A 70,585-nucleotide genomic window follows, 5' to 3' on the forward strand; every position below is an offset into this window, starting at 1 on the left:
AATGAAAATAAAACACTTTCTATTAGAGGTGAAACTTTTCCCGCAGAAAGCTCCAGATATAGTTCAATTTACAGGTGAATTAAAAAAAAAAGATACACACTGACAGCGGTTGTTGCGTGAAGTTTGTCACGCAGTTTTGGGTGTTCTTAAAGAACTGATGCTGCAAGCAACACTGTGGATATAAACTTGTCATTACGATCCACTGCCATTTTCCCCATTAGAACATGCAGCCTAATTCCGGTTACTCTTCACAGCTTGATTGGTCTATAAATAGGCGGAGGCGCTATCCACTCTGTCCGTTCCAGATATATTTTACGCATGAGCGACTCACATTAGTCACATCTTCGCCGTGATGCTCCGATTTAAAAGAGACGCCGGGGGTGAAGGTGAGGGTGAAGGTAAGGGCAGGGGTTTTGAGCAAAAACGTCAAAAGTGGGCGATGCAACAGCTTGTTGTGCAGCTGCCCATTTGTCGTGATTACGTGGAAATCAAGACAGAAGCAACCCTGACAGGAGATCCCGCATGCGAACTCACAAGACAAGTCCAATATGCTCCAAAAACTCTCGGCGTTTTCCCGTTTCTATATGCGAAGGCCGGCTTTTGCAGCTGAAAAACTATTTGACTCATATAGCCAACACACGTCGAGACGTAGGCTATTTGTCATATTGTGCCAGTGGTCACATGGCTTTGGCCCTCAGGAATGGATGGAGATGGATCCCCCACGTCAGCTTGTACGTCTAAGGCTTTCTGCTCCAGCAGTCTGTCTCAAAGTGACTGGAGCGCAGAGTCGCGCAGGAACAATGCGAGGATTATTACCATAGAGCGACCCCAGCAGCAGAATATGGATTTTGATGAACGGATGCCTGGTTCCAGTATGTATCTACCAAGCTGCACTTATTACGTCTCCGGAGCGGACTTCTCGGGTCTCCCTCACTATTTAACCCAGAACCAGTCTTCCTGCCCCGTCACTTACTCGTACCAGTCCTCAGCGCTCACACAGGTTCCGTCAGTGAGAGACGTGGCTTTCAGAGACTATGGCATTGATGCTTCCAGTAAATGGCACCACAGCAGGGGGAGTCTCTCGCACTGCTACGCCGAGGACGTCGCGCACAGGGACGGCTGGGCACCCCCCACCTCCAGGGGGCCAGAGATCCTGGTGAAAGGCGGCCACTCCGGCCCCTCGAACCCGACCCCGGGATTCTGCGGTAACGTCGGCAGGAACGGCGTCTTGCCACAGGCGTTCGATCAGTTCTTTGACACGGCGTACGGGAGCGGGGCGGGCGGCGCCGCTCCGGCTGCAGCGGACTCAGACAGAGGCGGCAAAACGAGCCCGGCTCAGGCTCACCCGGGGTCGGACACGGCGGAGAGCTGCAGCCCGGAGTCACCATCCGGCCACAGCGAGGAGAAGCAGAGCAAGAGCGGCAGCAGTGAGTGAGGAGGACGAAGAAGAAGAAGAAAAAAAAAATCTAACTGTGCTGCATGCTCTTAAAGCTTTTTATATGCAGTTTTATAAGCACGCAAGGTTTATGGAGGTCTCGGTAACAAAACTATGTTATAAACGACAATATCACGTGCTTGGAATTAAAATCGGCCGAGAAGACATTGGCGTAAAGTTTGAGTTAAAATTTTGAGAAAGATTTCTACTCTTTTCCGCGAAACATGCGCCTTTTACAGCTCATTTCCCTGTAAAAACGTCTATTTTATTGTTTTGTGTAACTGAAAGTCAATGCGATGTCATGTAAAAAAGCCGCCATATAACATTTGCTATGGGTGGCCGGGGAATAAATAATCTTAACTGAGCTGAAATAAATTTGGTAAATTGCTTTTCTGATAGCCTGAATTGCAACAGCTTCATGACTAAAAGGTGCGATCTCTTTGTTTATGGTGTCCATAAGCAATTTTTAAGTTGAATTAATGGTTTTTTTAAGAGTAAGTTTGCCGTATTCAGTATGATTTCAGAACTCCCGATGTGCGTAAGATGCTTGACTCTCAGGTGCAATCTTTATTTACGCATGTTGCTCCTGCGGGGCTGAGAACAGGGGGGGGGACACTTGAACTCCAAAACTCATGTACTGCAGGATCACCATGTCCGGCGGTCATGTCGAAAGAAGCAGCCCGATAATTCCACATTGTTGCCATGGGGCGAATCAATGGTTTTGACTATTATTTATCTATTTTTTGTCGATTTTTTTCTAGGTGGCCAGAGGACGCGCAAAAAGAGGTGCCCGTACACAAAGTACCAGATCAGGGAGCTGGAGAGGGAGTTCTTCTTCAGCGTTTACATCAACAAGGAGAAGCGACTGCAGCTCTCCCGGATGCTTAATCTGACGGACCGCCAGGTTAAAATCTGGTTTCAGAACAGGAGGATGAAAGAGAAGAAACTGAACAGAGACCGTTTACAGTACTACAGCACAAACCCTCTGCTCTGAAAAAGTCCCAAACAAAAGCAAAACAAAGACTGCTGCCGAGCGCCCTCACATCAAATCAGGACAAAGGACTTGTTTATATCTTTATTATTTTGAAAATCTAAAAATCTTTAAATAATCCGGAGCTCTGTATTATTATTATTATTATTATTATTATTATTATTATTATTATTATTATTATTATTATTATTATTATTATTATTATTATTATTATTATTAAGGTTATGGCACACAAAAATGAAACCAAATTACTGTAATTTTCTAAAAAATAAAAAACTTTTTTACCCCATAGAAATAAGACTACAAATATTTCGCAATGTCTCAATTATTTTATTTTATTTTATTTTTCACATTCCCCTTTACGGAAATCACGCGCGCACTGTCGGGTTCTTCAAACAAAACTTTGGCCGTCATGGTTCACCCTCCCCGCCCTCCGCCTGTCGTAACCAGAAACCATTTTATATGCTTTGGAGTCATAACAGTCCTCATTATGATAAAGTTGATAGTGGTCATTCGACGGAGTTTTTTTCTTCTTCTTCTGTTTTTCTTTTCTTTTTTCTTTTATTTTTTTATCTAAATGTGTTTAAATGTCCTTAAATTCTGAGCCATAAACGTGGGTTATTTTTTCAGCTTCCTGCAAAAGGGCAAACCACTGATGAATTAGGTCAATGTCTCCAACTGAAACATAATCTGATCTGTTTTTATGCCCCAGCTCACAGCTTGTGGACGGTATCACGGCCTGGTGTTATTTGATAGTGAAAGGAGTCGCTGCAGTTATTACTCGATACCTGTTAAAAAGACTCCCTTGATTTGCTGGGGGCGGAAGAGGAAAAGCTTATGTTTGATATAACATGCTTGTTAGGATCACTCTGATTTGGATACGTGCGCACATGTTGTTTTTAATATGCTCACAATGAGCGGTGCTGGAGCACAATATGTGGCTAAAATAGTGTAATTTAGATGGGAGAAGACGAGATTTTTCCTCTTTCGGAAATATTGACAAAAGTTAATCAAAATTACATTGATTTATCCATCATTGCCAATATTTGCCTCCACCAACTTTGGATGTGGAGCACGACGGCCTTTTGAAACTTCATCAGGGAGACGACCGTGTTTGACAACAACGAAAGCTTCGCATAGACCATCAGTCTCCTGAAAACAACTTGAATAAGGTAGTAAAGGCCCTGAAGGAATGTGTCTTTACACAGTACATACATCATAGAAAGAGCGGTAAATAAATGAATACCACTGCTATGATTTAAAAAATATTTTTTTTCATTTGTCTACAGTCTTACAATTCTAGGAACATTAATAAATAAAGAAACAAATGAATTAATTTCAGTCCAGATGTGTAAAACGTGGGTCTATGCAGACAGCTTTATTTCCACCGCCGGACCCCTGAAAACAACCCGAATGGCCTGTCATAAGCTAATAAGGGTCCTGGATGAGGGCTTCACCTACACCGAGCATCCTGTTGGGCTCCCAGGAATTCCGCTTTGATTGCTGCACATCCTCCCAGTTGCTCCAGTAACTTGGCCATAAAAGGGCGGATTCGTCTGGACCATTTGGAGTGCAGTGCCATAAAACGTCTGAGACCAAGGTTATTAACTAGGACTTTACAGGAGGAGGCTGAAAAAGCATTGAAACGTGTGTTAGCGGACCTTCCCTGAGTCATTTGTTGCAGCATCTCACCACCTATGGTGGGAATACTCATGCTACGCTTTTGTTGTTGTTGTTGTGAGTCGAGACCGCCTCTTACCACTGGGGGGCGCGCCTCAGATCAATGTCATTGCCGTGAATTGAGATTTCATATGTAAGAAGTTGGGACTGCAGCGCTCAGATGCCTGTACAATATGTTGCCACCAAAGGATTTAATGAAGGTAGGCCAAGGAATATTATCATGTGCTTGTTTTTACGACACGATGACTTTTGCTAGGTGATTTAAGAGAGAGCCATCCCAGAACATGTCCATGTGAGAGTCACAAATCTGAAGGCGCTGTGTTTCATGTAATAGTATGATTTAATGGAGGCATTGCAGGAATACAACCAGCAGATATTTTCTAACGGAAACATTTATTTTTGAGCAGCATACATAATGTTAAGGCATGTTTAGTTCTGGTCATAAATAACATTTGTATGAGGAACTGGTTTTCTATTTCAAATGTAGAATTTATATAATAATAATAATAATAATAATAATAATAATAATAATAATAATAATAATAATAATAATAATAATAATAATAATAATTATTATTATTATTATTATTATTATTATTATTATTATTATTATTATTATTATTATTTATTTACTTATTTTTTGACACTTCTTGGTCACTTTGAAGCCGTTCCGTGCTCGTGCATTCAGACACCAAGGTGGTATTTTTGTGCCCCTTTGCAAAAAAAACAAAAAAAACAAAAATAGACCTTTGCCTATAACAGTATGTTTTATGAGAGAGGTGATTCAATGATAATAAAAAGAGCATACTGAAACATGACAGGAAATAATCCGCCGGGGGTTAATGGATATTTTCTTCTTCGCTGTTTGACTGGAGCAGGTCTGACGCCATATAAAACCGGGGGCTCTTATTTCTAGACTTTACGGCTCCAGACTTTAAGGGGGGAGATAGACGTGACCGCGGTGGAGTATTTCAGGGCAAAGCCCATCTTCAGAAACGTTTCCAGGAGGTGTGTGTGTATGTGTGTGTTTTTTTTTTTTTTTTTTTTTTTTTGCTTTGGTTGTTTTCTTTAACTGAAACGATCCAGGAAAACGGTCAATGTTTACTGGTTGTATGTGCAACAGCCGAAGTGAGCATCATGGGAACTGATCCATGGCAGATATTTAAAGTGGAATTATGCTAAAAACAAACAAACAAACAAACAAACAATAAAACATTCTGAACAGGAGGATCATAAAAATCAATGTGCAATACAAAAATGAAGATTTTATTCTACTTAATGTAACTTAATTTTCTTATTTAATTGATAATTAATTATCCTAAGAAGAAACCTTTGTAACCTTTCAGTACAAAACAAATGAATAAATATTGAAATACATAAATAAGATAGATAGATAGATAGATAGATAGATAGATAGATAGATAGATAGATAGATAGATAGATAGATAGATAGATAGATAGATAGATAGATAGATAGATAGATAGATAGATAGATAGATAGATAGATAGATAGATAGATAGATAGATAGATATAGATAGATAGATAGATAGATAGATAGATAGATAGATAGATAGATAGATAGATAGATAGATAGATAGATAGATAGATAGATAGATAGATAGATAGATAGACTATCAAGTAGTTCATTCATACAACAAGCTGACTCCCTTACAGCCTCGCCTGTATTAGATCTGCATTAAATAAATGTCCCTCCAGAGTATTATTCAGCTCTGGCGGTTGTACATCCAGTGTGTAGTAAAAGTTGTGGGCTATTGACACCATCATGGCATTTGCACCCACAATGTTATAGTTAAACTTTATACCACAACTGGCTTTGCTTTGGTATGTGCAGCAGTGCGACCGGGTGAAACACAATGCAGGCCCAGTTGCTGGAAGTTTTAACAGTGAAGTCCAACAATGATGTTCAGAGCTGCAGAAAGGTAGAGAGTTCTTCCTCGACTAGAGATTGTTTTGGGTCTTTCACTCTTACTTCCTACAGGCGCCTCTCCGACCCCTCATTTTTACAGTGCTGTAAAAGTGGCTGTAAAACGATGCATTGTGCGCCGTTCTTGGGGACAGCTTTCAGCAACTAACTTGTTAACCTCGGGGTTCTGGTTACTTGGAAGGCGTCGCAGTCCTCGGTAATCATTTGCAAATTATCGTGATATTTCTTTCTTTTTTTTTTTTCCCCAAAGCTAAAATGCAGCACAAGTATCTTTAAGAGTTTTGTCTTTACTTGGACTAAAACAAAATATACGACACATTAGACTTGGCTGCTCGGTCTGGGAGGAGTCTGCAGTCGGCTGGTGTTTTAATTGGCTGCAGTCTTCGGTGAGAAGCGTGAGTATCAGTAATTATTCAGCAATGTTTTTGCACAAGAAATGTCAGCCAGAGAGGGCCATCTTCATCCGCCGCCAAATAACAGCGCGACGATGTCATGTTCCAACAACCAGGCTGGGAACTCCTTCTTTGTGGACTCCTTAATAAACGTGAGAAGCGACGGCGCACCGTATTACCAAAGTAACAGTCTGTATTTGCCACCGGCTTCGGAATATTCATATGGGATCTCCAGCGGCTCCTGTTTCCCGGCAGTCGGGAAGCGCAGCGAGCCAACGACCCACAGCGTGATTCCGTCCTCGGTTCCGTATGTTCAGGGGATGGAAACGTGGCTGGAAACGTCCAGGTCCTGCCGAGTGGATCAACCCTGTAGCGGGCAGCATTTGGCTCAGTGTTCATTCTCGCCGAGCATAAAGGAGGAGAGCGCCTGCTGCCTTTACGAGACAGACAAATGTCATAAAGGAGCGTCAGCGGATGACATATCCTATTCTACTGCGTCCTGCCCCGTTACCCCCGGCAACACCGTGCCAGTCCCGGGTTACTTCCGCCTGTCTCAAACCTACACGTCCTCCAGGTTATATCACGATGTTCAGCCAGACATGAATCACTTCAGTCTGCAGCGACCCAGCCGCTTTGAAGGCCAGACCTCACAGCCGCAGTCCGCCTCTGCGGAGCCGGAGCGCGGGGAGAGCCACGAGGAGGCGCCCGGCTCTGCGCCGTGCGCTCCGGCCAGGGAGGAGGAGGACACCCGCCTTTCCTTGGAGAGCTCGTCTTCCACTGAGCCTGCAGAGACGGAGTGTAAAGACAAGTCCGTAAAAGGTGAAAACTTGAGAAGCTGCTGCAGAATGACGCAAAAAAAAAGAAAAAAAAAAGATAAACCGGACCGGACAGGACCGTGGTTTTTTTTGTTGTTTTTTTTTTTTTTAAGTGGGCGGTTATTGTTTTACGGCCAATTAAGGTTTCATATGTATGATAGAGGAGTAGTTTCAGCTTTAGCTGAAACAGGAACTCTCATGTCTGAGTTTGTTTGGGCTGAGACAAATTTGACCATGACTTGGCCAATCACAGCCTAGGATTGGATCTATTGTGCCTGTTTGGCTGTATTTAAAATGGAACCAGGCCTCAGTTAGTTGCCCCTTTGTGTGGCATCATTGCTTTTTCATTTGTTTTTATTGGCACCATCCCTGACCTCAGTAACTGAGCGAGGAAATCATTAATTTTAAACATTACATTCACGAGTAATGAACAGGAAGGTTTGGCTCACGGTGTTCATACCTAATTTATACACTGTAAACACATTTCATTTGTTTTAACAGTAAAATGACTGTATATTCACAACGGCTTTTGTCGTTAAAGGGATGAACAGAACTGCTTACATCATTTTGCTTCATAGAAATATTCTGAGATACCAGCATTTAAATTGTAGCAATACTAAAAGGGATAAATAGGCAGAACTCAATTACATTCAATTTATTTAATTTGTATTCCTTATTTTCACAAGTGATGTAACTGTAAGGCACTTGCAGCACACACACAAAAAAATCTGTAAGTATATGAAGTTAAAACTATTCAGTATTATCCAACCATATAGAGAATCTCAGATTCATTTACACACACTCCAACTTGATCTTAGACTGCATTGGAGTCAAATTCAGATTTTAATGGTAACTGCTATAAAACTGTCCATAAGGAAGCTCAGACAACTTCAAGGAATCAATGAATTGATCTTGAAATAAAGCAGACTATCTTCTTGACTGAAGTAGAAAAACTTGTACGGATTGTTATTCTTGAATCTATCTGAGCTTGAACATAACATTTCTCCCCTGGTGAATGGATTAGATCGTACTGTAACATAAATTATAGCAATAGTTCTGAGTTTTTGTAACAGCATGACTGGAATTGTCTCTACTTTTATTTTAAACTAACACGATTTTCCCGTTTGTAATCATAGAGTATGTTGTACTTCAGTTTAACCTTAATTTTACTGCTAAATTAAAATAAGAGAGGAACTGTAGTTCAGTGCCGTAACAACAAAAAATCAATCAATGTTTTTGTTGTGTTAACAGTCAAGTTAGTTCATTCGTGTCACTTCTTCTTAGTGCTGAGACAACGTACAGTCTGTCACTTATCTGCACATATATCATTTATTGTAGATTTGCAATAAATTCTGATACAAAAAGCTCTATGTTGTAATCCAAATTACAATAAATATCAACTAAAATTAAAAACAGCAAGTGGTTCATCTTGAAATGAAGCGGGCAACATAAAGCAATAATGTTGATTGATTATTGTTCTTTAATTTTAACGCCAGCTAAAGACATTTCTTCCTGTAATAAAAATCATGAATAGGTAATTGATCATTTAGTTTCTATGGTAATTTATCAACAGTACATTTTAAAGCTGTTACAGTTAAACCCTTTAACTGATAATTGTGCCGCAGCAGAGACTTTATTTATTGTTATTTTAGCTATAAGAAATGAAGTTGTCTGCCGAAAAAACTTACAATAAATTAAAGACATTTATTAAATTTTGAGAGATGTGTTCCTGGTATAAATGAACGGCTGAACTGGAAACATGTTTGGCTTTAGTCACAGCTGTGCGTAAAATTGCCATGAAAACCAAACAAACAAACTTAGTGTAATAGTTTTGGTTTTAGTTTTATTTATTTTGTTTTTTTGTACTCAAATTCTAGCATTTATGACATTAAATCTCACACGTTCTCAAGCAATTTAGTGTTTATGTTTACTTTTCATTTCCACAACCCACACCTTATCTTTTATGATACTTGTTGCCTAGTAACACTGCGGTCCATTTCCCGCCGTTGCAGGAGATGGCAAAATGGAGAGCACGGCCAACTGGCTGACAGCAAAGAGCGGCAGAAAGAAGCGGTGTCCCTACACCAAGCACCAGACTCTGGAGCTGGAGAAGGAGTTCCTCTTCAACATGTACTTGACACGGGAGCGTCGCCTGGAGATCAGCCGCAGCGTGCACCTCACCGACAGGCAAGTCAAAATCTGGTTCCAGAACCGGAGGATGAAACTGAAAAAGATGAGCCGTGAAAACAGGATCCGGGAGCTCTCCAGCAACTTTGGGTTTTCGTGAGACTTTGATGAGAAACGCCCTCTTCCTGTTCCTCCTTCCTTCCTCCTTCTCCTCCACCCAAACTGTGAGAGTGCCCTTGGAGAAACAGGACCCAACTGCTAACTTATTGATCAGAGCTGTTCTTGTCGTGGATTTGTATTTATACATGGTCACATTTGATCCATCCAGTTGTTCAGGCTTGTACATAATTATGCGCTCAATCTGAGTGATCCATTGGATTTTGCATGCTGGACTGGCCACTGGCTCATCTGTGTTACAGTTACATGTAGGCCTTAATGTGATGACTAAAAAAAAAAAAAAAAAAAAAAGAAAAAAAGACAAGAGGTCTGGTGAATATTTGCACATTAGCTGCTCAGATTAATAAAAACAATATAACCGCACAAAACCACAGGCTTTGTGCGTTGTTGTAAATGTTTATTTCGTGCAGTATTTTCTTTTTTATTATTACACAGCGGAATTTCTGCACAGCAAACATTTTTTTTTTAGAAAACCGACATGTATTCGTATTTTTACGGTTGCCTAATTTTGACCAGTCCTGATTTAGCAACATCAAATATGTTAAATGCAACTTTTTTTCAGCCCACAGGCTAAAGAAAAACGTTGAAACCAAGGCTTTGTTAGCGATTTGTCTCACGACTAACAGCTTTTAAAGCCAGTTTAGGCAAGCATCAACGTCGACATCGACCAGCCTTACAGGTAGTTTAGACGGACGGGAGCCTCGGCTTTTCCATGTAATTTGGGCGCTATTTTACTGGGGGAGGAAACTTTTTGTCCAGAGTTAACGATTAAAATAACAGCAGCATCTCATGGAGGTTAACCAGTAATGACGGTAAATGTTCTAACGAGGGGGAAGTGTGAAGATGTCTGGAGATCCCTGAGCAACAAACTGTGTTCAGCTCACTGATGTTTTGTGGAATTGCTTCAAGTTAGGCTTATTTAACCTAAATAAGGTTAAACGTTTTCAACAGCATTTTGACGTCATTACGCACTCTTATGTTGGCTAGACTTTTTCTGGGCTTCACTTTTCAGTAATGACGTAAGCAGAAGGAAACGCCACCTTTTCCATGTTTATCCAACTCCTACACTTATGTTGTAATGGTTACCTGTGGTTGAGTTGTTTGACATCTTATATTTTTATTTATTTGGTTAATGAATGTCTTTCATTTATAAACTACTTCATGGACAACAACAGCCCACAACGATCTATGCGCGTAATCACAGACTGGGTCTTTTTTTATTTCTGAAATCACGCTTTTTATAATATATAAATTAAATGCATATGCATGGGTTACTTTTCAAGCAACATACGGATAAAACATGTTTTCACTCTTAAAATTATACAGAGAATTATTTTAAAACCCCCCCCCAAAAAATAATCGTTTTGCAGGAGAGCAGGCTGTTGCGTGGTTTAGGTAGTCTCATGTTGTTGGGCTATTTATTTTATGTTCCCACAACACGAAACTGCCTTGATTACCTCAGTGAAATTCGTCTTATAATTAAAAGCAAACCACGTTGGATTATGTTCATTAATAATTTGGGACGAAGTGCATCGGCGCTTTAAAGCTGCAGTTCAGAAGCATTGAGCTGGGGAGGGAATTTGTCTGTGCGTAAAATACAACAATCAGATAGGAGAATTCTGTTATTTCTGCAGGTTTTCAAAACTATAATTAGCTTGACATGAAAATCATAGGAAGAATTGATATTTAAATTATAGGCTGGAGTAATAAAAAAAAAAAGATTCAATCGTTTTACATTTTTTTCTACCTCCAGTAGAAAAGTGTGGACAGACAAGGCCTCGGTTATGATCACTGCAGTCTCGCCAGTTGCTTTAAAAAAATAAAAAAAAATGCCGGATGCGTCTGCTCGGACCGTGCAGAGAAAGAGGACAAAGGCTGAGCTTTATTGGTGATATTTAGCTTAGCCAGCCCGGCTGTAACCTGAAGAAAAACAACCCAATTGCCCGTGATAAAATGAACCGTTATATGGCATCCAAATAACTCCAGCCCCGCTGTTTTTCCCGTCCTGGAATGCCTTCAAAGACACAACTTGGTTATCTCTTGGAAACTTTCCTCTAGGTTGTTTGCAATATATTAAATCTAATCACATAAGGTTTTTTTTTTTTAAAAAGGTAACAATAAAAGGTAGGAGCACCATTACATTTGAAATGTTCTAAAATTTCATTTTAAAGTCTAGCAAATTTTCACTTCTGTACATTTTCAGAAGTAGCAAACAGATTTTTTTTTCTAAAAGAAGCTTTGAAGAACCAACAACCTTGTTCATATATACGCACAGATGTCCTCTGTTACACTGAAGCGAGATCCCTTGGCTAAAATCACAACCTTTATTGCTTATAAAAGGAAATATTTGCCAATAAAAGAGTGAACAATTGCTATTAAAATATGGTCAGTGAAAATTGTGGCCCCCTTTTTAAGCTGAGCGGTATACAGGCTGATTTATTATTTATTGTTCTGTCCCACGGTCACGTGTTTTGGGGCGCCCTATCCAGTTTTGGACAGGGTTCAACTTACTGGACGGAAGGAGCTTGTAGGTGGCGCACCAACACAACACCTTGCAATGGAATGAATCCTTTCTCTCGTCATTGCAGGATTGTAAAACCAAGGGGTTTTTTTTCACACCCTTTTTTATTTGGTACCTTGCATATTTTTCCTTTACTCCGGTGCAATGGGGACGAGCTACTACGTTGACACGCGCATTCTTTCGGAGCAAGAAGAAATGGCACCGATGAGGTACTCAACCTCTGCAGGAATGGAGCAGGCGGCGCACACCGAATATGGCGGACAGGAGCCGAAATCCTCTATTTTCAGTGGATCCTGGAGTACCATCGCGGCGCATCCTCCCAACGCATATGTACATCATCAATACAGCGGGGAAGCCGATGGCATGTTTGCGCGTTCCTGGGCGTTGGACCCGGTCTCTGCGTCGCTGTGTTTGACGGGAATCCCGTCTGCAGCCGCGCATTACGAGACAAAGCCCGAGCCGCTGCTCGGTGGTGCAGAATGCACGACTCTGGAGACGCACGCACCGCTTTTGTCTGACATTGAAAACGGAGCTTCCCTCACGGGGGTTCCCTGCGATACATCCCCCACATCTTCAGCCAGCGACGACAAGCTGACGGCAGAGAAAAGGGAGGCGGTTGATGCAAGTAAGCAACGCTTTCCTTATTGATGCAAGTGCGTGGCCTAATAAGTCAGGTGGATGTGGGCAATGTGTATAAAAATTTTGACCAATATAGGAGGGTCTTAATCTGAGAAATAAATCCTGTGCAGGATGGCTTGGGGAGGGGGGGCAGGAAGGTGGAAACATTCGTTTAAATGTTGGTTTCTCTGTGTTTGATACAAAATAGACCTAAAAACAGCAATAAAATATTGAAGTAACTCTATCATTGTTCAGTATTAATATTGGTGATATCTTCCTCCAGACAACCCGTCGTCCAACTGGCTGCACGCGAAGCCGACCAGGAAAAAGCGCTGCCCCTACACCAAGCACCAAATCCTCGAACTGGAGAAAGAGTTTCTCTTCAACATGTACCTCCCCCGGGAGCGCAGGTACGAAGTGGCGAGGCTCCTGAATCTGACAGAGAGGCAGGTGAAAATCTGGTTCCAGAACCGCAGAATGAAGATGAAGAAGGAAACCAGAGACAGAAGGAAAGACAGCTAGTGCCCATTTGCGTTTAAACCTGGTGGAGGGGGATGGAAGAGGGGCGGAGAGGGGGACTTATAATTCCTGGTACGTGTTGTTGTAAATTAGTGTTGTTAAAACAACGCTGAGTGTCCATTCTCCCTCTCTCCCCACACTGATTTTCCGTGATTGTGTCTCGTGGTGGATTTAGTATTTTTGCGCACACAGTGTGTTGACTCTGTAGGCCGTCTATGATTTGCATGAACCTTTACTTGACTACCTAGCCTATCGATATCCTTCAGCTACCTATCTGCATTGATTAACTTATTTTTTATTTTATTTTTATTGTTGTTATTGCGGCCTTTTGTGTTTAAATGTTTGGATGCATTTGTGAAAACCCTGCGCACACTTGAAATACCTCACATGTACTGATTTTATTTAAAATAAAGTGTAGTTTGTATCATACATTTGGACGTGTTATGTCACAGTGATTCGTTTTCATTTGAATGAAGAATAATGCATCGTGTTTTTGCACATGTATAATAAACACATTACGCTGCAGTGTGGGCTAGAGTCGGCCAAAAAATAAAACACAAATTCAAAAGATGTTTTTCGGTTTTTGAATTTGGCTCCAACTGACTAAAGGTTTAATTTCCAAAGTTAGAAAATATTTCAACTAGGAGCGGGGGAAGAGGGGCCATTTAGGTAAGGAAAATGCAAAAAGACACTTTGATATCAGTTTGTTGTAGTCTTCTGGGATTTAATCGTAAAACGAGTACAAGAAAGGCAGTTTTATTTTTATTTAATGTAAGAAACTGTCTTGAAAGATAAGAACGTTAGTAATGATTAGGCTGTTGTTATGAAATTATTGGGATTTATCCTATTACGAACCCATTTACTTTTTATCTTTTATTATTATTATTTTTATTGTTTTGTTTGCTTTTAAAGTTTTGCAATCAAAATACATTTATTTAGACTTGTTAGCATGACTTGGCAGAAGTATTTGACGCTCTCATTTCAGAGCAATTACTGCAAAGCTGATGGAAATGATCTGACTAAAACATATTCAGTAAGTTTCTGACTATTTACATTTTTAGTACTGCAGTTTTTTCTTGTTTCTATTTTTATTTGTTTATTTTATTTTATTCATATTCAAGCTATTCATATTCAAACCGGTAAGAAGGGCCAGAAGCACTGTTAGCAATTCTGTAAAGTTATAAGAGGACTGTTATTGTACTCATAATGGGACTCTGTCTAATAAAAAAAATATTTAACATTTTATCTTATTTTTACAATCTTATATGTAACATTTAATCTTATTTTTACAATCTTATATTTAACATTTTATCTTATTTTTACAATCTTTGTTGGGATTTCTTATTCAGTTAAACCTTGAAAATGTATATATATATATTTTTAAGGAGCTTGAGACTGTCACTACCCAAAAAAATTCCTTTAAATAAAGGTGTATGATTTTTAGATTGGTAAAAAAAATATATAATAATACTACTACTAATAATAAAGTATAACATTAAGATCGACGCGGTTGTTTTCTGATTCACGGCATCCATCCAGGCTTTTCTGGAATGTGTGCTCCCTTGTCGTTCTGTGAACTGTAGTTGCCTTCTTCAACCATCACAACCTGACTGTTTATAAGGTGCGAAAACAGTGCAGCATGCAGAGGCTCACTGGCAGCCCGTCAGGCAGCATTTCTGACTTGCTTCCAGCAAACAAATCTGGGATACTGTTAGAATGAAGCAGAGAGCACCAACAAAGACCCCCACAGAGAAGGGGGTGCTGGGGGCCGCGGTCGGGATTGCATTTGGGTCTGTAATTACTTTACAACCGTCTAGTCGCAATCCCACCGTCTCGGCACAGAGGCATCCGTTTGTTGTTTGTCTTTTTATTTATTCATTTATTTAAACAAAACTTTTTTTGTTTTTTCTCTCTTGGAAACATTTTTTTTTAAAAGGGAGCGGGGGGGGGGGGAATATAACTTTTTATTTGCTGGAAGAACGTCTAAGTGTATATTACCCCATCAGAAATGACCAACTCAGCCTGAAAAGTGGCACTGATGTTGGAACCAATTAAGCTTAGTAGAGTCCAAGACTGATACTTTGTGATGATGTAGTCAGGGCTTTGTGCTCACTTGAGCGCTGATTCGCTCATGCAACCAGCAGGGGGAACCAAAGCCTAATTTGCAGGAGCAGAGCAGATGATGCGTTCAAGGCACACAAGCGTTGGAGTGCAGAGCTCCGCTTGGAGTCACCAGCATAACGAATCATAAACTGTGTTCTGGGATTTTTCTCATTCATGTCTTACACATTTGCTTTCATACAACAAATCACACGAAGTCAATGTTTGATGATAAAGTGGCGGTATTAAGCTATTTCCGGGCAAATAGCGGCGCCATTTAATAGCACAATCGAGTTACCTTCAGCTTTAAAAATGCTACCTGTATACAACATAGCTTGAAAAAAATATAACTTTACAAGTTGATGCCTTGAAATTAGACTCTCAGTTTAAGAAGCTCCTGGTCTTTCTGACACTGCCTTTGTTTACAACTGTTGTTAGGAGTGTTGGACTGAGAAATGGTTTGTATGATGAGCTCAGCAGACGGGCAGTTCCACCTGGTTTTGCTGCTGCTGCTGTAGTCTGGTGGAGCTGAGTTGGGAAGGCACAGGGGAGCGGTGCTCTGTGAGAATGCACAGAGTGATAATGCAGTTTGAAGGAGGAGCCATGTGAAAATAGGCGGGGCTTTGCATGAGCAAGTATTTAGACACCTCCAAATCACTTCCAGAGGAGATCCAATAATTTCTCAAACATGCATGAAAGAATCAAAGCAACATTCCAGGTACAATATACTTCGATTGAGGGAATAACGTTATAATATGATGGGGAAAAAAAAACAAAAAAAAACATGACTTCCCATACTTCCCTTTAAAAATTCCATGAATGACAGCTGATAGTAAAGAAATTATAAAATAGAAATAAAAACTGGCATAATATGTCCAGTTCATTCAACACATAATCTAAAGAGTATTTCACTAGAGTATTTGTAATCCAAACAGCAACCTTTTCGTTCCCTTTCGGCGTAAATTGCTTACTCTCATGCTTTTTGCTCCTCACCCCTAATTCACATAGCAAAAGGCCATGTGACACATTCATTCTATAATTCCTTTGTCTTGGACACTGACGGGGATATTTTAACGAGAGCTGATATTCATATATGTGCCAAAAACCATAAATAACACGCCGCCGTCCAGCGCTCACTCAGGAGTACAGTGTTGTTGTGCGCGAAAATGCCATTTCCCGCAGCATGATCTCCACGGATGCTGGGACTGGACGGTCTCACGAGCAAACACCAATGTGAGAAGCAGTGCTGCAGAAAAACAGAAAGTTGCTAAGAAGTTTTTTTTTTTTTTTTTTCCAGCGACCTTTTACCACCTCCCCCTATTCATCACACCTCACGACACCAGCAGTGACAGATGAGGCCATTTTGGAAGGGAGGGGGCGAGTCCAGCAGGAGGAAAAGTTGAACACATTTATCCCCTTCCAGTCGCACTGTCAGCAGTCTGTTAGTCTGGGATGAGAAAAGTGAGTTTATACCCGTGATATCATAGGTTTATTGACATACAAGAATACAAGATCTGTCCCTAAAGTTGCTGGTTGTACCATCCAGACTAATATAGTTACTGAGTTGAGATTATTGTTGAATATCTTATACAACAACAAGATGATCAATAATACTACTACTGCTACTACTACTGCTAATAGTTCTTATAGTATTGCTGCTAATCTAATAATCTTAAAATATCTAAAAATACATATTCACTGCTTTCTCGGTCGGAGTTGTAGTGTTTGTGGATTTTGGAACGGAGAGACAGAATAACACTTGGCATTGCACTTTTAATTCAAAGCTATTAGCCGTGTCGTTTTAACAAAGATGATTGGTTAAAGTTAAAAACACGCACAACTGACGCGTAAATGTGCCAAAAACGTAGTGTCGCAACATTTACAAAGATAGCTGACTCTTCTATAGGCAGGAGAGGTCGGTGTTATTTCACTTATAGGAAGTAGAACCCGCTACCTGGACGTAGGCAGAATCTCCAAATGTAAATATTTGATCTCGTGGTATTACTTCCTCTAATCTGATATTGAAAAAAAAAGAAGTCATAATTTCGTTTCAAAATGGCAGTATTGTTATCCAAGTCAGAACAATGAAATTTACAAACCCATTTTTAACCCATTTTTGCCCCGAAGCTCCAGACATAAAAACTCTAATATAACATTTCTCCCATAAACACTGTTATGATTTCACACATTTGCACACGCTTGGCAGCGTATGTACAGGATACTGTGAGCCTTAAGGTTATGTGTATTTTTTCACCAATTTTATTTTCTTTCAACGGGAAGAACATGATAACATGATATATGTTAAGACCTCCGACCGTTTTGCCAAAAAAGAAAAAACACTTAATAAACACTTCAGTCTTCTCACTGTGTTATATTAGTTATTTAAACATTAACCCACCAATCTATCACACATGTTTATGTTAGAAATGTTACAGATAAGTGCATATTTTTGATGAAATTAATAATTTTTGCAAACATTAAAAACACAGACGCACGCTCGTGCCATTTCAGATTTGCTGTTTTTTTATTACTTAGAATGACAATAACATCTGCGCCTGCATGGTGACAGAAATATCATCGCTTTAAAAAGACTCTGTGTCCGTGTGGATGCGTGGCTGCAGTTTTTTTTTGGCCTCTTTGCCTCCCAGATGTCTCCAGAGCAGACGGGAAACGGGGCGCTCCCTGGTCCGCCCGGAAAACGTCTGCAAGTGTTCACAACAGAGAGAAAAAATATGAAGATTCCACTGCCTTCAAAGACTCAGAAACAAGTGAATAGATTATGTTTCAGTATTAAAAGCAAAACATGAATATATATGTAAAGAAAATACAGATTTATTTTCTCAGAAAATTTGTCCAGTGATTCTATTCTATTCTATTCTATTCTATTCTATTCTATTCTATTCTATTCTATTCTATTCTATTCTATTCTATTCTATTCTATTCAAGGGAAGTTCTGTTGGCGCTATATGTTATTTTGTATTTCAGAGCTTGAATGAAATATAGATTGAAGAAATGCAACTGCATAGAAATGTGTTTTGTTATTTTAGTTCCATCACACCGCGGTTTGTAGGTTAGAATATCTGGCTTCGTATGTCGGTCAAATATTCAGAATGCTCATTTTCAAACAACTCGTTCATTTTTAAGTGTCCATTTATACACGTGTGAACTATTCCAGGAGGGAAAACGTTCTGCTGAACCGTCAAAAACAAGACATCTGCTCTCAGCACTCACCTCAGCGAACAATTGATCCTTAATGACAAAAGCTGCTCCGTTCCTTGCAAAAAAAAAAAATAAAAAAAATTGACAGTCCAGTTATCACCTCCATTTTAAAAAAAATATATAATTCCCGTCTTTTGTAATCGACAAATAAAGAAGAAGTTTTATCTCTCTAAAACGCACGTGGATTCCAAATAAAAAGTTTGTAATTTCTTGATAATAGTCTTTAAAAGAAACTAAAATAAAGCCAGAGCCCCAGAGCCAGCGCGGCTGCGCTCTTCCTGGCACCATATGAGTGTTGGATGGTTCAGCTGTGTTCTCTGGCAGAGAGCTGTCAGACCTTTTTGGCTGGAAAGATTGATCACACTCAGGCTACCCGGGCTCTTTGTTTGGAGGCAGAGGAATAAACAGCCTTCAGATCCCTGCATCTTTCCTGCAGCAGCATTGCAGTGACAAACCTCTGCAGCTCTCGTTCTCTGCGTTCAAAACCGGCAATATCACAGGAGGCTCGGGTCAACGTCCTCACTGGATCACTGCAGGATGAAGAATATTTAAGCAGCGCCAGTAAATTACAACAGCAGACAATGACATTTTAACACGATTTTGATCTCCAGATGTTAACCGTAACATCAACACTACATCGAATTGTGAAATCAGAAATCTCTCCAAAGCTATTAACAGTAGATTTTCTGCGCATCAGCTTCTGTTAGTGTTGGGGGAGGGGTGGACATGTCCTTTCATGTGTCTGCAGCGTTTTCCTCCGTCAAGAAAGACTGAAGATGAGCACCTTATTGACAGAGACTGTGTCGGTATCCCAAACGCTTGACGATTTAAGGGTCGCGTTAGAAAATAATTCACCTTTCAGAAAACACATTATGAGATGCGCAATTTGCGCAGACGTGCCAAATACTGGCGGCCTGTGGCCAGGGGCGTTCCCAGAAAGTTTCATAAGTGGTGGCCACTAAAACGCAGGGGAAGACAAACCCAAAGCAATAACATAATATTATGTTGCTGATTCAGTATGAATGTTATTTTGTCCCACTAACAGGTAGTGTCCACGATTAGAAAATACTGTAACATTACAAAATGTTTGACCTAAATATTTGATCCTGGTATCATTTGAGAATGTGGTCAGGACATTCACATTGAAGCACTCATGGGGAAAAAAGCATAAGGTAAGGTAAGGAAGATATAATGTACATGTGTCTTTATATATGTACAATATTAATATATATATATATATATATATATATATATATATATATATATATATATATATATTTTCATGTTATTAAAAACTATAAGTAAATGCAGTCAACATAATAAAGTGTTGTGAATCCTGGCCTGTTATTTCCTGTAAAATATGTGATGGACACAAAGCACATAAAACAATCTTACTAAAGAGGTGGCAACATTTATTTCTAAAAAAAAAAAAAACCAAACTGTTAATCCAGTTAGTCAAATGATCTTTGACTAACTAAAATAACTGATTAGATACATAATTAAAGAATGTTTTTATGGTTTGCAGAATGGATTAATAATTGGGGGTTGGGGAGTAGAGCTTGCCCCTGAGCATCATTTATTCTACCACCTTCTCTGCCTGTGCTGGTATGTGTTTCGGAGGCGTTGAAAGGGAGTGATTTGGAGGGAGAGGAGCAATGGCGAACAAACAGACCCCCCCTCCCACCGCCTCCTTCCAAAAGAAAAATGTAAATAAAACCCCAGAATGAGGCGGTCCCCTTCAGACCTTCTCGATCAATCACAAGAGTGACGGTGACTTCTCTTGATAAAAAGAGAAGAAAAAAAAGAAGAAGAAGAAAAAAACACCTAAATTGTCATTGGGCAGAAGCAATCATGTGACAAGCGGAACGCTCTAATTCCAAGCATGTCTCCATGAAAGCATTACTCCATGGCGCAGAGGTCTCCACACGGCTGTCAGAATAAACTGCGTTTTAATTCCCGATCGCCCGTTTCTACGCAGAATCTGCGCGCTTTTTCCAGAACGAGGAGCAGGAGGAGATGAATTACGAATTCGGGCGAGAGAGCGGTTTCATCAACAGCCGGCCTTCGCTCGCTGAGTGCCTGACATCTCTCACTAACCCCGTCGGTGATGCGTTTCAAAGTCCATCAATCAAGGGCTCGACACTGATTCCTCCTTCCCCCCTTGAGCAGACCATCGGCGGCTCGAAGCCCAGCGTCCACCCACGCTGCAAGCGGGCTCTGAAAGGCTGCGGTCCGCTGCGGGGTGCGTCCCTGCCCACGGAGTACCCGTGGATGAAGGAGAAGAAAAGCGTCAAGAGGAGCCAGACTACCGCTTCTTCCGCCGCTGCCGCAGCATCTGACCTCTCTCCCCAAGGCAAGACGGGGTTGATTAATAACCTTCCTCCTCAAAAGGCTCCTCGTTGTCTCCGCATAGAGCTGCTGCGTGCATCATGGGTATCCCCTGCAGCCGCAACACAGTTTTTGATTTAGGGTTGTGTAATCCCATCAAACAGAGCACTAGCTTGTGATGCAGCGTCTGCGCGCTAATGTTTGACAGTAATAGAGAGTGATAGATTACTCCTACACGGGCCAGCAACTGGCATGTTCATTAATCTTCACCCTACGTCCTGTCCTGTCCACGCAGACCCATCATATTCAGCCCATAAATCTCCCAGGCTATGCTAGTTTCCGCCAATGCACTGTGTGTTTTGCTAAGTATCTGAACATGTGCTTTTTTTTTTTTTTTTTTTTAGTTTCTCCTGAGAGACCAGAGACTGCTGAGTTTGTGGGGACATCCAGGAGACTGAGGACCGCGTACACCAATACCCAACTCCTGGAGCTGGAGAAGGAGTTTCATTTTAACAAATACCTCTGCAGACCCAGGCGGGTAGAGATATCTGCGCTGTTGGATTTAACGGAGAAGCAGGTAAAAGTGTGGTTTCAGAACAGGCGAATGAAGCACAAAAGGCAGACCCAGTGCAAGGAGAACAGGGACAGCGATGGCAAGTACTCTGCGGGACTGGGGGACGAGTTGGAGCCGGCTGAGGAAAGCGGCGAGGACTGCGCGCTCCTGCAGAAGGAGCGGTCCGGCCTCCACCAACACACACTGACTTCACAACGGTGTCAAAACGGACACAATGACCAGGACCACAGCCCTCCGAGCAGCACTGAGAAAAATCTAAAGCATCTTAGCAGCCCAGCACCCATCTGCGTGTCAACAATAGGCCCGGACAATGCTCAGTCCGCCGGCCCGGACGCCTCAATGCAGGATTACATTTTCTCCTCATCGTCCTTTTTCTCATCGGATTCATCACAGAGTCCGGTGCCTTTATCATCTGTAACTTTTGACCTTTTGTCAGAGACACTCACAACAATGGACCTGCAAAATCTCAGCTACTGAAATCTGTTTTATTATTATCATTATTATTATTATTAAATGCATTTATTCAGTTTATCGTGTGGGTGGGAGATTTACAAAAAAAATGACCTCGCAAAAAGGTGAGTCAATGGACATTTTTCAACACACATTCTGGTTTATTTTTATATGGATCTGAGATTATTATATTTCTTGAAATAAACTTTTAAAATTATTGGGAATATAACACGTTTGTCTTATTTCTCCGAGTTGACGTTTGCAGAAAATGCGTTTCCATTTAAAGAAAAAATATGCGTGGTAAACAAGTCCACGAGAGTTGTGGAGTAAATTTTTATAAACGGATAAAAAAAATAGATAAAAAGATATAATATTAATACTAAAATTGCAAATTAAATATAAGTAGCCCAGCTAAATTCCGTTTTATAATACTACAAATTACACAAACATTTCGTGTGGAGTTGTTAACTTAGCGCCACAGTGGTAACAGTCTTTATTTTTTGACAAAACTGAAATAAAATGATTAAATTAAACTAAAATAGAGCAAAGAAATAGAGAACCTGCTGGGAAACCCTGGCCAAAAGTGGGGACTCCTCTTGGTTTTCTAATTAAGTTTTATTGCCTATAAAACTCACAGGGTTGAGGGCGCTTGTTTATGGTCTGAACCACACTGCACCAGCGTTTCTTTGCATGAAAATTTCAGCCTCACTCTCTCGTATTTCTCAAAACCTTTGAATATTTATGGCAGCGCGATATTTATACACTAACAAATTAAGTCACAAGGAACAGTGACTGAATTTGGACTTTTTGTCAATAATAACCGAGAGGCCTTCGAGGTAAAGCCCATCATGTACTTACTAAGTGAGATCGTTCAGTATTTCGAAATTGTTTTATAGCCTATTAAAAAATCCAAAACATTTACTCCCAAAATGTTTTTCCCCCCACACATTTTGCTCATACTTTAACCCGTTTAATTTAAAAATGTAATTATAAAAAAATCCCTAGATTTAATGACATTATTTTTATTTTATTTTAACATGGTTTAGTATGTTTTGTTGTGTAGTTAGTGTTTTGAGCTCATTGTTTCTGACTAAAAGGAGGAAAGTGAATGTTTGCTTTAAGAAAACATTGCGTAACAAAGTTTTTTGTCTGAATTTTGCGGGATGCGTCATCAAAGACGCCACAAATAAAACTGACGAACTGCTGCTTCTGCTGAAAATCATTTCAAACGATGCTACTTGTGCATTATTATAACTGAAGAGAGAACAGCGTGAATTAAAACTTTACAAGCTGGGACGTTGGGAGATCACTTGAGTCCACACTTTTGGCACTAAGGCATAGACTAAAGAATTAGAACCCCCAGACCAGCAGGGGGCCCACAAGAGCACTTCAATTACATTCATCAATGGTCTATTTCAAAATTTTAAGGTTTTTGAATATTAAAATGTAAAGAATGGCAATATTTCATCTGTAAAGCCTCACAATTATGCGGGGAATACTGGCACACTTTGGCAGTTGTGCTAAATGTCTTCATTTTAAATCCTCCGTTATCGAGCCAAATTGCATGAATTTTGCAAATGAAAATAAATCACAATAAATAATTATTGCCTTTAACTGCTTGTAAGCACTACCGATCTAACATGGCCCCTCCTTCCTGACTCTACTGAGTGTGTATTAAAAAGCTATAGGCATGACAAATGTACGTACCTTCACAATTTACTCGGCTCTGTTTATTTAGTAAATAATACGAGGTTCATCATGTCAGGCCCACAACATTATTCTCCCTTTATTTGATCAGTTAAACCGTGGGCACACTGAGTAAACATGAAACTAGGGATGTTAATAAGTGCTGCTAATCTGGTGAGGTATGGGCCGCTACCAAAAAATTCCTTCTTGTCAAACTAATTCCAACACCTTGATCCAATAAACAAGTTTCCACCTGCATTTTATTTAAAGAATGATGATCAGTTAACCTGTCTGGATGACTTTGCTTTATTCAGCCGACATCATGGTCATCCTTAGGATAACAGGCAAACTTTATGGGGGAAACCAGATACAACATTCATTCCTCCCTCCATGTATGCACACACAGACAAACTGGCAAGGGTCAGAGGTCAAACTGGCTCTCCTCTCCTCTTCCAGCTGGGAGGAACTCTTGCCAGGTCAGGAGGGGGTCAGGTTTTGAATGACTACACAGCTCATAAAAATGCAATGGCAGCTTAAACAGGAAGTGAGGTCATGAGATGCTTGCACCAACAGCCTTGGAAAATCAGACTACAGGTCTGGTCAAAGAGCCTTTCAGTGTTCATGAGGGTTCTGTACTGGGTTAAATAAACCCCATTTTGGTAGTGGAAATGATCAATAATAATTAATTGATTTTGATGACGACCATGATGAAGTTGTTTCACATTCATGAACAACATAATAAGAAACAAATGTTTGGTATTACAAAACAATTAACAGACTTATTGTTGTTTTTGTCAGTGTAAAAGACCCTCATGGCAGCGAGTCTGCATTTGTGTTCAGCCCTTCTTTACTCTGAGACTCATAAATAAAATCCAGTGCAACCAATTGCTTTGAAAATTCTCCTAATTAGAAAATGGAGTCTTTCTGTGTATTATTTAATCTCTGTATGAATACAGTATTACTGCAAAAACCTCAGAGGGTAACATTAGTGCAACTAAAATTCTAAACAAAAGGGTCCATCCATCCTCTGCCTAATCCAGGATCGGGTTGCGGGGGCAGCAGTTTAAACAGAGAAGCCCAGATTTCCCGCTCTCCAAACACTTGGGCCAGCTCCTCCCGGGGGTCCAAGTCCAGGTGAGAAACACAGTCCCCACAGCGTGTCATAGGTTTTCTTCTGATTTTCCTCCAACCACATCAACTGAGTCTTCTCAATATAGGGAATAAGCAGCTCTACTCTGGGCCCCTCTTGGGACATTGAGCTTCTCACTGTATCACTATGGAAGAGTTCAGACATCCTGCAGAAAAAAACTCATTTTAGCTGCTTATATCCGTGGTCTCATTCTTTCAGTCACTAATCATTGATCGACCAATAAATCGAGAGTTTCATCTTTTGGTTCAGCTCTGACTACTGCTATGCACCAATCTGCATATTGATGCTGCAAAGAGCATTAATCATTTGTGACCAAGAACCCCAGATACTTAAACTCCTCCACTCGGGTCAGGACCTCATCGCTGACCCAGACCTCAACCCTTTCCCAGCTCAAGAACATGGTTTCCAATTTGATGGTGCTCATTTTAAAGCTGACCACTTCACATTTGGCTTTACAAAAAAAGATGATGGTCTGATGAAGCAAAAGAACCACTGTCCAAGGAGAGCATTAATCAGTGAATCAGAACAGAGGCTAAAGGCACAGCCAATCCAAATGAGTGAAGCAGCTGCTTAGGCTCCTAACACCACCAAGGGGCTCGCAAGAGCATCATTTGATTTTATTTTATAGTGGTAGATTGCACATTTTACACTGTCTACACTTTCTGTTTCAATTTTTAAAAACAAAAGATATTAAACTTGCTAACTTGTTAACTCTAAAATCAATTTTTGAATTTACAAACATGAAATTAATATGCCACACTTATTTACAACACGGTAATTCCATTCTCCATTTCAAAAAGCAAATTTATTAGAGCAGATTTGAATGTTTACTATTCCTGTAAGATTAAAATCAAGAGTCATAATAACACCGGTATGATGCACACAGCAAAACATACACATTTTACCAAGTATTTTTGATCTAGTTTCTAGTGTAAATGTCTTAGTACACTTAACGTTAGACAAAACTAACTTAACGTAGCTTTTCAGCAACATATAGGAGCTTTTTTAAGTCAATAATTCCTTAATATTGATTAATATTCCTAAGTACAAGTACAAACAAGCTCCTATATCATGCTACAGGGTTGCTTGTAAGCTAATTTCATCTTATTTAAAGAGTAATAAGATATTTATCTTGAAACTAGACTAAAATACTTGGTAGAATTTTGTGTTTTTGCAGTAGTGTAGTCTAGAAATGTTGATGTATCTAGGTTTGACATATTAATATGAGGCACCCCAAAGTAAACTCTGCTTAGGGCCCCAGAAAGGCTTGGGCCGGCCCTGGAACAATGGAAACCCTGGAAGAGCTGCACAGATCCACTGGTCAGGTAGAAAAATTGACACGACAGCTGATCATCCAGACACTTTACAAATCAGGCCTGATTTGCAGGTTACGGCAAGCTACGTAGGACATATGGCAACTGCAACATATATTACTTATATGGATATTTATTTAGAAGATTACTTATGAGTTGGTTAAACACAAGAAGATATAAGGTAGATGAAAATGAAATAAAACTTTTGGATCAATTGAACTAACGCTGCAAAAAAAAAAAAAAATCCACATCTGTCTGTCCGTCCGTCGGTCCGTCCAGAGGCGTCACAGCCCACGTCTTAACTCTTCCATTATAATGATTGAGTGCTTCAGTGATGCTCTTTGCAGCTATTAATTACCACTGTTTTAGATTTACAGTGCTGACATATTCATAAACTACAAACATCTTACATCAGTGTTAAAAAAAATAATAATTTAAAAAAATTAAACCCACGGGCGTAGTAATGTGTCCATTAAGTTAGGAGCAGCGAAGACAGTTATTTAGTGCAATAGTTATGTGATGTTGAATCGATCAAAAAAATATGATTTCCGGACTTTATTATTGTTTAAAGAGCCGGAGGACCATTAAAGCATCAGCTCCGCGTCTGCGGAGCAATAAGCTGACAGGCAGAGACCAATAAATGTCAGCGTGGCTCCTCCCGAGTGAACGTCACGCGGCTCTCGCTTGTTGATCCCCATGCGGAACCGAGTGGTCAGTTTTAGAAATAATTGACAAACAGACTTCCGTGTGAGAGACAGAGCTGCTGCTTCCGTGTACTGTTACGTTTCTCTCTTGGCGTCCACCGAGCTCAAGCTGTCACTCCTTGCTACGATGCGTGCGATTCCCGACGAGCTAACAGCGCTGATTTCAGGTGAACTCATCGATCAGTGATTGTTTTTGTCGGTGTTTTTCCTCGCGTGATTTTTCTCTCACTAGACTTTGGGAAAGCAGTCTGAGAAAAGAGGAACCATCCACTCAAAACGAGTGATGTTCTTTCGTTATATCAGTTCCTGTCATACCTCTTTGCAGCGGCAAATTTCGCTGCTTAAGCTTAATCAATAAACATTGCTCTCACCTGGTGACCCTGACAGTCAGCTATAGTTCAAACATCCGGTTTGATGCCGTTGTGGTCTGCTGCACGTCAGCGGTAAACGTACAAAGTAAGGACGTTTAAAGCTGCCAGTCAGATATTTCTCTAAAATCAACCAAAAGCAGCTTTAGACATGACCTAACACTTACTGAACAACTCACCACGGTCAGCTTTTCTATTTTTGTGATAAACTGCAATAATTCACTAATCAAGAGGAAATAATGTTGAAAAGTAAACTTTGACACATTCGTCTGGTGACATCACAACAGGCTAGTGACAAATAAGTATTCAAAGTCTTGATATTTAAAGTTGGGTTAATCAAAGGAGACACCTGACTCGCATGTTATGAAAACAACAAGAGCACATTGGAATGGCCAGAATTCATTTTTGGGGGGTGTGAAATCTTATTATATATCAATCAAATTATTAAAGGATTAAAATCAGGAGAAAAGCTGATCAAGACAGAGAAAAAACTTGCTTCATGCACCAACAATAATTTACAGAATAACCCAGTGAGAAAGTAATTACCAGGAAGAAAGACTTAAAATGAATCATTAATCTCAACCATCCAGGCAGCTTTATGCAGCTGTAGCGTCTCAGAATCTTCATCATCATCATCATCTGTCTACAGTCGCTCATCCACCAGATTGTTTATCAACAGCAACTGATGAGCTCCATTCTTCCTGTAATTTCACAGATTTTGCTTTTCACTACATGTTCATGACTTTTCTCTGGAAATCTGTACTTCGTTACTAAATCCTGTGGGTTTTTTTTTTATTGTCAATGTCTATTTGCTGTGAGGGAAAGAAGCACACCACTGAGCAGTATCTTTAAATGTTTCCTCTGCTACTTTATTTAGATTTGGAACAGTTCCTCTGTGATGGACTAAAAGCAGAAAATTTAAGCAAGAAGGCAAAAGAGAGGAGGGAAACCTTTATCAAACGGATCAAGGAGGTCAAACTAAGGTAATGCCACATGTACTGTGCATTAAACATTTCCTGCAATCATGATTGCTTACAAACCTGCCATTAAGTCATCAAATACTTTACCGCTGATGCATGTTTTGAACGAGTAATATCAATATATTGTCTTATCTACAGTTTCCCCCAAGATTTCAAAGACAAAGGTGAGTGTTTGTCTTTATCATCTTATTCTTTTTTTTCTTCCTGTTGCAGATCTGGAGTTGCAAATATAGAATTTTGGTTTTGATTCATAAATGCTTAACCATTTTGTCTATTTGACACTTGTCGAAGTAGCTTGGAAAAGGAGAACCGTCGGTACATGAACATAACCAAATCACACATTGCCCTCACAGCTCTTATTTACTCCAGTAGGTGGAGATGATTCAGATGAGGATGAGGAAGTTGACAGCAACAACGACGGAGGCTCTATGCAGTCGGAGCGGACAGACAAGGACGAAGAAGCGTTCGAAGGTATAAACCACTTGGGGTACACGCAGAGCGCATTAACTGAACAAGCTGTGGAAAAACGTCAGGAAATTCACAAATCTGTGTTTGCCCCGGGGAGAAAGTGACTTTGAGTGACACGGTGAGGGAGACATTCCAACTGTAACTCGGCAACACACTTGGGAGGCAATTCAGAGGAACAACTGCTGCCCCTCGCCGCCTCCTTTTATCCCACCACCCCTTCACTGCCACCACCCCCTCTTCTACAGCTAGTGTATTTTATTGCTCTCAGACACGGCCAGGGGACTAAAAATTACTGCCATGGCTGAAGTTTGTGCAAAAACATCCCCTCCAGTTTTCAAGCACTTTAATCCAGCATGCTTCTCGAAGGGAATCAATCCAATATTTCATACTTACTGTGTAGAGAAAAGTACAAGGGAATTCCTTGTGGAATGATGATTAAGGGACTGTGGGGGTTTATGGGCCTTAAGCAGCTGCCACTTTTATGGCTTCTCTTTCACACAAAGCAACTATGACACAGCATTTAGACATTTGCATTGAAGTTGCGAGGCAAGCCTTGCATACTGAGAAATATAGGTGAGTGGAGCCTTTATGGGTTCTGCTGTTTAATTATTATCAAATAAACAAATGCCCCGTGGCTAAGTTTCCCTGAAACTATTGTTGACACACTTATGAAAACATAGCAACACCTTTTTCATTTTAACATTTCAAAAGGATGCGTTTGATTTGATACATTACGTTGTTCTTGGTCCTCTACAGGTGCGCAGCAGGCCCCGCCCGTTGCAGCCCAGGACTTGGTATCTGTCTTCAAAGCAGGATATCTGGAGAAACGCAGGAAGGGTTGGTGCTCTAATAAATATAGCTAAATAAATTAAATCTAGAACAGACTCTGTTTGTCTGGACAATGAAGTACAGTCAGCTTTGCAAAAAATATTAAGTCCCTGAACTTTCTTACTTTTTTGTCAAATTGCAGGCAAAAATTTCAATATGTTTTATCAGGATTTTATGTGATAAGTCAGCATGTTGGCACATAATTGTGAATTGGGTGGACTCCCTGAGTCAGTACATTGTGGAACTCCTTTTTATTTATCATTTGTCATTGAAGTTGTTTTTTGTATATGTTTCTACAAACTCTACATATCTATAGATTATTTTTTAAACAATTCTTTATTGCAACATAGCTTATGCTCAGTCAGATTTTATTGGAAGCATTTGTGATCAATAATTTTGAAGTCTTATCTGGATTCTCATTTGGTTAAAGGTCTTGACTTTTACTGGGGCATTCCAACACATGAATGTGCTTTGCTCTAAACCGTTATCCTAGTCTCATGAACTTTGCAGCTTCTAATAGGCTTTCATTCAGGATTGCACTGCATATATCACAATCAGTTCATATAAAACAAGCAAAAGATTGTGGCTGCAACATGAACAAGTGTAAAAAAAAAAAGTTGCAACCTTTGTATAAGGCACTGTATGATCTGTGAAAGTTAAGGGCCGAGTCTTTGGTCTCCTGTTAAACCTTTTAACTTTTGAAAAGGAAAGTTTGTTCATAATGACGTTTGCATGACACAAAATAGCATATATTGTATACATAATATGATATATTATATAATGTATTCTAAAATATATTTGTAAACACTGAATATTGTACATAATGATCCTACTCTAAACTGTAGTATGAAAACAATGTCACATGCAAACCACTGAAACGGTCAACTAAAATGCCGCTTTACTTTTATGTAAATCGTCTTTCTCTGCACAGATCACAGCTTTTTTGGCACCGAATGGCAGAAGAGATGGTGTGCTCTGAGCCATCACACCTTCTACTATTATGGCAGTGAGAAAGGTATAGTCTGGCAGTAAAGAGGTTTTTGTATTATTATAATTTTTTTAAATTATATCTGCATTATGTTGACCGTTTATAATGGTACTTTTATCTTCTGCAACAAGACAAGCAGCAGAAAGGCGAATTCGGCATCGATGGCTACACTGTCAAAATGAACAACAGCTTACGGAAAGACTCAAAGAAGGACTGCTGCTTTGAAATTTCTGCTCCAGACAAGCGAGTCTATCAGGTTCGCAGTGAAATTTGTCTCACTGATACTTTTTTTTTTTTAATGGAGCGGTAATATTTACTCACATCAGTCATTTTACTCTGCAGTCATTGCTGTCTGTGCAACAGTTCAACACAAAATTGAAATGTCTAAATGCGTATTCCTAATTTTCATGCTGCTCCGTGCAGAACATTTTCTCATGCATAGATGCAGTACCACTAATTAATACATGCAGGCTTGAGTGTTGCACTGTTTTAATTTCTTTTTTGTTTGTTTTCAGTTTTGTGCATCATCAACGAAGGAGGCAGAGGAATGGGTGAAACAAATAGACTTTGTGTTGAAAGGTATGAGGGCTTCCACATGTATACTATATTGGGCTTTGTTTTAGTGGTTCTCCAAGTTTTGTATACCCAGCTTCACCTCAGTAAATGCAAGAAATTCCAAATACCAACACAATAACAGACATCTTAAAGCTGTGATAATGGATTGTTTTGGAAGTTTTATTTAAAATATTGTTTTTTTTATGCTTTCTATGTGTTGTGTTAGGGTTAAGTTGTATATTTAATTTTAAACATAGGTAGCCATTTTTAAATAATAATAATAATAATAAAAAAAATGGTTAGCTATAAGTTGAAAAGTCGTAGCTTTCTTATCAACCTTGTCCTTAAAGATATTATGGCTGCTGCCTAGACTTCTTCAGTCACTGTTTCAGAAAAGTGATAAATCTAGCTTCTGTTGAAGAATAACTTGTGTTGCAATGGAGTCTACTCCCATCCCAAATATATCAGAAAAATTAAACTAAATAGCAATATATACACTAAAATGACAACCAAAAAAAAAAGAGTTAATTTGTAATTCTAGACATGTTTAGGGTGTCTTTTACTTCTGCTATATTGTTCACTCCTCCTGGAGTATCCATGACAATTACATACCATTTGTTAGTTATGCAAGTCAGGTAAATTAAATGGCATAATTTTATACATGAGTATCTGTTTTTATGCAATTTAGGTAAATTACTTGATAACATCATTAAGCAACTTATTAAGAATGCTTATAGCTATTTTTCTTAGAGTTGGTAACAGTGTTGAGATGCAGTGACAGCTACTGTACTAGAGTTTGTAGTTGCATCTCTCATGGTTAGTTTCTCATTAAATCCGTCCTGCACACAGTACTGTGCAGCCTTGGTTAGTGAGCGGGTCCCTTTTTAGTGCATAAAATGCTAAGAAATTCTGTCCTGTTTCAACTTTCAACTTCAATGTTGTCATATTCACATTCCAACTTTAGAGATAAATGGCAATAGAACCAAAAACAAAAGTGAATTGATTTTGGTTCACTTTTGTCCACTTCTCTTTGTGTTGTTGTCTAACATTGTGTTTACCTTGCAAAGGGTTTGTACCAACATTTCTTCTGAATACCATGTAAAGGCGAATCAAATAGTTCCAGTGATACTTTCACCACAGTTGGGGAGTCTTGGTTCTGTTTCATCTGTAGTATCCATTTTCATTGGTTTAGAACTAAAAGTTCACCAAAGAACATAAAATCATTTATGTGCTTTTTGAAAAAAAAACCAAAAACATGAGATAAACTTTCTATTGAACTTTCCATTATTGTTTTTTGTTTTATTAGATATGTCGGGCATTATTCCCGAAGAAGAAGATGACGAACAGTTCATGTATGATGACGTTGGAACTGCTCCTGCTTTTGCCCCGGGAGAAGAAATCTACGAAGAGCTGCCAGGTCTGACCACATTCTACACTAATCACTGTCACAGTTATGATATGATGTTAAAAAATCAAATCCCATTTTCTGTCTTTTCAACAAAATTTGAAATGCACACTAATGCATCAGTATGGCGGTATTTTCTCCAGATGACGAGATGCCTACTCCAGCCAAACCTCCACCAAAAGTTGAACCATCATCCAAACCTCCTCTTCATCCTCCTCCTGTTGCTGCCAATTCTACTGCACCTGGAGGTATTGTTTCTGAATATACATACAACTTTAACGAATAACAGCAGATGGATCTGATCAAGTGAATGTTTAAAAGCTGCAGTGAAGAGGAAGTAGCAACAATGACAGAGGAAGCGCCTGAGAACAACTGAAAGTTACTGTACACAATTCTGGAAATAACTTTGCTTGACTTGCTTAACTTCCTCTTACGACACTTAGCATGTTAAAACACCAGAAATATCATTGCATATTTTAAGCAAAAAAAAAAAATAGGGTCACTAACAGAAGCAAAATGGGTGTTGCTTAAATAGAGAAACTGCCCCAAAACATGTATGTAGACAAGTATTTTCCTACCAGGAACTCCAACACAAACTGTTTAAGCCAGTTTATGTGCATAGACCTGTGCATGCATATGGGTAGTATAAAGAGCTTTACTAAAAAAATAAAGGAAAAGAAGGGAAGAGCATTCCATCTAAAGCAAGGTATTTATATAAATTGTTTGTTTTTTTTATTTTCAGAATACCATAATGAAGAAACACAGAAATATAAATGCTTAATCAAACAAATGGCTAGGTTGAGAAAAACAATGAGTAGGAAAGATCTTAAACAAAGGCTGCAGTAAGCAATCTTTTTCATCTTGATTTAAAGGAGCCAAGAGTTTCCACACATTTCTGGTTTTCATATGGTTCGTTTCACATGTTTTGTTTCACATGGTTTGTTTCATATGGTTCTGAGGAGCTTAGAAACTCAACAATGCCTGCCCTTGTTTAGTTCTGCAGCTAGGAACACTGGGTAGATTACAGCACTGCTATAAAGACCTTTAGCATTTCTAAATTGTATCAATGGCATCTCAGAGCAAATGTGAGTCTGTCTTACCAATATTTATCTCAGCCAAAAAAAATTGTCTCAGCATCCTGATTAATGCAAGTGGAAAATTAACTTAACTTGAAACTCCATATATCACCTCAATTTGTTTCTCCTTGCACAGCTGACAAGAGCACAGACTATGCAAACTTTTACCAAGGCTTATGGGACTGCACTGGGGACCACCCAGATGAGCTGTCTTTCAAACGTGGAGAGGCCATCTACATCCTGAGCAAGGTATGGATCAGGGAGCTCTGGGTGTCAGAGATCAACTGTTGTTTTCTCTCCTATAGAGGATAGAATTACGACAATTCATCTCTGAGGAAATGTAAAAACAATCAGGTCTGCTGACTAAATGATTATCTGACTCTACTGATTAGCCCATCGAAGCTAAATTGTCTAAGTCCTTAAAAGAAGCAGATTTTCTTGATATTTTACTGGCGGTGCTTGTTTCTCAGCCTGAGGGGACGGTCAGAGATGGACCTGGCTAGAGGTTTTTTTCTGCAACCCCGACACAGAGGATTAAATGTATCGCAGTGGAAACTGCTTTAGTGCCGTTGGCAGATTCTGGCTTTACTGGCACACAACATCATTCCATCATTCCCATCTGGAGTATTTCAGCGCTCTGTCACTGCTGCCATGCCAGGCGCTGAGCTGCCCCGAGCCCACACACACCTCTCATGCATCTCTATCACCTCTCTAAATAGGAATGTGTGTTTTCAGGAAACCCAGGCTTAGCATTCGGAGCAGGTGAAGACATGTAGTGGACGCACAATTTCCGAGGCTTGTCAGCCGGGCAGTGCCAGGAGAACTGAGGGCCTGTTCTTTACCTCCACTCTGTAATCAAACAGGAGCTCTTTTGTACTTGGCTGCTTTGAGTAAGCACCAAATAGGATTTGTTGATACATTCCACATTTGGAACCGTGGTCTTGAAATAAGAGGTGGAATTCCATATTTTTACAGAGGGATGTTGGATTATGTGGTATGTTAAAAAAAAGTGTGAAATGTGCTCCATCTGAACAGACTATATTTCTTGTCTGGTTTAGTTCCTATGATGCATGCAGTCATATGGGACAGACTGCCGACAGCTGGCCGAGTAACTTTTAAAATTCAAGTCTGCCATCTAGTGGCAAAGCATATAGCTCTTTTGTTCAGACAGGTTGTACCTAACTCATTGATCAGTTACTGTTGAAATACTGCCTTACTAACCAAAATAATAATTTAATATTGGTAATGGTTAAATATAATTTAATGCTAATCTTGAATTACAGGAAATGACTTAATCTAATACCCGGAATAAAAAAACCTTTAAATTGTGAAAAAGGGTTGGGGAGGGAGAAGGAAAAAAGAATAAAGTAACATATTCTTTAAATCAGATATAATAAAGTAATTTTTGGTAATAAAATTATATTCCCTTTTGCTAACAAAATAATTAAATAGAAATTATTTGATTTCTGTAATTAAGAGACTGAAATTTGTTTTGTATGTCACACTGGGGAATAGAACATCAGCCAGACTAATTCTCCATTGACCACTCAGCCATTACTGTGCAAATCCAAATGCACAAAGTAGAAAACCCTAATAATGCTTATCAGCTGAATCCTGGTTTATTGTTCTGTCCTGTTGTGTGGAAAAAAACCAAGAATCAAGTTGCCCTTTCACTGCCTAAGAGTGCCATTAGCTGAAACCTTGGTGTTGGGGGTTGTGGCCTGCTCCGAGTGCAATGACCATAAAACCCGTCTGGACCACAGCCAGCTGCAGCTAAAAGCTTGGCCGTCTCCCTTCCTCTTCCACAAGTCTGCTTTGTATCCCTCCCCCACCACAGATCCCAGTAATAGGTGTGGTGTTCCAGCTACGAGACCCCTCCTGAAGACAGGACCTGAGAGTTTGATAGCTGTTCGAATAGGCTGCACAGCCGATTGCTCTCCGTTTACACGCATGTGCACAACCCTCTGAGCCCCCCCACAGAAAGTGAAAAGAATAATTAATGAGCATAGCATCTAAAATCTCAACATTTAGGGGGAACGTTTTCACATTTCATCTTCATGAACCGATGCAACCGAAGAATTTCCTGTAATTCAATTACGACAGCGTGCCCTTTTTCGGTTTTGGGTGTTTGTGTTAATGTGCGTGTGTTCTCACAGGGTGTGGTGTCATTAGTCATCCACAGCTCTGTATATTCATTCCCAAGTTGTGTCCAGCACTCACTCAACCTTAACTTATTTGTCAGCCAGCCAACTATACAATGAGGTGTTGCTGTTTTCAAAGGCTGGAGGCAGGAAGTCATCGCACACACGGACACACCCCTGTGCACCCCCACAGCCGCACACAGACATGCACACACACCACAGCCTACTCCTCCAGTGGTCCAGATGAAATGTCATTTGGACCATGTAACACACCTTTAAAGTCAAACATTTTTTGTTGATATTTTATGATATAAAAAAAAATATTGAAAAAAAAACTATTCAAATATTTTAATGTTTTTGATACTAATTTGACAATCCATACAAAAAAAAACCCTGACAAATATTGAGAGTTGGTTTGTTATAGCTAAAAAATGTTACCGAACTTTTAGTTTTAATTCTAGGTTTTTCCTAGAATTAAGAAAAGACGAGCTGTTTGGCAATGGCTGTCCTTGTGGGCTAGCCTGCTAACCAACTTGACAAAAACCTTAGAGCTAATGCTAGCTTAATAATGACAAAATATTGCTAGCTAGTAAATGTTCGAAATTTATTGTAACGAGCCATCATTTAATAATTACCCATTTAATAATTACCAGTTATTATGTGCTGTTCATTAGCAAGAAACACCACTTGCTTGCAAGTTGGGCTTTAGCATCAGCACTGTTATAAAAAAGATTTAAAGCTCAATATAAATTTATTTAAAACAGAAACCTTCTAATGGTAAAACCCTATGATGGTTCTAATCCTGTAATAAATTAATCCTATTCATTTCTAATACAAGTACAAACACATTTGCATTGTATTACCAACTAATGTAAATAACAGCTAACTGAACCAATATAAGTTGAATTCATACCAAAATTTTCTTAGGCAATAATTTATATCTAAAGTAATTAATACTAATAATATATAACTATTATTCTACATTAATAACCATCACAATTACTTGCAAGTCAATGGGTCCATGAGGGCACCAGTGTCATCATGACAGTCAAGAGTTTAAATATATAAGCAATTTGATTGATTAGAATTTAAATCCTTTACATTTTACACCCTCCAAAAGTAATTTTTCTAGTGCAATGGACTATTGCAAAGTATTTATAAGTGTTATGCCAAGACTCTAACACAAACTGCACAGACTCTTCTTTATCTAAAGAAATAATTTAACACCAGAATCTGGTTATTGCTAATACTGCTACCCAAACATATAATGCAAAGTGAAGTCTAATTCATCTAATTCACTGACTTGCAGAATAAGATGGACTCAGATGTGGCTCCGGCTTGTCCCTGAATTCTGTCTTTAAAATGTTCCCTCAGTTTGCCCTCCTTCTGCCCTGTCAGAACCTGAGCTCTAGTCTTGATTCATGTTCTGGAAAGACTTTGATGTGAGGTCAGGCTCTTGTCCAAAAAGAGAGAGATGGTCTCAGATCTACCCTCATGCTGTCTCTCTCTCATCTCAGCATTCTGACCGTCACTTGGAGCTGTCTCCTTTAGGGCTTGGAAAAATTTACGTGCAATGCCCATTGATGACTTTTTTTGGTGCCGTGGATTAAAATGTTGGTTTGCAATCTTAACGTGACAGCTGAATGTTGGGGATGGGCAACAACAAACTGTATGAAGTTGTTGATGGGATATGCCACCTTGTCTATTACAAAGCTAGCTAAGACGATTAGTAGGGCTTAAAAAATCACGTCTCGGAAAGAAGGGAAAATTAATGCTTGATTTTTATATTTCCAGAGAAAATATCTTTGTTTTAAAATGACCAATAAAACTTGACAGTTAAAGCAGAATGTCAAATAACAGAGAATGTGACAAAACAGCCCAAATAGAATGGAAACAATGGACAAAATGAACACAAAAATTTATATTTTAGGACTGTTGCTGGATAGAAAATGACGAGTAAGATATTAAAAGTGAAACACCAATCAAGTTCAATCAAAACAGCAACCTAAAGTGAAAAATATAATAATAATAATAATAATAATATAACTATGTTACAACTGAACACAATTTTAAGTCAGAGGCAGAGGGCCTATAAAAAGGACAGAATGATTTAATTTCTAGAGCTAAAATGGTCACAAAAAGATCGTTAATGGACACTAAGAAGAGTAACAAAAATAAATGTAAATCTACATCAGAGAAAAATCAGAAACTTTGCAGAAAGATCCCGAGTGAAATGCAAATCAAGCAAATGCTAAATGATCAAAAACTGGCTTAAAGACAAATCAGAGAAAATACTTTATGTCTAAATTTTGACAAATAATAAAAAATTAAAAAGCCTCGAAGCCGTTATAAAGTCATTTGGATCACTGTGTGTGTGGAGTCTCATCAGATCATCTTTTAAGCCACTGCTTTTTATCCCTTTGTGTGCCGAGGGCCTTTTATTTCAATATTACAACCTGAGATTGACAATTACGCAGAGGCTCCTGGGTGTGATTCAGCCTGTAATTACTTTTTTTTCTTCTTGCTAATGATTAATTAAACAGTTTAAGTAAGGGCAGTCATGCCTATTATTCTTGTTCCTTTGCTTCTAGGAGTACAACAATTTCGGCTGGTGGGTCGGAGAGAAGAACGGAGCGATTGGCATCGTTCCTAGAGACTACCTGTTGGAGCTGTATGCTATGTAAACTCTCTATGCTGCTGAGACTCCTGCTTAATACACTTACCTGCTGTTTCATATATCGAATGTTGGGGTTGGGGGCTGGGAGGGTTCTGAGATAAGTCCAGTGTTTCAATATTAGCAAGGCTGATGATTATAAAGATGCCAATTTGACTGAAAGTATATTTCCAGCATTTTTCTGCACTTTTGTATTTATTTTCTGTTAAAATTATTTGTGATACTATTCTGGAGTTGCTTTTGGCAAAGATAATAAAAATTCAAACACTCACCGATGCTTTTTTATATATATATATTTTCCCCTTTTTTAAGCCACAAGGTGGCAATCTAGTTCCTTACTGAATCATAAGTGACCTTTGTGACAGAGCAAAAATCCTTACCTGAGGTTTACAAGCCATATTAACAAGAATATACAGTATATAACCCACCTATTTTAACAATACTAACGGATCTCCAATATACAATTTTTTAACATAGAAGGCTAAAACGTGGTTCATCAAAATAGATATTTTTTTGTCATATGTTCAGCATTTCTGTCCCACGCTTCAAAGCGACCTTTTATTTAAAGCACCTGGGAGACTTTGCTGGGCAGAGGATCACAGCGGCGGCAGATGGGAGGTTGTGCCGCCTGCCTGACTGTAACAGCTGAGGTGCACTAATAGGACAGGCAGCCACACAGAAAGCCGGGATGCTTATCGCCCTCTGAGGAGCTGTTTGACAGCAGGAGAGTCGGCGTTAGCAGTGCAGTGTCCCTCTGAGGTTAGATACATATACTGTACGTGTGTTTTTCTTTTCTTTTTTTTTTCTCCGTTATTCCAAAACCGGGCTTCAATTTTAATGCACTCCGACAACGTGGCCTTGTCAGGGGTTTCCTCAAGGTTGGGAGTCGGGGGAAGAGAGTAGTGAGAAATGGAAAGAAAAATGCATTCATCAACCAATAACTTACTGTATCTATTTTTTCTATTTTCTGGCTGCTGTCTCTCTGCTTTGTTCGAGTTGAGTGATGAGCCACAGTCCTCTGTCCTCTGGGTGACATTCAAAGAAAACATAAATCCTGATTTTTATGGTATAGTGCAGCAATAAAGCTTCCCTTCTAATTGAAGATGTAATGAATTACTATAATTACTTATTGAATATACAGCACTGGAAATGGAGAAGAATGGCTTTGTTTTTTGTCAATGTAGAAAAACTAACAAGAGATATGACATTAGAAACCATCTTTGTGTTTATATCTTTAATTCCATCAAAGATCATTTGTGAATTTTAAGCCCAGAACAATAAGGCTGTGCAAAATTGTTCACATGCTTTCACTATTTTGTTATAGCTTTTCACATTCCAAACACAGACTTTAATAAAGCTTATTTGGAATTTCGTATTAAAAACCAACAGAAATTTTTTATGTTATTGTGAAGCTGAAGGAAAACTAAGCATTGTTTACAAATAAGTATGAAAGGTGTGGCTTGTATTTATCCCACCTTTGTGGAAACTTATGTCATCTCAAACATTTGTCTATTCTTCACTGCACAATAGCTCAAGCTATGTTGAGGTATTTGGGTGGAAAATATCTGCGATTTTTCCCGATTTCAGGCCTTGACTTTGACTGGGCCATTTTTGCATATAAATATGTTCTGATATAAGCCATCCCATTGTTGCCCCAGCTGCCTGTTTTATCTGTTCTGCAGGAAGGTGGATCTTTGCTTCAACTCCAAATCCTTTGTCTATGACTCCATCTTCCACAGCATGATGCTGCCACCACCTTTCTTCCCCATTGGGATAGTGTGCTCAGGGTGCTACGCCGTGTTAGTTTTTCTCCACAGATATTTTGCAGGTTGGCCAAAAAGCTACATTTCGTCTGATTAGACCAGCTTTTTCCGTATGGTCTTTAAGCAGAACTTTTCTTATTCATCAATGGCTTTGCTCTTGTCACACTTTCACATTTGGTCATGAAAACACGTAGTGGTCCTGTCAATAGGTCCCTGCACCTTGGCTCAGCTGTGAACCTCTGTGGGCTCCTTCAGAATCACCATGGGCATTTCGTCAGTTTCCCTTAATAATGATCTCATTGTTGAGCTTACGGGCTTAAATACATGTCTTGGGTTTGCAGCTGTGCTGTAGTTTTTCTCTTTTCATGAATTGAACAGTGATGTGAGACGTTAAATACTTGGAATATGTGCTAACCCTGCTGTAAACCTATTCACTTCTTTATTTCTGACCTGTGCCTGTTGGTTTTTACGGTGCACTAATGTTATCTAACAAACCTCAGGCCTGCACAGAACAGCTTTATACTGTGAATGAATTGGAAACAGGCAAATGCACACAGCTTAACGTGGTTGCATTGGATTTTATTTATAGGTAAAGGGTGTAGGATATGAATGCGTGCAACATTATTTGTTAAAGAAATGTCACAAAACACAATCATACTCTCATTTCTGCAACTTTGTCATATAAATTACCCTACACATATTAAAATCTATGCTTGTAACATGATAAAATGGGACAAGGTTCAAGGTATGACTACTGCAGTGAAACATTGCCTTCATTACTGAAATAGGGCCAGTGTTTGCCCTTTTGAGCCCTGCTTTTTAAATATTTGGCAATGGGTCACCTAGTCAGTGGCAAACAAGGCTAAAAGCTGCCTCTCATCTTTAAGTGCCAATAAAAAAATATCCTTAATGCATGACAACTTCAACCCCCCTGTCTCTTGTTGGTTCTGGACAGGCACATCTTCAATATATACAGGCGCTTCTAATGCAATTTAAAATCAAGATATAATGTTTAAAGGATAAATGCCACCATGTCATTAATCCTCCAGCGCAGTAAATAACACTAATGATACCAGAATATCACTAATTAATACTTTTTCCCCATAAAAACACACCTTCATGAGCTGAATATATATGAACAGAGCTGTTGGGGGGGGGGGGTAATAATGAATATATTTTGGGTTTGATGGTACACGAAGCTGTCAGTTTTCACAGCTGCTTTACAGCTCAGATAAAGCAATTCCAAAACATTTTAACTAACATAAATTATCAATATAACTTGATCATTTTCATCAACATTGTTTGTTGGCTGCAAATAATGTCCTGATATTAGTGCTCTCATGTTTGTTGACTATTACCAAGCACAGAGTAAGAGTGCTGATGGTTGATCTATGCTGCTCTCCATGACTTAATCCGGATCAGTCCGTCAGCTGTTGGATTATTGGGCAGGTCACTAAGCGGCAGGTCTCACCTCAGCTTCATGGAGAGTTTCTGTCAGGAATAACTCAGGCTTTATTTATGTGATAACTCCAAGCTTTTTGCAGGATATGTATCACCTATCCCACTCCAGATAATGCCCCATATATCAGGATTCAATTAAAGCTCTTCACCCCACATCTGCGTTTGAACCTTAAAATCTAAAATGGTCACTTTTTAACTGCAAGTCACTATTAATAGAGGTCAGTTTCATTTAACATAATTCAGCAGCAGATGGAGTACAGTTTGGTTTATGACATTTTCAAAGATGTGGCACATTTAAAGTGAAACTTACCGAAGTCGTGACATACAGAGCCCTGGAGAAACATTTATACCTTTTGAACTTTTTGGTACTTTGTCTTGCTGCAACCCCAAATGTATAGTATTTTATTGGAATTTTATATGATTGACCAATAAGAAAGACATGCATAATTATGAAGTTGAAGGAAAATAAAATGTCTTTTTATTCTGGGACAGGAAAACGGGTCAGAGTTGATGGGCAAACTGGATTAATCTAAATATAAGACATCAATGGCAGACAGACAGAAGTTGCAAAAGACAAGAGACGGGGATTAAAGTTCACTTCCCAGTAGATCAGTGGCACTAGTCATGCTTCCAGAGATGCAATGGAATGGTTTGGATCAGGATTATGGCCCCCAGATCATTTGCAGCCGCCAGCAGATATTTGACTCCGACTGCAGTTCATGAATGGTACAAGTCAGGTCTGCCAAAAAACATGTGCAACCTTTGTTTATTAGTCGATTTACTGTACTCCATTCCACAATTCACCACCCACTCAGCAGGGGGATGGCATTCAGGCCAGACTTGCAGCGTTCACCTGGTAGCTGCGTTGAAATGAGGTTGGATCAGTTTCACACCATAAACGAACTGCTCTGGAGTTTATTTGGAACAGAACCACACCTCAAATGGCTCAGTTACCTCCGCAGTCAAGTTCTGTTTCAAATAATGAGGTCATTATTTGAAGCAGAGACGCATCTAAAAGTTGAAGGACAGCGGCCCTTGAGAAGTGAATTTAAGGACCCCTGCTGTAGAATCTGTGGCAAGATGTGACAATTGATGTTTCTAGATACTCTTCATTTAATATAATCACCCATTATTCCTTGCAATATAGCTCACGCTCAAAGATATAAGGTGGTAGGGACGTAATGTAAGAGATTTACAGCTTTACCTGTAGTGAAAAGTGGTTTTATAACTATAGGAATATAGTTTGGGGAATTTTTCATTATTAAAAAAAAGGAAAAGAAAACTATGTTTCATTTACCTTCCACTTTACAATTACATGCCGTTTTATGTTGGCATGTGACATATAAAATACATTTAAATTTCTGGTTGTACTCTAATTTCATAAAAAAAAGTCCAAGAGATATGATTACTTTTGTTGGGCAGACTTTCTGTCATATGTAAAGGTATGGAGTTCTTTTAAAATGTGTTTTATTGCACTTTTATTTTTATACAAGAAATTAGTTGCCAATAAGTATGAAACTGAATAGGCTTTTTATAGGCACCACATGGTGTAAGATAGCATTGCCTTCTGTCTTACAGTCTTCCTTCAGAGAGACAAGTAGTTTAAAGGTATCAGTCAGTTTTTCTTGCATTAGCGGTCAGAATGCCACCTTAATGCACATAACACACCAGCTGATCCTTAATGAAGCTGTTACTGCTGTGAGTTGGTCAGTCATTTCTCTCGCATACTCTCCAGTATACATCACCACCGCAGACAGGACTCGCGTTCCAGTGTGTGAGGTTGGCAGCCAAAGCTGTCACGAAGACCAGAGCTATGCCGCTTACATCTGAGTTGAGATAAATCAGGCTTATCAAAGTGACAGGTGTTTGTTCACCTGCCATAAACATCTCCCACATCTCGCTCCTGCTCATGTCTTTGCAGATTATTTACTAGTCTGCGGGCACCACAGCCTGCCCCCCTGTTTACTCTCTTGTTGTAGCTCTGATAGCAGGTCAGCGATCGACAGCTGATTTACAGTACTAGTTAGCAAAGTGAGTAATGATCCGGGAAGCTTTGGGAGGACAGCTTGTAATCAGCAGAGGTCAGAGAAGCATGTGAGGCTCTAACTGTAATTACAGACCTCTGCAGTCTTCACACCCACATAAACTGCAGCTGAGTGACTGTCATTCCTTTCCAAACCAATCAGCCTCATCTCCTCTTACTTTTCCTTCTTTGCTTCCCCAAGTTCTGTGCCTCCAGTTTCCTCTTGAGTTTCTATCTCAGCTCTTTATATAGCCAGTCCTTGTAAGACAACCTCTTGGAGGAAGTAAATGTGTTAAGGCTAAATTACAAGAGCTGCCCGGAGTAACTTAGAGCCCGGAGTAACTTAGAGAAGAGGAATGTGGTTGCCATCATTCCTCTTCTGTGTCAGCTTTAGTATGTGACCAGGTTTGAGTTAATGTGAGCTGATTTAATGCTCAGGCAACAGATGAACCTGCTAATCACGACAAAGTGGCATAAGCACACCATGACTCTAGAGTTTGTCAGATATTCACTAGATTTTAGTGAATCTAGTGCTGAGTTAGACAAAAATCCTACAATTGCATGAAGAGAATATAATTTGAAAAAAGGTATAAACTTAGCCACTTACTGTACTTCTAGAGACAGATTACTGTATTATATATCTGTGAGTGGCAAACATCTTAAATTATAGTTTTGGTATTTGAGAACCCAACATGGTTCTCCTCTGGCACAGACATTTTGTTGCCCCAGTTTTTAGGAGTTCCTTGATCTGGAGGTTTTGTGGCTGAGGGCAACTGAGACCTGCCCCAATAGTGGGTGTAAACTACTCGCATATGTTGGACTTGTTGGTGCAGTGATGGATTTTGACTTTGGATAGAAGGCATTTTCCCAAGGCCGCATACTCAAGTACTCAAGTACTATATAAATATCTTTGAGTTGCATCCTGAACATGTTTTGTTGCATTTATGTGTGTATTAAAGAGGACTTGACACCGCCAAGTATTGATTAGAGGCCATCTGCTTGTTACTGACTGTAGGGAGGTTAGGTCACAAGCTTTTTGTTCTGCCTCTGTGCATTTTATCCAACAACAGAATCTGCATGTTGCTCCATGCTAATTGGTTGTGGGGTGCTAGAAGAAGAGCCGATTCCTGCACGAACCACCACTTGGATGGTGAGTTTGCTTTCACGTGTATTTGAAGCAGTCAGTGGATAATGTGACTTCCCAAAAGTCTTGATGCTTTTCTGCAAGTAGCTGCTTCTTCGGGGTGAGACACTAACTTCAAGCTAATTCTTCTGGTGTCAAACAACTTTAATCTAAAATATCACAAAAACATCTTCAAGTCTTTTTGGATTTCTTGTTTTTCTTGAGCACATAGAGCAACATTGTCCAAGTAGAAAATTAACAAAAACATATACATCTCTCTAACATTTGGCTTTTTCTGTTTTACAAGATTGATGACAATTCAAATTTAAACTAAAGATTTTTTTCCTGAAAGCATTAGGCTGCACAAATGCTTTTTAAGGGACAGAAATCTGTACATTCATGTGTTTTGATCACATGTAAATTAAATTGAGTTGCTTGAATATACATATGCATGTCCGAAGAGTCCCATATCCATGTCCTGACTCAAAATGATAATATTTGGTCTGTACATTAGACATGCGAGAATCATTTGTGTCAATATGCAGACACCGAGATGATGGACTGTCTATGAAAAACAATCCGAGCCGGTCACTGGATCTACAGCAGAGAGGGGAAAATTTAGGCTCATCATAAAAAAAAATCCTCCTCGCCTCCTATTTCACGCAGACATTTTTATGTTTTTTTTATTTTCTACCTCATTGCAGCCGTGAGCTGCTTGCTGATTTACACATGCTGGCAGCAAAGCTCCGACGCCCCTGGAGATGGTGCCCTCAACACCTCCACTTCACTCCTTTGTTTCTTCAGCTCCTCTGTCGTCTTCACAGTGCCATCGCTGGCACTGTCTCCATTCCCTGTCTGACCAGAGGGCTCCCCTTCTATACATTGTTCATCCCTAACAAGACGGGAGTCCAGAGGGACTTGATTCTGTGACATGTAGAGGGTGACGTTCCCCAGAACCAAGACAAAAAATTCATGCACTGATGAGGAGAGAGTATATACAGTATATATGTGTGTGTGTGTGTGTGTGTGTGCGTGGGTTGGGAGGCGGGGGGGGGGGTCAGATTTTTTTTGTTTGTTTTTTGATATGCTGCATATATTATGAAATCAAATCAGTGTGGGTCTTGTGAAATGTGGACCCTTGCTGTAATATCTACTCTTATGGTCCAAAATCAGATCGACTTCAATCAATTACCATTATAGATCACCTGATTGCTTATAGATTCCAGCTAATCTGCAAAGAACAATTGGGAAAAAAAATCCATCTTTGGATGTGAGAAGCTGATGCAAAGACGCAAAAGGAAGTTAGACAAAGTGTCGACTCAGATGGAATGAATGCAGCATGTTTTGTAAAACAAAAACATCCCAAAACTTGCTATTTTTCATTTACTTAACAACTGCACAATAACACAATAAACCATGTGTTGGTTTATCTCAAGTGGTAATACTGTGACAAAATGTGAACAAGTTTGAGGAGTATAAGCAATTCTGCAAGGCACTTATATAAAAACATTTTAGCATAGAATTGATGAAGAGACAGTATAATACAGACATGTTTCTTTTCTTAACACATGGCCCAGCCTCCTCATCTATCTACTTTAAAGTACCAATTTCAAAGGAAATGTCTTTCCATACTATATTATATCAGTAAATTACAAACTGTAATCTCAGCCTTTACCCTCAGGCTCAGAGATGCTCCTTTAATGCTGATCTGCTCCAGCTGAAGGAGATGAGAAGCTGTTGCTCTCCTTGGTTTAGTGATCACACTCCTTCCAAATGATTGCTACATCTGCAGCACACATAAGATAATGGCACAGGGAGGCAGACCAGCAGCTAAAGCTGAGCAAAACTGAGGAAAGGTATGGCTGCTAGGTCTGATGAATGACTGATGTCATTTTATGTCAGCTCATTTCCATCTGTGACATCTCAGAGACAAAGAAAAAAAGAATTGCTGTAAAGGAAGCTTTTTTTTTCTTTTTTAAATGTGTTTATTTTGTTTTCTGTATTAAGGTAGCACTGGCTTTTAAACATACATAAAAAATATATACATATTTCCATTTACAAACTGGAGATTTCATATTAGCATGAAATGAAATATCTAGTGCCTTTCTGTGCATTTTTTTCAGTGGTCCCAATGCTGTATAATACATCTCACTGTCCCATTATCGTACAAATACTCTTAGTAGATACTTATTAAATTATCTCTTTAGGTCCCACTGCCTTTCTGTTGCAGGTGCAGCTCAGTTTTGTCTAGTATCGACTCATCTGGGTTCCGCAGAATTGCAGTCAAAGAGATTTAATATCTTAAATTGTGCTGAGCTGCTATTGCTACTAATGGATTCTGTATAATGCAGCACTTAAAATGCATGAGCAGCCGCTGATTTATCTGTAATTTGCCTCCACTGGAGCATATCTGCCTCAGTGCACCCGTTGGTTTCTCGGCTTCCTACAGAAAACTTTATTGGGATTTCATGTTGTTACATCTCTGACTCTGTCCAACATAAAGATGGACTTTTATTTGTTGTCTGTAGAAAGAAAATACAGCAAGGGAGGATGACACAGATTTGAGATGGGATTTATTAGATGTAGAAACACATATGATGTTGTGGTATGAGGCAGACACTTCTCTCAGAGAAGGCTCATCCCTCTGTCCAATCTTTTACTATTTACTGTTAAGCTATAGTCATTAATTTCACACTAAAATAGAAACAAAGCCTTTGTTGTTTTTATGGAACACATTCTCTGATGATTTTACTGAATCGCTATGTTTTCAAATCTCTTGCACCTCTATAGAGGCTCACACAATGTTTGTATAGCAGCGGACCAAACTGTTTTTAGTAGTTACTGGTTTTACGGCAGAAGAGCTTTGCTGACAGATTACAGTAGCCTGGAGTTAATGGCCGCTATACCAGAGTCACAGACCATTAAAATTAGATTCAATATTCCCCGTCAGGCTGAATGAAACCCAACAGTTTCAGTCCTGAAATGCTTAAACATTTCAATTCAAACGTTGGTAGAGAAACTGGCTGCTAAATTTTAACCAAAAAATATTCTTAATCTTAGTTAATTCTTTATTTCACAAGGGGGGAAAATATATTTCCACATCCATTTAAAATCTGTCTTTAAGGAAAAGAGTAAGAAGATATGAGGGACAGCAGGGTGGTGCGGTTACAAGGGTTGAAATCCTGGTTGGTCCCTCCTAGTGTGGAGATTGTATGGTGTAATACTGCATTTGTGTGTTCTCTCCAGATACATAACTTCCTCTCTGAATCCAAAAACATGGCAGCTAGGTCTCTTGGCCAATAAACATTTATCTGATTTCCTTGAATCCTTGAATTTACCTGAGGTGTTTGACTTGTGTGTGTCTCTTTGCTGTCTTGTCTGGGAGAAAATCCCCGACCCCAACCACAGCTCTGCTCGGATTGGAAATGTGGAGAGAAGTGACAGATGGGATCTTTTAAGTGTTGCATGTTTTCTCTAAAGTCATTGATGACTTGGGTTGTTAGAGGATGTTAAAATATGCTGTATCTTAAAACAAGAGTTGGCTAAAAAACTCGTGTTGGTTGTTCAAGTTTTAACGGGGAAGAAAACTTCACTTATTACAACATCTTGAAAAGAACATGTAGAGTACAGGTTTTTTTTCCACTTCTGCTAAATTGGACAATAATGGAATTGAAATAATGAATCAATGTTTCACTTAACCTTTTTGTTAAGATTCCCAGTTGAAGGTCTAATACTTTAGTTTCGATATGAAACAACATACACTATTTATATTTTAGCTTTTGAAACAATAAGCTCAAAAACAGCTAACAGCTAACCTCTTTATGAATAATCAGATAAAAGAACTGTCTTCAGCACACACTCAAACATTGGTCTGATTTTTTTTTAACAATGTGTACTGTATTGTAACATATGCACACATATATGACAAGATATCCTTAGAAAAGAAAGGCTACCTGCACCTCTTCTTCCTAATACAAGCCAGTTCTGAATTCATAATGAACTCCTCAGCTGCTGCACAGAGAAACAGCTAATCTACGGCCTAATCCTGGCTCTTACTCTAACCTAACCATTACCAGAACATACCTAATACTAAAACTAACCTAAAAGCCCCAAAACAATACTTCTTCTTATGGGAATCAAGCTCTGAGTCACACAACATGGTACAAATGTTAGGAAAATACTCCTTACAATGCCTCAAATACAAGGAGACACACACAGTAGCAGAAACAGCTGCAAGGAACGGTCTCAAACTAACACAAAGCAAGGCAGACAGATTAAAGGAGCAGCCTGTCAGCACAGCTGGCATTTGCTCAGCAGAAAGCAATGTTTCCTGTCTTACTGGTGGCCTTCTCAGACAGGAGTGAGTCCAGTGGGAGTCCAGAGAACCTCCTGCCCGTCACACACCTGACAGGGGTGTGTGTGTGTGCAGAAACTCTGCTGAGACCTTATTAAACATGTCATCCTGCTAAGCACTGCAGTGGCCACCAGATGACAAGCTTCCCACACTGGAGACCTATACCGTGACATCAGGCTATGACTGCTAGACATATTATCCTGCTATTGGGACATTTTCTTGGTACGAATGAGCAAACTCTGTCATGCTTCTGTCAAAATTAATTTATAAAGCTACAACACACAGTTACAGCACATGCTTCCGAGAGATAAATGTATAAAGTGTGACAACACTGCCACCCACAGGCGCGACATTGCTACACATTTTCTACCATGCACACAGCGTAATATCACAATACAACAAAACATTATGGATAATTTTACAAAAGCATTCATACCCCCGACTAAACTTTTTCACACATTTTGTCACTTTCGGCGATGTAGTTAAGTAATCTAGTTGACACACAGAAGTAAAATAAGTTGTTTCAGAAATAGGAGTCTGAAAAATGAGCTTTGCACATTAACAAATTGATACTTTTACCCATTTTTTCCCCCAAAATAGCTAAGTAAAGTCAAGATGGATGGAGAGTGTTTATGAACATTCTTTTTCAAATTCTGCAGCAGATTCTCAATTATTTTTAGGTTAGTACTTTGACAGGGCCATTTTGCCACATGAAAATGCTGTGGGTATACAGTATGTTTAGGGCTGATGACCTGCTGTAAGGTGAACCTCTACATCAGTCTCAAGCCTCTACCAGTTTTTCATCCAGTATTGATGTGAATTTAGTGCTATTCATCTCTCCATTCAACTCTGACCATCTTTCATGATGGGGATGTTGTGTTTGTTGTTATATTTAGTGTTTGTTTGCTTTTTTCCACCATGCATTTTGTTTTGTATTTGGTTTTATGACTTCATCCTGCTGTAAAAAATAATCAAGGGGTATCAGAGGAAACGTGGTTGAATATAAGCACACGCTTCACTCATCTCACATTTCTATTTGTAAAAAATGTTAAGAACCAGTGTTCAGTTTTTGTCGGTCTGCAACATAACAATTGTTATGTCTGACGTTATACTATAAGACACTGTGAAAAATTCTAGTGGTGTGAATACGTTATCAAGCCATATTTACACAGCACACAAATGGAAGCTGAAATTAAAATAATTACTGATTTTGTGAAACTGGCTTTCCAATTAGGACAATGCAAATTACACAAATGTGAAAATGGTTCAGGGAAAGGTAACAAGTTGCTTTTCTTAAAGTGATTTCATATCCAGAAAGATGAACATGAATCAAGTAAATAGACTCGAACTTTCATCCAGTAGTTTTCAGTTTTCATACAGAACCAGGCGATCAGCTGAGCATCTCCTCTTGGCAGGTTCCCCTCAGATCAAGGGTAGCTGCACTCCTTGACTTGTTTAATGTCAACTCTCTTGTCTTGTGCCCTGGATCTCTGCACTCTGAGCTGCAAAAACACAACAAACAGCAACGTTTACCACAGGTTAATCAGGTGCCGTGCCCTAACTTGTTTAGCATCAATCATTGCCAAACAAGTTTGTGTTAATGTGTCGTAGGTTCTTGTAAGAGCAGTGTTTCCGTCTGGACTTTCCCGATGAGGCAGTGGAAAATACAGTGTTACATTACCTATCTGAGTCAGAGTCACAGAACACGCTGAGGTCCCTCTGCAGGTCCTCTTCTGAGTGAAATCTCCTCAGGCCGCAGCTCTGCACAGCCTGGGCCACGGTGAAGCTGGTCTTTCCGGCAACACAAGCCTCCATTTTGGAAATGCTCAGCTGGGACTGAAGGAAAAGGTGCAGGCAGCTGTCAGATAACACCAGATTGCTCTGGAGGATTCTGAGAAATGAAGGAAATAAACAAATAAGGATCTTCCATGTGTGGCATAGCGTGCCGCCTGGGGATGTGAAAACATCCTGTGGTCTGGAGCTGGTGAAAACCAGTGCACACCAGTTGGGTTGAGTGAAGTGAAATCTCCAAGCTATAAATGTACTGCCATGTGAGGTTGTTCTTACTTTTCCAAAAACCTCTGGAGTCCTTTCATCCGATCTGCAACCTGCTGGGCGTTGTTCAGACTGAAGAAGGGGTTTTTGGGTGGAAGGTGTGGTAGCTGTAAGCTACAAAACATGCAGGGAAAGAAGAACCATTTAAGACTTCAAGTTTAACATGTAAACAGAAACCTTTGACTTTCTGAGATTTATCAAGTGACATGTTTACTCACAGTAGGAGAGAATTTTCCTGCAATTTCTGTCTGAGCCACACAAACTCACTGAATCTCCTCCTCACTCTTGAAGTCTTCTTGGTGAAGAACACACTGTTGGTCTGAAAACAGGACACAGCAGCAACACAGTTAGAACAAGGAAATAACATAAGTGAAACTATCTTCTCTGCGGTTGTACTTACATGTAAACAAATCTCATAGTCCATGTAGGCATGCCAGAAGTCATTCTTTTGTATCCGCGGGTCTCGCACCCAGACACTGATAACCTGCTGCATGGAGACGGCAGGAGAGATCCTGAGCTGAACTGAATGAACCGTGTTGTGAAACAAAGAGGAAGGGTTTTATGAGTAGACAGAGGAAGTGCAATGACAAGCCCAACAGAAAAGAGGAGGAGAGAAAATTCCCATGCATTCCAAATCCTGTTTTGCCTTTTCTTTTATTGGCATATGTGTAGCTTTTTTTTTTTTTTTTTAATCAAATCACATTTCAAAGAAAACATACCGGATTCTCAGTACTTTTAGTTTCTTCTCTCATAATACAAAACATAGACAGAGCTCAAAGTCGGTAAGCTTATCCCTGACACTGATAGTGCTGTGCACAGCATTGTGCTTGTGCCTTTATTTCCACTTCTACTGCCGAGGAGCAAAGGTTTCCAACTATAGTCACGAGACAAACAGAAGCCGTTCCCCGAACTGTCAAGTAAAATCTATAAAACAGTACTGTATCTACAGCCTCTTTTGGGAATTTCCGAAAGCAGTCATTTGACCTTTTCACATTTTGTCACATAACAACCACAAAATTTAGTGCATTTTAATGGAATTTTGTGTAACAGATCAACAATAAGTAGTGTTTTATTGGAGCAATAGAAACCTTGGCTGCACCATTCCAACACATAAATATGCCTTGATCTAAGTAATTCAACTGTACCTCTGGGTGTGTTTAGAGGTTATTCTGCTGGATAAAGGAGATTCACTCCTTAGTTTCAAACAGGTTTCCTTCCAGGGCAGCCCTCTGTTTTCTGACCAGCTCCATCAGCTGACATGCATGATTCTGCTACTACTGTTTCACTTTGTGGTTGATGTGTTCAGTCATGTGTTAGTACGTAGCATTACACACGTAGGCCAAGACGATCAATTTTGATCTCACATCCTCTCATTTGGGTCCCCAATATAGATTGAGAAAAGTTCCCTGAAAAGGGCATGATGGATTTCTTTTTTCTACTCTTATATAGAGGCCCAGATTAGTAGAGTGCTTGAAAAAAGGCTCTATGCACCAAGCAGTGGGTCAGGAAGCATGTAAAGCTGACGCTAGTGCGATGAAGGCGTTTCAATAAGTGACAGAGTTATAAAAAGTTTTGTTTATTTGCAGACTTCACAGATTAAGGTCAACAGTTACAGCAGAAGGTGTGTTTAAGGTTCAGCTGGGTGTCCCATAACAGTCATGGGAGATATGTAAAGTCACATCAGTGCCATCAGAACAGTTATCTACTACAAACAGCTGAGTCATTCCAGCAGCGACTCAGCTCTGTAAATGTACAGTCTCTTAACTAAAGTGCTACATTTAATAACGGGTGCTCACAAGGTAAATATTAAAAGGAGTCAAACTCAACTTATTCAGAAACTTAATTCTACCAGGACGACACTTTGGATGAAAGAACCTAAAAAAGCGTAATTGTAAATTGCAGTCGTTTTTTCACTGCTGCCCCTCTTCCACATGTTGCTGTGCACTTCTGATCAACTGGCAAAAAGAATGCTACTACACCTAAATCTCGTAAAATTGTAACCAAATCAAGAAAATGTAGCCTGTAACACACAGGCTGCAGATTGCTGAATCGGAAAATATTAAACATTTGTTTTAATATTTTAAAACAAACTTAGAGTCACACAGACAAAATGATTTCTTTTTGTTAATTCACACCACACATATTAACTCCCACGCCCCTAAAAAAACAAAAAAAAACCCCACGGTTAATCTTTACCTCTACACATGTGGTAAATGTGCACTGACCTGCAGTTAGCTCACTCTGCTAACATTAAACTTCAAGGTACCTAGTGCTTTAATACAGAACAAAAACAAACAGTATCTTAAAACAAAGCACAACCACAGTGACCGAGTCTGCTACATAATCACAGAAAAGGAATGCAGCAATAGGTTAGTCAAAATTAAAATAAAAATCAGCTGTTCTGAACTAAAGTTAGCTTTAGTCTCCATTTTGGTGTCCTCAGAGGTAAAGTAACCTCACTGAGCACCGCAGAGCTGGCAGTGCTTTAAACCCTCATCCCCCGCTGAGAATCTCACAGCTGCCAGAGTGGGAAACTCCACCTGCAGCGGGACGTGATTTCATGCCGCGTGCCTTTAATGTCAGCTGATGGAGGACACTCGATGGAGGAGAAACTAATCTTTAGGTGGAAGTGCAGCTGCTTATCCACAGTCCTCAGCACACATTTTATTTATTTATATTTACTGCTCGCCCTCTCCACAGTGCCAGGTCAGCTTCTGCTCGTAGAAGTCAATGACCACCTGGGGACATCTGGCACTTGCTTCGCGAGCCGGCATCAGGGCGACCTCGTCGGAGTTCTTCCTGTGAGGGGAAACGCAGGACAGTGAAAATGCTGATTCAGCCTTCTACTTCTAAAATCCATGCAGTCAAGCTGCAGCAAGTTTTTTTTGTTGGTGTCCTTATATATACACATTTTTTTTAAAGAAGGAGGTTGATGTAGAAACCTAAATTCAGTTTTTGTTCATTCAGACTTTAGGATAAGTTATGTTCATATTTCTTATTATAATTTGTTTATTTGGATAAAAATTATAACTAGTTAAATCTATTGCATAGTAATTTTCTGTATTTGACTACACTAAAGTCTTGAAAATTTGCACATCTAATTGGAATTAAGGATTTTAGGGTGTGGCTAGCCAGAGTCAGTTGGGCAGTTGGAGTGGAGACACAGTTTTTTGACCTCACTCTCTTTCCTTTTAAATTGTCGTTTCTCTTTATTTTTCGTGGAAAGGTAACCTTGTACCGTTTTTATTATTATTTCTGAAGTAAACCATTCAACTATATTGAAGGGTTTAAAAAAGAGGATCCAGTCCCTTTTTTTTGTTTTGACGTTTTCGTCATCAAGTGGACCGAATGGGAAAGACGGAGAGCGTCAAGCTTATGGCTTCATTATTTAGAAAATTACAGTTGATGTTTTAGACTTATTTTGGTAATATTTTGTAAAGGAAAAACCCAATATCTAAAATTACCATAAACAATAAGAAAGCCTCAACAAAAAAAGTCTACTGGTTTACAGTAAGACATTTTCAACATGTTGTTGAGAAAGACAGTTTCCCTTTCTCTCTTTTTTTTAACTGCACAGAAAAGTGAATGATTTTTCAAAGTCCACATATTTACTGTACTTCTAAAAGTAACTTTGCTATCAGTGAGGAACTTTGATGAGCTTGGTGACCCAAGTCAAGAACAACAAAATCTCTTGAGCTAAGTGAGAGGTACTTTTGTATTATGTATTATCTATATTATTAAGTGATTTGATTAATTAGTGGGGTTCCAACCAAATCTTAAAGAGGCCCACAAATATGCCCTTTAAAAGATCTCTGATGACATCTGTAAATAGTTCTGTACAAACACTCCCTCCTCAGTTTCACTGCACTGGAAAGATGTGAGGAACCTCTGAGAAATGAAGTGTCAAGCTGGTTGAAATGGAATATGTGAAGGATTTTAGAGTCTGTCTTTAGTGCTAATGGTTCTTTAACCACATATTTTTAAAGAAATCTAAACCCTAATGTGGAAAACTTTTGAATATATACCAAAAGTAGATGCTTGGACATGTGTCAGCTTTTAAACTTTTTTTCCCTCTCCTCTTTAAGTTCACTCAAGTGAGCTCAAATTGAGCCAATTTACTTCTTGTGGGCTGAATTCTAATGTTTTTCATATGTGCAAACCCACCTCAAGTACGTGTGAACTGGAAAAAAGACGTTTTAATATAAAGTTTTCACTTAAGAATTATATAATTTCTCATGCAAAAAGTGTCTCAACATAAAATATAAAATAAAATCACCTCAACAAAATACAAACAACTTGCTCTGGCTGTTGAGTGTTTTAAAATGAATCCCGATCTTGCACAATGTTTTTGCTTTTTTAACTATTTGCTTCAGTTTTATTGGGTAAAGCAAAAATGTTTTCTGTCCTCATAGGCAGACATGAGAAAAACTCTGTGAAAATCAGTAAATCTCTCAGACCCAAACAGTTGGTGTCAAAGTGCCATCAACAAATTTGTCCAAATACACCTACCGTGGTACACATTTGCATTTCACCTGCATTTAAAGTTCAAAACTGGTCTTACTTACGGCCAGCAGGCTCACATAAATTCACTGAAGGAATAGATTCTGATGTTTACAATCAGGACATCAACAATCAGGTTATACTGGAAGATGGACTGCAGACAAAGCGACATGAGTGAAAGAAGTTAGACTTTCCAGCTGTTCTTTCTCAGTTTTATTTGTTTGTCGTACTTTTTGCTCATTGAAATTATACCATTTCATCTAACACTGAACACTACCAACCTCAAAAAGGGGAATGGACATGAGGAAGTAACGATGACGTGTAACTGACTGTACAGTCGCACATTATAGGAAGTTAACTGTGTGGAACAGTCCAGTAAAATAAAAACAACAAATCCCATCTGCTGTGGTCAGAAGTACTTTCCAAAGTTTTGAGCTGATTCCAGCTACAGGACATTAAAGCTTCTTTCACACCTGATTAAGACCAGCATACAGCTTCCATTAACATTCACAATTCGCTGGATTGCGGCAAAAAAACCAAACACAAAACCCATTGTGTATGATTGAAGTGTGACTCCACTGTGCTTTTAGTTCTAGTAATTGTCCCCTCCCCTTGCTTTCTTAGCCATCCCACCACAAGGCCACAAGTATCACATCTGCAGTCCAATGTATTTGATTTTAACTGAGCTAAAGCAGATTTAAATATGGTAGTGCCGGGCGATAAGGCTGAAAAACATATGACATAACTGTTTCATAAAAGTTGATTTTGATAATTATTGATTTTTTTTTTCTTTTAAATATCTGAAATACTGCCAAACTGATGACGTCATCTTTCTTGCTTTATCCATAATTTCCTCCAAGCTGCTGTACTCATTTCTCCCTTTCACTCTACACCATTTTATAAAAATATTTGTAAGCAGTTAGGTAGAATGGGGGCAAAACCTGAATCTGCTGCTGAGCAAGTTACTCAGCGAGTTGTTGCTGGGTAAACAATGAGTGAGATAGTTGATGCCATCCATTTTGCTTAGCTGGGCTGTGACAGGCTGAGCTGCTACAGTCTTCCCTCTGCCAACGTCCCCTAGGACACTGGCAGGTCTAGATTGGAGTTCACTGAAATGAACAGATGTATTTTCTATTGATCTCGTGTCTACTGCAAAATATATTACCCAGCCATAAAATATAGTATTGCAACAGCTTCTTGATGAATGGAGTTTTAGTCCTCTGTTATTAGTCCCATTACCTGCTATTTGCACACATTTCCCTCCTTTGCATCCCTCCACATTTCTACATGTAATGCCTGGTGCTCTTAGACAGCTTGATTAACACATTCCACATTTCCATTGCAACCTAGAAAATAATAATAAAACGAAAATCATAATTTCCTTCATTGTCCCAGAATGCTGCTTCTATGTGCTTGTAATTTTCCACCAGCCTCAAAGTCTGTTCTGCACTTTTAGATGTCAGAAAATAAAAACACTTTTGACGTTGTAAAGAGGAAGCTGAGAATTTACCATTTGACTAAGAACATGAGCTCTCCCTTTCGGTCTGTGGAGCCGATGATGCATTCAGGTTCGAGGTAAGTGCTGAGGTCAGTGGGGGCGTCGGATTCATCATCTGGCTTTAGGACGCTGCTATTCTGCTCCTGAGGCGTCACATGGGACTACAGCGGGAATAACAAAGACAAATATGGAAGAGGAGTTTATAGAAAGCGATGAGAGATTAACACGTCTGCCAATGAAATGGGTGAAATAAGTTTCCTTATACACTCTGCCTTTAAGCCAAAGAAGACAAATTGATAAATAGATTGCGAAATTGATGGATAGCTGACATTTAGACAATGACATAGGAATAGTTTGGGCCTGAATATATCTTTCTATACTTTCTTATCACATACTAGGATTTTTAAAAAATAATTTTTACATAAAATTGCATAATTTTCCAGAATACTCATGTTATAACTTGTATATTTTTTTGTTCTTGTACACAAGCCAGTTATAAAAATTCTGACCCACTTTCACTTTCTATCTGTTCCAAAACCAGCCACCGTCACACGTGTTTCAGTTCTGCTGTAGCAGGAACAATATCTGCCAGACTGGTCAGCTGATCAGACTCTTCTTCCTCAATTGTCTTCAAATTTAAACAGTGCTTAAAATATAAAATACTGACGCAGTGCTGTTTTTCCCTTACTCACATTAAGGAACTTAACATGGAAACATGGATGCCACGCTTTTAACTCACGATTTCCGTCTCCTGCTTTGCCATTTCTTCTTTGGGAGTGAACTCCTGCTCACTTTGCTCCTCTTCAGCCTCCCTGGATAGATGAGCGTCTCTCAGAAACTCCTCAATGAGCCCGGGACAGTCCAAGTTGTCCTCAGGCTCCCACGTGTTTTCTGCACTGTTGGTTACACGCAGGAGGAGGGAGTGTGTTTCACGATCGTGTGAACAAACACAGACACTCACTGACAGGTTCTGCAGTGTCCCACTCACTCGGTGAAGCCTTTCCACTTCAGGAAGTACTCCACTCTGCCATTAAAGATTCTCCGCCGAATTATTTTCTCCACCACAAACTCTTGGACTTCTGTAGTCTCCTCAGTCTTCCTCTGTTTGGCAGTCTGCTTCTTTCTCATCCTGCACAATTTAGGAAATATATATATATATATATATATATATATATATATATATATATATATATATATATATATAGTAAAGTAGTTTCTATCAACGCAACAGACCCTTTAATATTTGCATAAAAACATGGCAGAGATCAGTATGCGGTGTCCTTCTGACAAAGATTTAAGCGCGCCGTCGCTCCACCTGCTGTTTCAGTACTCTTACTTCACTTCGGCACACAACATGTCAGCATCCACATATTCACGCCAGTACTTTATATATATACGAGTCTGTTTCTCAGACAGCAGGCTGAATGAATGAAGCAGAGACAGTGCGCTAGACCACATAACACAATGAGGAACACGGACGTACGCTCTCGGTGTTTACTTATTCTCTGCGGACAGTGTCTTCCGCGGTGCTGCTTGGCTTGCTTCTGCTTCTGCTTCTGCTTCTGCTTTGTGCGAGTCGCAGCGAACTGCACGCAAAAAGCGCCGTCGACGCCGCTCCGCGCGCAAACGGGTCGGTTTGCTCTTTTTTATACGCTCGATAACAACTTTTTCATGAATGAGTTACAATTAAAGATGGCCGTTGATGCTCAGAGGAAGTGGTTGCCAAGGGAAAAGGTCATGCCAGGGAAACCGGGAGGAGACGACGGGGACGCGCACACCGCCGACCAATCGGAGAGCAGTCCGCTTCTCCTGCTCTTGCGTCCCCGTCCGCCGGAGCGGAACTGCCCTGCCACCCAGGGGTGTCAGTTGGGTACCGCAAGGGGCAGTTTTCTGACCAATAGATCTTTACACGTACATCCACATGCATATATACACATATATGTGTCTATGTACAGTGTTATATACTTATTTTTGTTAGTGTCCAGATTGTCGTTCGCTGGAGATAGGCACCAGAACCCCTCCCGACCCCGTTAGGGACAAGGGTGTGCAGAAAATGGATGGATGGATTGTCGCAGGTGTTAATTTGAAATTAAGGTGGGCTAAAATAAGGCGAGGTCAAACAATGCACAAAATATCCACATACAGTCAACAATGAATAAAAACTGAGTTAAAAAAATAAAAATATATATAGAAATTATATTAAACAAAAAAAATATGAAGCAAATAAAATAAGAATGAAATTAAATTACACAGAAACTGTGATTCATAATATTATTTTGCAATGTTATAATATATAATTAATTAATAGTGTGCACTCCTTCAATTTATGTATATAACACACACACGCGCGCACCCCTCCCTCCCCCCCCACACACACATACATATATATACAGTATATAGTTCGCTGGAGATGAGTATATAAATAACCTCTGAATAATTTTACTTAATTTAATTTGTTTGTAAATATATATGACTTGCAGTCAATTTCTTAGTCAATATAATTAGATATTCCATGAACTTGAGATTTTGTCCGACTTTTTTTTATTATTGTTTTGTCATGCACTTATTAACTCATGTTTCTAAGTTTATATTGTTGTCTGCGAAGAGGTCTGCTCCCCTCACACTCCTGAGCGCTACTGCGGAGATCTCAAGAAAATAAGTGTCGAGAAGGTTTGATTGGCAGCTCAAATTTAACCAATGAGAAACGCCAGCACTGCCAATTGGTCAAATAAGCCTCATTAGCATCCCACCGTGCCCAGTCCGATTTTGTATATTATTTTTGCAAACATCGCTAAGGGGCGCTGCCTAACTGCTTTGCAAATTGTGGTCCTTTGCGCAAATGCTCTTTTACCTCCAATAGGTCTGGATTTATACATGTGATCCTGGCAGTCAAACAGCTTTTCTCTGAAGGTGGCCTAACAAAGGAATGCTTTGGATTTCCCTCTGTTTCCAATACAATTTCATCCTGAAGGAAGAATTATTCAACAAGGAGAGAATTTGCTCTTGAAAGTTACTCAAGAACCCTGCAACATCACTAAAAGAATCTAGTGTATGAGAGAATTGTTCAGTTTCTCAATGAGAAAAACTTCTGGGCCCTTGAGATGTGATTAAATGTGGCTTTAAAATGTACGGAAAAGTCAAAGGTAATGCCAGTGTGAAAGATTAATGTGCAAGATACATGAGCTATTGAGAAAGGAGCTTGTTATTAAAAGTTCTGGTAGAATAGGAAATAGAGCTCAAGTGAATGGAAAATATAGTGGGAAATATTTACTGTTTGGTTGTGATTAATATCTGCGTTAAGAGGGTTTGAGCATTGTTCCAGCATTTATTGTGCTAGAAACATGCATCGTATTATCTCACAGGAAATTTTTCCTCACTGTCCCACAAAGTCTGTGTTTTTAAAACTATAATCAAAGATCTGTTGCATTCCTGACCCATTACCTCACAGCATTAACTGCACTGTTGATGTTTTGGCCATGTTTTTAGGTAAAATATGAGCGAGACTTATGTCAGACTCAGACAAAAAATTATATAATAGCCAGAATTTGTTCAATTTTGATCTCACTTTCTCTTGCACTGAAGGTCCTAAAGAACAAAAAAATAATATATAAGGGAAATATAAAAGCTGTTTAAGGAAAAGGCAGCAGTTTGTGACCATAATCACATTACTTGAAAATTTTCTGTTTTCAGATTAAAATAAATTCAACATGTTGAAATCAAGGCACCAGAATCTAGAGGAACAGTGAAAAGGCACAAAATCCACATTTCTTGATGTCCAGTGTGAGGTTTTCATGGTGATTTTTTTGTCCTATGGTGTTGGTCCACCTTGTTTTCTGGAGTCCACAGTAAAAGTAGCCATCTACCAGGAAACTTTAGAGCACCTCATAGTTTCTTCTGCTGATGGATACTGGTTTCATTTTCCAGCAGGAAAATCAGCCATGGTGCCTCTGTGCTTGGTTGGTCATTCCTCAACTGTCCTGACCTGAATACCATAGAAAGTCTATAAGATATTGTTGAGAGGAAGATGAGAGACACCAGACAAAAAGCAACCTGGCCTTTCATTACACCTCAGTAGCACCACAAGCTACTCACCTCCATGCTATTAAATCATTTTTAGAAGTATGGGATTCCACTGAGGGACTGTACAATATAAATTTTTTTTAGTAACTGGACATAAAAACAAACAAACAAACAAACAAACAAACAAACAAACAAACAAACAAACAAACAAACAAAAAACACAACTTATTCTGCATTATACTGCATGTCTGTGAGATATTACAGTGGATTGCAAAACTGAAACAGCAATGACTATGTTGAAAATTGTCTTTAAAACTTTAAGGTACAAATATCTTCATATTCATGCTTACATTTTTAATCCCAAAGGGTTTCTACTCAAGCTTGTCTCTAATAAAAATGAGCATCACCTTTAATAGAGACTGAATTTGCCAGTCCAGCACAATTGCATGAATTCTGAATTTAAACTACGTTAGCTAACTTCTCTCAGAGAAGTAGGAGTTTTTTTAATGTCATTTCTCTGGTGTAGCCTGGAATAATACTGATGATAAAGGCTGCACTGTATGGTGCAACTCATTACATCTGTCTGGCAATATGTTTTAGATGATGGTAGTTAGTGATGCAGCAAGAAGCATTGTTAGGACTAAAATACAAAATTTTATGGGAGTCATTAATCTGACCATAGCTTTGATAAAAACTTGGTTCAAAATAAAGATGAAAGATCTTTGTTAATGAAATCGGACAATTCAAATTTGCTCTGTTGCTCTTCAGAAACTGCTTCTGTTTGCTTTGTTGGTGCAAAATCTGCTTCAAATCAACACAACATTTTCCCTACAATGTTCAAACTTTTGCTGCATTCGCAAATTATACGTGTAATTTTGACTAATAAATGCCACAAAAGGAAATCAAGAAAAATACAACTGGACAGACTCAAAGAAATATTTTGTACTGAAACTTTTCATTTTTGCCAGCAGAATAAGATCAGTGTTTGTGCAGACTAAATGCCTAATAACTCAGGTTTGATTAAAATATTGCATCTCAAGCATGATGTAATTTTTAAATGTTGCATCCTAAGTGTCACTTTAAAATAAGATTTATTAGACTAAAAAATCCCTTCTTTGTTTTATTTATTCAAAATATTACCCCACATGTTGCTATTATAGACTTGTAAATGAGTTCTTCTAGAAACTATCAGGTCATGTGTTGGATATCAGCCATAAGAACCACTTGCCCTTTAAACCCGCCCCATCTACTCTTGAGAGCTTTTCAGACAGTTGCGATGGAAACCTAACAACTAATAGGCTTGAGCTCTTGCTGCAGGTGCAGGAATGACAGAGCAAAAAGGTTATGTCCAGATTTATTGCTGTCTTACAGTACAGATCATTCAAAGATCTCTGTACCAAAGACAGAAACCTGTGCTGGATCAGCTTTGGGACAAAAAGAAAAACATCCCTATTTTCACACTAACTTTACATTAACCAATGTATTTTATTTCTTTCTGGACTTCTGAAGTTGGAAGTAAAATTATTTAAACACAATTCATGATATATATTTTTTGTAACTAAAATGAAAAAAATAAATAAAGACATAAAGAAATAAAAATACATTTATAATTAAATGGTTCGGGGGCCGTTTTGAGAAGCAGGCAGAACCCATGATTGACCCTAACACTAAAAATAAAATACAGTGGCTGAAAAAAATGTCAAATTCCAGCATACAGAGTGAAAAGATATACAACTGGAGGACTTCGTTCCTTAAAATCTACAACATGGCCTCCCAGAAAAAGCACATTCTTCTCACCCTCTGTGAATGCCGCCCCTCTATCGGTTTTGAGAGCCGGCCTGCCACAACTGAAAATAGTCCAGATGGTGGGATCATGCTGGGAGGGTCTGTAGATGGTCTGAGTAGAGGTCTCTGTTCTCTTGCCTCCCTGGATACTTTTTCACATGGAGGGCCCCTCAGTGTCCATCACAGCTCTTAATTTACAACCAGCTACCCTGAAAGAAATATCTGGCTGAAGAGGATTGAGCATTGAGATATTATGTTTTAGCTGGTTTGATTCATTGCTGCTGATTATGAGAAAGGTCCTTTTATGCATAAAATGTAGAAGCAGATGTGGGTGAAATAATGTTTACTGGTGTTGCTAACTATTTGGGTTTAAAGTTGTTTGTATTACTAATAAATACTGATACTAAATGCCACACAGAAAGTTCACTGTAGTCGTGTTATATTTTTTAATAATGCGAATAATGAAGCATGGCTAGTACATGATGGGCTTAAGTTAAGTCACCGATTACTTTATAATGAACTAATGTCGGATCTATTTCAAAATATTTTTACTCAACACATTTTAGCGATGCTGCCTCAGTATCAGGAGATGCAATGGATTACTGATTAGCTTGCCAATATTTAAATCATTCTTTAATGCATAAAATGAGTCATTATTTTCTACAAAACATAAAAATGTGAGTAACCAAATATATGTTTTTTTTTTATTGTTAATGAAAAATGAATCACAACCCCGACAAGTCCAAATGCTGCACACTGCGGCCATTTCAACCCAATCAGAATCATACACCAATGTGAAACTTAAGTTTAAGTGCTTTGCCCAGGGACACATTGACATGCAGCAGAAGGAAGCTGGATTTGAACCCACAACTTGTATGATGCATTCATCTTTATATATCGTACGAATGAAGAGTTTCACCAATTCACTCAAAATGGAAATAAAAATGTGTTACTCTGTGCCAACTGATTAAAATTTTACATGATCTCTTGTTATTTTTGTTGTGATAAAAGAGTCTTTATTTCTGTTTAGGTGGCATAATCAAAGATAATTTTTCAAAGATGAAAAATTCTCAAACTTGTCAACTGCTAATGTCAGTTGTTTATATAAATTAATAAAAAATCCTGAAATGTACAAACAATACTTATACAACTTTGTATAAGTTATGTTCTTGATTACATCTAATGCAAAAATGTTAAATATTTAAGGAGAAAAATGGGGGAGTATTTAAGCTTTCAAATCAAGTTACAAATTTGGCAGTCTGAGGTGGTAAGAAATGTCACGACTAGAACAGTAATGCCTCCAGAAGCATAGCTGCCAAAAACAAATGGGAGAATAAAATCCTTAAATTATGTTACTACAAACAATCTCATGTGGATGGAGGCTGAACTGAGTCTGAACTTTTGTAAAACTGTCGTCTAAATCAGAAAGTTTCATTACATCATGGTAATAACTTGTTAGGAAGGTCTGTGTTTGAAGCATCTTAATTACAACAGTGAACATGTAACATTATTGGATCTTAAGTTTTTGAAGTATGGAGAGTTAGGGGAATTGTGCAAGTTCAGAATATAAATATTAAATGTAAATGACTGATTTAGATGTCTTTGTCAGGGAGAAATTAATTTCTTCAGATAAGTAGCATAGAAAAGTAGAATAAACCTCTTTATCACACAAACCTTTCTAGAGGCAAATAACACAAGCAAATCATAATATATTGATTATACTATAAAAGAGTCATGAGTGTTGCATTAGTAATACTACTGGGCTCAGCTTAACTACTGCAGAACGTTTTTTTCCCAGTACAAACAAAACCGTTTCATTCCTGGCTGCGAGTTTCAAGCTGCTCACTGTGGAGCCCATTGCATGCAGTAACTTTCAGACTGGCAGGTCAGTGGTGACAAGTGACCCCTCCTTTACCCGCAGAGAGGAGTCTGTTTACTATAACAGGAATATTGCCTTTGAACGTTTTCCCACTTGTTCTTTTCATTTTCTCTATTCCTCTCTGAGCTGTTTTCTTCACTCGCTTCCCTAATGCTTCTATTTTCTGGGTAAAAGATCAAGTGGATATATCACAGAAGGAAAAGTTTGAATTTATAAAGTCCTTCAGTGACTTTTTATTTTTTTTTTTTATTTTATTTTATTTATTTATTTTGCAGTTTGCCTGTCTTAATCACCTGGCAGTTTTAGTTCAAAAGCAAAACTATAAACACACTTCTTTTAAAATTTTAATAACCACATCAATTTCAGGCTCATTTGTTTAAAAAGTTGTGAAAACCTGTCTGGAAAGATTCATGCAAAAACATTTGAAGAAGAACATCTAGTTGGCCTCATCAAATCTCTCTGTGTTTATTTTAAGGTAAACTCACTGCAGAACTAACCTTTTGATAGTTTATTTTCCATATGTCACATAGTAGAGATTGGTGCTTTCTGAACTTTGATTTTATTATCACTCACAGCCTTCCATTTGAGTTTCTGTAAATGTTAGGGTTTTCAATTCTCAGCTGTCCATCACTGTTCACTAAAACTAAACAGGAACACAGAGATTCCTCTTCGCAATGCATAAAAGTGAACGAATGAAATGCGAACTCATAACAGACATAAACAATGTCAGCATTGAAAGCATTTTTCCTGAATCTCTATTCAAAAGCAACACAGTATACAAAACAAAGCCATATTGTTTGGAATGTGCAATGTGATTTTCTTGAAATTGTTTGCACTTTATAATTTATGCACATGGACTGTGATAAAAAAAAAAAGTTGCTGAAACTGTTAAAATAATCTATCCAATCTTGGCAGCTGAATGTTTCCTTTCATTTTAGCAGCGTGAAGCATTTGGCCATGATACTTCTCTGCTGTGAAGCTGCTGGGTGCTTTCTCTCATCAAGCTCTTCAGACTCAGAATCTAGTCTGCTGACCTTTCACTCCACCCCACACACAGCTGTAAGCACTCAACTTTTCATCTGCTTTACATCCATTTCACATTCAAAACCCCTAAAAAAATGTACTCCTTCACTTCTGACTGCAGAAAAGTAGATTATTTAAAGCTTCAAAAAAAAGATTTTAATTTGATTTGTAGCAAAGCCTCCCCTGTTAATAAAAACATTATGAGAGCTGCAGAAGTTTCTGCAGTAGTTGCATCATCTAGAGAAGAAAGAGGGTTTGGGGAGCTGGAATTAACCGTCTCTCCCCCCAGACCACCATCTGGAATATTAAATCTTGGAGTAGACCCTAATACGCCAAACAAAATCAAAGTTCACACAGATAAAAACGGAACAAATGAGGAGGACAGCTTAACAAGAAACACTGTCCTGTCCATTGACACGTCTAATCTGAGACTGTGTCTGATGATGCACTTTTGAAAAGACAATTAATTTCCAATATGTTTCTGAATGTCTTTAATTTTTAGAAGATAAACACACTATCCAATTAGGTCCAAATTATTCAAACACCTGGCAGATTTAGACTTAAACTTATTTTTGATTTAACCAAAGGAACTTTTTTCTGATAGGAAACTGCAAATAAGACTGTGGTACATAGACCAGTAACATTTCTCCAAGAATGCCCAAAGACAAGACAAAAAGTGTCAGGGTATTTGCCACAAGACTAACAGGCAGGACTGTTTCTGTTCAACTTGTGACAACGCTCTGCTGTGTTCTTCTTAGGTCAAGAAAACATAAATGTCCTGCCCTGGTTAAATGGTTGCATCAAAGGAGAACAAGGTTTCGAACAGATTTAATTGAATTGCTGCCACAACTGACTGTATGGATGGCATTCTCTCCTAAGACATACATGTCTACATTGCGCACCAGCCCAGTTGTCGATTTAAAAGATCATCTGCACAACCTGATTCATTCAAATGAGGGTAAAGCGCTGGAAAACCCAAACTGCTCCTGTGGCTAAAACTACTGGCAGGGCCTGCCAAAACATGAAGCCGATTTAGGCTTCAACTCCACCAAAATGTCCTTTTTAATCTGAACTCTGTCAGAGGGTTAATCTGGAAACTGTTACTCAGCGAGTCTTGAAAATAAATTGGTTGCAGCTGGGCGTCAGAAGTAAAGCGGAAAGAGAACAAGTGGTGAAATTACTCCTGTGAAGCCTCCATCTTGAGGCTGACGCATAGGAAACAAGCTCTCAGCAGCAGGGAAATGGAGTGACATGCATAGACCTGCTTGGATTTCTCCTCCGGGTTTTAGATAGGCCTTGTTAGCGTGGAGACACAAGGGCTCCCGCCTTTGTTTGTGCAGAGCTGACAATAACCACTGCTGGAGCATTTTTAGGAGGTTAAGTGCTTTTGATGGCTGCAGTGGCATGTTGCCACAAAGTCTTGAGTTCCTCAAACCATCCCCCATCTAATGCCTTCATACCCTTTGCCTCTCTGTCTCTGGGGTCTGGCTGAATCAATGGCTGTGATGTCAAAGAGCAACATAAATTTATGCCATACCAGGTCATGTATAGTCTAAATAAAAAAAGGGGGGGCTTAAAATGTGTGTGGAAGGGATTTTTGATTTTGTCCTAAAATCAAATAAATAATAAAATCAGACAGATTTGTCAGCTATGTCAAAACATCCACTTCACCAGTGCATGTCTGCACTAAATGGAACAATGCACAGCTTGCTTTGTGACAACCATAAAAAAAAAAAAACATTGCTTTATGCCCGTATTTTAAAAGAATGCGGGGCCTTTGCTGCAGCGGGACTCTTACTGCAAAATCTCACATTTCACCTCGACCTGGAGCGATGAATAAAGGCCCTCAGCTGCCAACAAAAAAGTGAGTGTAAAAACATTTTTCTACAAGCTCGGACTGAACTCAAATTCTTTGTGAGTCTGAATGACAGGTCAACCGAGAAAAAGGTTTTCTTGCACACAATGTGTTTTAGTTTACACAATCTCGCTGTGCAGAGTGATATGCAGAACCATACAGAAGTATTCATAACTATTGAAACCGTCACCCGATAACCATAAGATAGGAGCAGTTTATTTAGAGATTGTGTACCCGGGCCATAGCAAAGTGAAAGGAGAAGACTGTTTTATGAGTTTTTGCCAATAGAAATTTGAAATCTAAATAAAAACTCAATCAGAGTGACAAGGAACATCATGAGGATGAATTACATTTTCATCACAGATGGAGCTAAAAGCAAACCAAATATCGTTTCCTTTCATATCCTTTAGGAAAGCCTGCTAGACACAGCAAAGAGAACCTGACACTAGGTGGGAGGTTCATCTTGTAGAAAGATGACACCAAACACATAGCAGATCAAAGCACTTTTATGTATTTTGAGGAGTTCAGTAAAAGTCAAGACCTTAATTCAAATACGTATCTGTTGCAACACTTGAAAATTGCTTTTCACAGATGTTCTCCATTTAATATGATTAACTTTTAGTAACTTTTCAAAAATGAATGAGCCACAATTTTAGTCTGTAGACATGAAAAGCTGGCAGTCATTTCCAAAAAGTCTTGAAACTATAATTACAGCAAAATAAAGACGTATATCAGGACAGAAAGTATGCCAAGGCATGTATCTACTATGAGATGTTACATGCTGGACAGTTACAACAACACATAAGAGGACTTGTATTCAGACAAAAAAAACTGTGGTTTTCAATACCTACCCAATGCAAAAAATACATGGTTTTATACCTTTGGTTTGAAAATGGAATCCCCACATTTGTAGCGCTAATGTTGCAGTGAATAACAAATATATCATCTATTAGCAAATAACATGTAAAACAGGTACATTAAATAAACTACTACCAGTAATAATTCACAGAGCACTTCGGTAGTCATACTCTTCAAGAGAAGCCTTTAATTAGAGTGGAAAATGAAATTACAGGTGGTTTATATTAATGTAGACAGAGATTTCCTGTTTGGACTCACATGTTCAGAAGTCAGATCTGGCTGTGCGCCCACACAAACCTCCGAGCCACCTCACTCCTGCAGACCACCTCAGTAGAGAGAGCCGCCTTGAAGTGACGCTGATTCATGGCGAAGAGCCCAGGGCTCCGTTTAAGTCAGAGTAAACAATTAGAGTTGAGCTGATTTATTCTAACTCCGCGTCTGTGAATCAGGGAGGAATAAAAGATAAATATTACTCCCCAAGTGAGCTGAGAGCTGAATTAGATAAAAACTTCTGCTCTCACTGTTGTGTTTTTCTTGTGTGAGTGTTTTCTCACTAAAAACGCTTAGGATTTAAGAGTTGGGAGCTCTGTATCTCCGTGACAGAACACAGGCCCTGCAATTTATTATCGCCACATTTAAAATGTTGAATAGAGCAGCAAATGTGCCAAACTGTAAGGTGTTTCCCTGAACTTTGATTTTAAATGAATTATATATTGTACATGGTTTTTGTGAAGGAATTAAGAAATGTAGTTCAATGAATAATACAGCAATGTTATTCGTTAACCTGCTGCTTTCAGGCACATAGACGTTGTGTTCGAAATGTTGTTTATTTTTAGATTGTCTAAAAATGTTAAATGGGATTTTGCATGTTTAAGGGTGTTTTTATTGCATCATTGCATGCCCACACAGTGCGAATGGGCGCCCCCGTGTGGCGGATCCAATCTGAGTTTCTACAGGGCAAATGGAGAGCAATAATTTCTTAAAAATAATAAAAAAATATTGATGCACTCTTGGGATTAAAACCAACTTATATTCACATAAATGTGAAAAGTAAAACAAAATTAAAGTAAAGTTTTATCAAATTGTTTAAAATATATTCGAAAATCTGTGTAAGTGATTAAAAGTACAAAAGAAAAGGAAGACCAGTAAAAGAGAAATTAATGGGCTATGTGGAAAGTGTATCAATTAGTGGAAGGAGGGCTCATAATTTGGATCTGGATTCAAACCTTAACTTGCCTAACTTTACTTTCACACGACTTATGTGGAGGATGTTTCCATCTGCTCAAAGAAGGGTCAGAAGCTGAGTGGCAGGGGTCCTGCTCCTCCAGAGGCTGCAGCTCACCATCAGGGGCTTGTTTCTATCAGGGGGAGGTGAAACAACCGCCCGTCCATCACCCCGACAGAGCTGTCAGCCATTCAGCCTAAACAGGAGGAGTTCCTGCCAAAAATCAAAGGCTTTTCCATGGAGGGAATCCAGCTCCAGTCTACCATCAGCGAGGGGCATTCCCAGCTGTCAGCAGAGTTATGCCTTCAGACTAGCCACCTTTTTTAGTTTTTTGTTAGTTTTGTTTTGTTTTTTCCTCGCGTTGGTCAACAACAGCACTCATTCTCCATCTTTACTCTGTCTCTTTGGAGAGCAAGAGTATTGTTTAATTGACTGAAATTCATATTTGCGATTTGCTTTTTTTTGTCGTCTTCATCATATTTTTGCAACAGTTTCATTGCTGATAATGTCAGTGCTCCAATTCACCACTTGAGGGAAGCAAAACTAAGCTTCCCTCAAGTTGCAGCCCTGCTGAACAGTTAAAAGACTTCATCTCCATGAGTTCACTCACTGCTCTTTGCGATGATACAATGACGTTCATTTAGTTTGTATACACAGATTAAAATATATTTTCGATGGAGCACAACATTCATTTATTTTTAGAAGCCTTTCATAATGTTTAAAAAGTTTAATAAAGGATTTTCCTGATATTAGAAAAATGAGCAGCACAGGCTTCTCATTCTTGTCCCAAACACATTTATGCCTCCTGCATAAAGGTGAGGTTCAGTGTCTGATCCTCCTATGCTTCCTGCATGGTTTCCTGTTCTGTACCCTGTCCTATTTTCTCTCACTGCAACACAATGTGACAAAACACAAGACAGGGATTTTCAAAATTG

General features: G+C 39.0%; 6 protein-coding genes and 1 long non-coding RNA gene across 9 annotated transcripts; 4 read left to right on the forward strand and 3 right to left on the reverse strand.

Moving 5' to 3' along the window:
* Positions 1 to 404: 404 nt before the first annotated feature.
* LOC102225893 lies at positions 405 to 9,979 on the forward strand. The gene is made up of 4 exons (XM_005804642.3): positions 405 to 1,427; positions 2,197 to 2,422; positions 6,464 to 7,263; positions 9,272 to 9,979. The coding sequence occupies exons 1-4, from the start codon at positions 701 to 703 to the stop codon at positions 9,544 to 9,546; spliced, it is 2,028 nt and encodes a 675-aa protein (XP_005804699.3). The 5' UTR covers positions 405 to 700; the 3' UTR covers positions 9,547 to 9,979.
* A 2,110-nt stretch (positions 9,980 to 12,089) lies between these two features.
* Positions 12,090 to 14,012, forward strand: LOC102225369 (homeobox protein Hox-A9b-like). Its single transcript, XM_005804640.3, has 2 exons — positions 12,090 to 12,709; positions 12,986 to 14,012. Exons 1-2 carry the CDS (start codon positions 12,229 to 12,231, stop codon positions 13,222 to 13,224), a joined length of 720 nt encoding a protein of 239 aa, XP_005804697.3. The 5' UTR covers positions 12,090 to 12,228; the 3' UTR covers positions 13,225 to 14,012.
* Positions 14,013 to 17,825: 3,813 nt separating this feature from the next.
* LOC111608180 lies at positions 17,826 to 19,221 on the reverse strand. The gene is made up of 2 exons (XR_002752573.1): positions 18,553 to 19,221; positions 17,826 to 18,023 (listed from the first exon to the last, which is right to left on the reverse strand). It is a non-coding gene; the product is annotated as an uncharacterized LOC111608180 (long non-coding RNA).
* An 865-nt stretch (positions 19,222 to 20,086) lies between these two features.
* On the forward strand, positions 20,087 to 22,104 carry LOC102226152 (homeobox protein Hox-A2b-like). Its single transcript, XM_023331320.1, has 2 exons — positions 20,087 to 20,893; positions 21,273 to 22,104. The coding sequence occupies exons 1-2, from the start codon at positions 20,557 to 20,559 to the stop codon at positions 21,917 to 21,919; spliced, it is 984 nt and encodes a 327-aa protein (XP_023187088.1). The 5' UTR covers positions 20,087 to 20,556; the 3' UTR covers positions 21,920 to 22,104.
* A 4,643-nt stretch (positions 22,105 to 26,747) lies between these two features.
* On the forward strand, positions 26,748 to 38,499 carry skap2 (src kinase associated phosphoprotein 2). Of its 2 annotated transcripts, none has more exons than XM_005804644.2 (12): positions 26,748 to 26,912; positions 27,991 to 28,096; positions 28,232 to 28,257; positions 28,463 to 28,564; positions 29,318 to 29,398; positions 30,321 to 30,404; positions 30,509 to 30,633; positions 30,893 to 30,956; positions 32,239 to 32,349; positions 32,481 to 32,585; positions 33,550 to 33,662; positions 38,146 to 38,499. In XM_005804644.2, the coding sequence occupies exons 1-12, from the start codon at positions 26,873 to 26,875 to the stop codon at positions 38,236 to 38,238; spliced, it is 1,050 nt and encodes a 349-aa protein (XP_005804701.1). In that variant the 5' UTR covers positions 26,748 to 26,872; the 3' UTR covers positions 38,239 to 38,499. The 2 variants fall into 2 exon arrangements, with proteins under 2 accessions (XP_005804701.1, XP_023185992.1); XM_023330224.1 differs by having other exon boundaries at positions 28,466 to 28,564.
* Positions 38,500 to 49,200: 10,701 nt separating this feature from the next.
* Positions 49,201 to 51,661, reverse strand: LOC102226664 (sorting nexin-10B-like). Its single transcript, XM_005804645.3, has 5 exons — positions 51,408 to 51,661; positions 51,226 to 51,326; positions 51,020 to 51,121; positions 50,634 to 50,843; positions 49,201 to 50,454 (listed from the first exon to the last, which is right to left on the reverse strand). The coding sequence occupies exons 1-5, from the start codon at positions 51,498 to 51,500 to the stop codon at positions 50,343 to 50,345; spliced, it is 618 nt and encodes a 205-aa protein (XP_005804702.2). The 5' UTR covers positions 51,501 to 51,661; the 3' UTR covers positions 49,201 to 50,342.
* Positions 51,662 to 52,567: 906 nt separating this feature from the next.
* LOC106699776 (chromobox protein homolog 3-like) lies at positions 52,568 to 58,729 on the reverse strand. Of its 2 annotated transcripts, none has more exons than XM_023331071.1 (5): positions 58,504 to 58,729; positions 57,994 to 58,134; positions 57,745 to 57,901; positions 57,018 to 57,166; positions 52,568 to 53,806 (listed from the first exon to the last, which is right to left on the reverse strand). In XM_023331071.1, the coding sequence occupies exons 2-5, from the start codon at positions 58,131 to 58,133 to the stop codon at positions 53,686 to 53,688; spliced, it is 567 nt and encodes a 188-aa protein (XP_023186839.1). In that variant the 5' UTR covers position 58,134; positions 58,504 to 58,729; the 3' UTR covers positions 52,568 to 53,685. The 2 variants fall into 2 exon arrangements, with proteins under 2 accessions (XP_023186839.1, XP_014326334.1); XM_014470848.2 differs by having other exon boundaries at positions 58,489 to 58,729.
* Between the last annotated feature and the right edge of the window lie 11,856 nt (positions 58,730 to 70,585).

The sequence above is a fragment of the Xiphophorus maculatus genome, chromosome 3 (assembly GCF_002775205.1).
Source record: "Xiphophorus maculatus strain JP 163 A chromosome 3, X_maculatus-5.0-male, whole genome shotgun sequence".
NCBI lineage: Eukaryota > Metazoa > Chordata > Actinopteri > Cyprinodontiformes > Poeciliidae > Xiphophorus > Xiphophorus maculatus.

Coding starts and splice junctions, on each gene's coding strand:
- LOC102225369 (XM_005804640.3), top strand. CDS start 12,229: ATGGGGACGAGCTACTACGTTGACACGCGCATTCTTTCGGAGCAAGAA. Junction 12,710..12,985: donor AAGGGAGGCGGTTGATGCAA/GTAAGCAACGCT, acceptor ATCTTCCTCCAG/ACAACCCGTCGTCCAACTGG.
- LOC106699776 (XM_023331071.1), bottom strand. CDS start 58,133: ATGAGAAAGAAGCAGACTGCCAAACAGAGGAAGACTGAGGAGACTACA. Junction 57,902..57,993: donor AAGTGGAAAGGCTTCACCGA/GTGAGTGGGACA, acceptor TGTAACCAACAG/TGCAGAAAACACGTGGGAGC. Junction 53,807..57,017: donor CTCATGTTCTTAGTCAAATG/GTAAATTCTCAG, acceptor TTCCCCTCACAG/GAAGAACTCCGACGAGGTCG.
- LOC102226152 (XM_023331320.1), top strand. CDS start 20,557: ATGAATTACGAATTCGGGCGAGAGAGCGGTTTCATCAACAGCCGGCCT. Junction 20,894..21,272: donor ATCTGACCTCTCTCCCCAAG/GCAAGACGGGGT, acceptor TTTTTTTTTTAG/TTTCTCCTGAGAGACCAGAG.
- LOC102225893 (XM_005804642.3), top strand. CDS start 701: ATGGATGGAGATGGATCCCCCACGTCAGCTTGTACGTCTAAGGCTTTC. Junction 1,428..2,196: donor GCAGAGCAAGAGCGGCAGCA/GTGAGTGAGGAG, acceptor ATTTTTTTCTAG/GTGGCCAGAGGACGCGCAAA. Junction 2,423..6,463: donor TACTACAGCACAAACCCTCT/GCTCTGAAAAAG, acceptor GTATCAGTAATT/ATTCAGCAATGTTTTTGCAC.
- LOC102226664 (XM_005804645.3), bottom strand. CDS start 51,500: ATGCAGCAGGTTATCAGTGTCTGGGTGCGAGACCCGCGGATACAAAAG. Junction 50,844..51,019: donor CTCCAGAGGTTTTTGGAAAA/GTAAGAACAACC, acceptor TTCATTTCTCAG/AATCCTCCAGAGCAATCTGG. Junction 50,455..50,633: donor TGTGACTCTGACTCAGATAG/GTAATGTAACAC, acceptor GTGTTTTTGCAG/CTCAGAGTGCAGAGATCCAG.
- skap2 (XM_005804644.2), top strand. CDS start 26,873: ATGCGTGCGATTCCCGACGAGCTAACAGCGCTGATTTCAG. Junction 30,634..30,892: donor CAGACAAGCGAGTCTATCAG/GTTCGCAGTGAA, acceptor GTTTGTTTTCAG/TTTTGTGCATCATCAACGAA. Junction 33,663..38,145: donor CCATCTACATCCTGAGCAAG/GTATGGATCAGG, acceptor CTTTGCTTCTAG/GAGTACAACAATTTCGGCTG.